At 34.8% G+C, this 72,089-nt stretch overlaps 2 protein-coding genes and 1 long non-coding RNA gene across 5 annotated transcripts; all 3 read right to left on the bottom strand.

Annotated features, from left to right (window-relative positions):
• Nucleotides 1–35,180: 35,180 nt before the first annotated feature.
• LOC128285164 (uncharacterized) lies at nt 35,181–35,573 on the bottom strand. The gene is made up of 2 exons (XR_008275591.1): nt 35,411–35,573; nt 35,181–35,360 (listed from the first exon to the last, which is right to left on the bottom strand). It is a non-coding gene; the product is annotated as an uncharacterized LOC128285164 (long non-coding RNA).
• A 6,123-nt stretch (nt 35,574–41,696) lies between these two features.
• Nucleotides 41,697–44,011, bottom strand: LOC108465998 (uncharacterized). 2 transcript variants are annotated; one of them, XM_053022854.1, is made up of 5 exons: nt 43,566–44,011; nt 43,392–43,465; nt 43,201–43,304; nt 42,990–43,055; nt 41,697–42,204 (listed from the first exon to the last, which is right to left on the bottom strand). In XM_053022854.1, exons 1-5 carry the CDS (start codon nt 43,628–43,630, stop codon nt 42,061–42,063), a joined length of 453 nt encoding a protein of 150 aa, XP_052878814.1. In that variant the 5' UTR covers nt 43,631–44,011; the 3' UTR covers nt 41,697–42,060. The 2 variants fall into 2 exon arrangements, with proteins under 2 accessions (XP_052878814.1, XP_052878813.1); XM_053022853.1 differs by having other exon boundaries at nt 41,697–42,200; nt 43,566–43,994.
• A 797-nt stretch (nt 44,012–44,808) lies between these two features.
• LOC108457720 (uncharacterized) lies at nt 44,809–50,330 on the bottom strand. 2 transcript variants are annotated; one of them, XM_017756806.2, is made up of 9 exons: nt 49,494–50,330; nt 48,522–48,734; nt 48,171–48,413; nt 47,610–47,676; nt 47,312–47,503; nt 47,086–47,177; nt 46,075–46,257; nt 45,849–45,985; nt 44,809–45,603 (listed from the first exon to the last, which is right to left on the bottom strand). In XM_017756806.2, exons 1-9 carry the CDS (start codon nt 49,986–49,988, stop codon nt 45,417–45,419), a joined length of 1,809 nt encoding a protein of 602 aa, XP_017612295.1. In that variant the 5' UTR covers nt 49,989–50,330; the 3' UTR covers nt 44,809–45,416. The 2 variants fall into 2 exon arrangements, with proteins under 2 accessions (XP_017612295.1, XP_052878812.1); XM_053022852.1 differs by lacking the exons at nt 44,809–45,603; nt 45,849–45,985 and having other exon boundaries at nt 46,082–46,257; nt 47,082–47,177; nt 49,494–50,326.
• Nucleotides 50,331–72,089: the final 21,759 nt, after the last annotated feature.

The raw sequence follows: 72,089 nt of genomic DNA, 5'->3' as shown, positions 1-72,089 counted from the left end.
TCCTTAGGACATCTCCACACCACTTTAGTCATTTCCCAAATTTCTCCTCTCTTTCTTTGAATTTGTAGTTCGATTCTTGTTTGTTTGTTTCTAATCTTTCGTTTCATTACTTCCATATCAAGAATCAACAAGAAAAGACATTCTCCCCTTCTTAATACACCACGAACCATTCAAAAACTAGGAAGTTTATTCTTTTCTTATTGCATCCATTGCTTTTATCACAAAACAATTTTATTATGGCTTAAAAATCCATTCTAACAATCTGTTTTCTTCTTTTGATTTCAGATCTAGATTAAAGCCTTCTTTCAGTTCAAGAATTTTTCTTTCTCATCCAAGAAACCATATCTCAATCGTTCTTGCACTCCTTTTTTCTAACCTCTCTCCTTCTATGTTGTTTGGTTTACTTTCTCATTTTTTTTAATCAGAAATCTAATTTGTTTTATTTCTTTTGTTTAGATCTCGATTCGACATCATCTTTTAATCCAAGAATGCTTCATGTCATCTTAATATACTTGATTCTTCATGTTCTTTACTGGTCAAGCCTTCCATTAATCATTCTTATAATTTTATTCTATTTTGATCTTTTTGCTTCAAATCTGTCGAACAGTTTGTTTTCACTTAATTTGTAGCCCTAACCCTTTTGGATTTTGTACAAAATAGCACTTCCTTAACCTACCTGGTCTCATCCAAGAACCCTAATTTGGATTCAATTTCCTTGTTCTTTTATAAGTTTATTTGTGTTGATGCCCTTTTAATTCTAACTTAGATTGTTTATGTTTTGGGTGGGGATGAACTCCATGATTCCTTAATCTTGAGAATGCAACAATCTAGTGCTCCTTAGGAGACATCTTCACACCACTTTAGTCATTTCCCAACTTTCTTTTCTCTATCCTTAAATTTGTAGTTTGATTCTTGTCTATTTGTTTCTAATCTTTTATTTCTTTACTTCTGTATCAAGAATCAACAAGAAAAGATGTTCTCCCCTTCTTAATTCACCAAGAACCATTGAAAACTAGGAAGTCTCTTCTTTTCTTATTGTGACGATTGCTTTTATCATAAAACAATTTTGTTATGGCTTAAAAATCCATTCTAACAATTTGTTTTCTTCTGTCAATTTTAGATCTAGTTTTAGGCCTTCTTTTGGTTCAAGAATGTTTCTTTCTCATCCAAGAAACCATATCCCAGTAGTTCTTGTACTTCTCTTTGCCCACCTCTCTCCTTCCATGTTGGTTGGTGTACTTTTTCATTCTTTTAACCAGAAATCTAATTTGTTTTATTTCTTTTGTTTAGATCTTGATTCGACATCATATTTTCATCCAAGAATGCTTTAAATAATCTTAATATACTTGATTCTTCATGTTCTTTACTCGTCAGGCCTTCCTTTCATCTTTCTTCTGATTTCATTCAATTTTGATCTTTTATGCTTCAAATCTGTCTAACCATTTGTTTTCACTTAATTTGCGGCCCTAACCCCTTTGGATTTTATACAGAATTATGCTTCTTTAACCTACTTGGTCTCCTCCAAGAACCCTAATTTGGATTCAATTTCCTAGTTCTTTTATAAGTTTATTTGTGTTGTTGCCCTTTTAATTCTAACTTGGATTGTTTGAGTTCTAGGTGGGGTTCAACTCCATGATTCCTTAATCTTGAGAACGCAACAATCTAATGCTCCTTAGGACATCTTCACGCCACTTTAGTCTTTTCCTAACTTTCTTCTCTCTTTCCTTGAATTTGTAGTTCGATTCTTGTTTGTTTATTTCTAATCTTTTATTTCTTTACTTCCATATCAGGAATCAACAAGAAAAGACATTCCCCCCTTCTTAATACACAAAGAACCATTAAAAACTAGGAAATCTCTTCTTTTCTTATTGTGTCAATTACTTTTACCACAAAATAATTATTTTCTTACTTAAAAATCCATTCTGATAATCTATTTTCTTATCTCAATTTTAGAACTAGTTGGAGGCCTTCTTTTGGTTCAAGAATTGTTTCTTCTCAGCCACGAAACCATTTCCCACTCTTTCTTGGACTTCTCTTTGGCTATCTCTCTCTTTCCGTGCTGTTTGGTTTTCTTTTTCTTTCTTTTAACAAAAAATCTAATTGGTTTTATTTATTTTGTTTAGATATTTATTTGACATCATCTTTTCATCCAAGAATGGTTCAAATCATCTTAATATACTTGATTCTTCATCTAGAGCCCAATGTAAAATCTACAACTTGGAAAAACTTTTGATCCTGTACCACACGCATCACTTCATAAATGACTAATTAAAATTTAATAGCTAAAGAACATTGAAAAAATCAATTCATTATCATAAAAAAAGTACAAGTAAATTTGAGCAAGAATAAAGATCTTGAAAGAGACCAAGTTGGTTTACTGAGAGGACTTGTTCTTAATAAATTCCAATGGAATTAAGGTTCCCAAGAAGGGAAAGCAATCGATTAAAAAAAGATTAAAATAATTGATAAGGATGAGTGCGGAATAGGATCCCAAGTTTGTCCAAGTCGTGGATCTATTCTATGGGTCTAGAAAAAAGATGAAATTTGGATTCTGACTAATCTTGAGAATCCAACAATCTAAGGCTCCTTAGGACATCTTCATGCCACTTTAGTATTTTCAAAGCTTTTATCCCTCTTTCCTTTAATTTGTAGTTTAATTCTTTTCTATTTCTTTCTAATCTTTTATTTCTTTACTGCCAAATCAAGAATCAACAAGAAAAGACGTTCTCCCTTCTTAATACACCAAGAACCATTCAATATAAGGAAGTCAGTTCTTTTCTTATTGTGCCAATTGCTTTTGTCACAAAATAATTTTATTATGGCTTAAAAATCCATTCTGACAATCTATTTTCTTCTTTCGATTTCAGATCTAGTTTGAGGCCTTGTTTTGGTTTAATAATGGATCTTTCTCATCCAAGAAACCATTTCCCAATCGTTCTTGCACTCCTCTTTACCCACCTCCCTCCTTCCACATTGTTTGGTTTACTTTTTCATTCTTTTAACCAGAAATCTAATTTGTTTTATTTCTTTTGTTTAGATCTAGATTTGACATCATATTTTCATCCAAGAATAGTTTTAATCTTCTTAATATACTTGATTCTTCATGCTCTTTACTGGTCAGGCCTTCCTTTAATCTTTCTTGTGATTTCATTCGATTTTGATTTTTCTTCATCAAATCTGTCCAACCATTTGTTTTCACTTAATTTGCAGCCTTGACCCCTTTGGATTTCATATAGAATAGTGCTTGCTTAACCTACTTGGTATGCTCCAAGAACCCTAATTTGGATTCAATTTCCTTGTTCTTTTCTAACTTTATTTGTGTTGCTGCCCTTTTAATTCTAACTTGGATTGAGTTTTGAGTGGGGTCAAACTCCAAGATTCCTTTCATTCATCTAGAGCCTAATGTAAAACCCGTAACTTGGAAAAACTTTTGACACTGTACCAAATGCGTCACTTCATAAATGACCGATTCAAATTTAATAACTAAAGAACATAGAATAAATTGAATTCATTGTTATAGAAAAAGAACTAGTAAACCGAGCAAGGACAAGGATCTTGAATGAGATCAAGTCTGTTCATGAAGAGGACTTGTTGTTGATAAATTCCTATAGAATTGAGGATTTCAAAAAGGGAAAGCAATCGGTTAAAACAAGATTTGAATAATTGATAAGGATGCGTGTGAAATAAGATCCCAAGCTTGTCCAAGAAACGAATTTGTTCTACAGCTCTAGACGAAAGATGAAACTTGGATTCTGACTAATCTTGAGAGCCCAACAATCCAAGGCTCCTTAGAACATCTTCACGCCACTTTATCCTTTTCAAAGCTTTCATCTCTCTTTCCTTTAATTTGTGATTTAATTTTATCGATTGGATGCTTAATTTAATAAAAGGACTAAATCGCGTAAAATGTAAAAGTTGCATTCTACTTGTTAAAGTGCTTTAATTGCTATGAAATTTAAATGTGTAAGTCCTTATGTGGTTATTTAACCTTTTTTTAATGGGATGGACAAATATAGTCATCCATTAAGTGATTTTTAATGTTATAATATAAGGTTAAAATAGTAATTAGAGAAATAAGGTTAATTAAATTAAAACAAAACATAATGGTGGCTATCATCTTTTATGGTCGAATGAAGCAAAGAAGAAAGCTAAAATAGGGCTTTGATAATTGACACTAGCATAGCTTGATTGGGGTATGTTTTGAGCTCGGTTTTTGATGATTTCTATGTTTTTGTGATCGTTGCTTTGAGTACTAGTTAGCCCGTGTCTTAATTTTTGAAACTGCTAAAGATTTTAAGAGTTGCCATTGATGAGTTATTGTGTTCTTTGGTATTTGATGAAGTAATATGAATTTTTGAAGATAGATTATCATGTTTTGTAAAGTGATTTTTAGTGAAATTACATATAAGGGGTTAATTTGTGAAAAGATGAAAACGTGTGGTTAATGTTTAAAATATTGATAAATATGGGCTGTTAAGGAGCCTATAGAAATTCGGCTAGCTTGGGTTTAATTGAAATAGTGGTAAATTATGTTTTTATGAAATAAGGACTAAATTGTAAGAAATGTGAAAGTTTAGGGCCAAAGTGCAAATTGGCTTAAATATGTGTTTAAAAACTAAATTTATTGAGTTGGTGATTAAATGGATTAATTTTGAATATATATAGATCAAGAATGAAAGAAAACGGACTTAGATCGAGGCAAGAACAAAGTACTCGATTAATCGGCTAGTTTCGTTGTTTCTACGACTGAGGTAAGTTCATATGCAAATAAATGTCTTTAAATTGAATTATATGTATTTATTTGTCATTGAATTGTTATAAATGTTTAATGAGCAATTACAAGCAAGAATTAATAAAGTTACGACATCTGAAAGTCCTATACGAACCTTAGGAATAGTATAGGATACGAATTTCATGAAATTAGGTTATCAAGATGTGATTACATGTAAGACCATGTCTGGGACATTGGCACTGTATTGTGATTACGTCTAAGACAATGTCTGGGACGTTGGCATCGTATTATTATTTTTTTGTAAGACCCTATCTGGGACAGTGGCATCGATATATGATTACATGTAAAACCATATGTAACACCCCTAACCCGTATCCGTCACTGGACTAGGGTTAGAGGCATTACCGAAAAAAATGAAACAATTAACATACATTTCATAAGCATCAAAGCATCAGAGGCCAAACATCAATATAGAGTCCTTTATATAGGTCATCGAGACCATAAACATGCATTAGAAAGGGGTTGGGACTAAACTGAACACATACAAATTTTTTTTTCCAAAACATAAACATTTTTTTAAAACAAGTACAGGTCACATGCCCGTGTGAATAGGCCATGTGCCTCACATGACATTACATACTAACTTGCACACACGGCCGCAAGACACGTTCGTGTGCCTTGGTCGTGCTCGAGCCTGACTTACAATTGTAGGGTACTCCAGGGGACACACGGTCGTGCAACATGTTCGTGTGTCGCACACGGCTGAGACACACGCCCGTGTGGACAAAAATAGGCCATTTGAATAGCTAATTTGCCTCCCCAAATTGGATCAAACCTACAAGCACCAAATCAAGTAAATTTACACAACAATTTCAGCCAATTTCTAACCCAAACCATACACCAATCATGCCATAATATTAACAACAATTCCAATCTCAATTCATCAACCAATTCATAACCAATAAAAACTAAAATCATACTAAGGCATATGTTTCAATACATTATTCAACCTCATGATCAAAACTTACCCAAACTTATCAACATTGACTATTTCTTTTGGTCATTCCAAACATACCATATAGCATTTCCAACCATAAGTTCAAACACTTGATTCATACCACAAACTCATTCATATACATATCCATAATCAAGCCAAATCTTATGGCTAGATGTATACACATTTCAAAACATAACCAAAGTATTCCTAGCCTATACATGCCATACTTTAATATTTACACTTTAAAAAGGTACCAAAATATGATTCGATAGTGTGGTGCGATCCTCAAGATCCTGAGCTCCTGTAGCTTCGATATCTATAAAACAAATAATAAACACACAAAGTAAGCTTTCAAAGCTTAGTAAGCTAGTATGATAATAACTCATCTATATACTTAAACATTAACAGTTCATAATAACATACACATCTTCCGAGATTTCTAACAAACCTTTCACCCACTTACTTCTCTCAACTTGTACATACCCGAAGTTTGTTATTGCACAAACAATGCCTTTCAACCAAAGTATTCTTCTCAAAGCTTCGGACACTCAGTGCCTTCACGGATGTATCACACACTAAGTGCCATCTTGGATGTCTAGCACACTAAGTGCCATCCTCGATAATTCGCTCACTAAGAGCCATTTCTGGATGTTTCGCACACTAAGTGCCATCCTCAGTAACTCGCACACTAAGTGCCATTTTCAAAATCGACATACTTGTAACCACCAATCTAGTAACCACAAACACAATTTAATCGTTCTTAAGCATTATATATAAAGAAATAATGCTCTTATAACATACTAACTTACCTCGCACAGATTCGGATAGACAGAATCGGCCACTCTACGACTTTCGACTTTCCCCGATATAATTCTGAATTCCCCTTTTCTTGATCTATATAAATTAAATTTTAACTCTTTTATTCACCAAATCATTCAAATCAATCCAAATACACACATTTAAGGCATTTTACAAATTAGCCCTCACATTTTCACATTTTGACAATTTAGCCCCTAATTCTCAAAATCAAAAAATACACATAATTTGCATATACTCATGCCTAGCCGAATTCTCCTAGTACTCATACTAGTCCACACATTTCATTTATTTCACATTTTAGACCCTTAATTTACAAATTTCACAATTTGGCCCATTTTACTTAAAATCATAAAAAATCCAAAGGTAAAACATGTTAACCCAACACATATCTTCCATTTATCAACAATTAACTTCACAAAACTCATAGTTTCATCAATGGCACATTTCAAAATCATCAACAAAATCATAAATTGAGACATGGGCTTGATAGTATTCGAAACAATGATTACAGAAACGTAGAAATTATCAAAAACAGATCAAAATTCACATACCTAATTGATCTTCAAAGCTGATTGTTTTTATGCTTCAAACCCTAATTTTATTCTCCAATTTCGGTAGCCATTAACATGAATGAATTAAATTTTGTCTTTTGTTTCTTAATTATTAACTAATTTACATATTTACGAAATTAACCTTATTTCATAACATTAAAATTCCACTAATAATGAGCATTTGTGTCCATCCATTATTCCAATGGTCAAATAACCACATAAGGACCTCACAATTATAAAGCCAAATCAAATAAGCACTTTTAACATATAGCAGGCAACTTTTATATTTTACGCGATTAGGTCCTTTTATTAAATTAAGCACAGAAATGTTCAAATTTTCATATGAAACTTTCACACATACTCATTCACATATTATAAACATGAAAAATAATATTTAAATATTTTTCTGACTTGGATATGTGGTCTCAAAACTACTATTCTGACTAGGGTCTAAACCGGGCTATTACAATTCTCCACCCTTAGAGATTTTCGTCCTCGAAATCTTACCGTTGAACAGATTCGAATATTGCTATCTCATAGCAGCTTCAAACTCCCATGTGGCCTCTTCAATACTGCGTTGATGCCACATCACTTTTACTAACGAAATTTTCTTATTTCGCAGCTCTTTATCCTCTCGAGCTAAGATACGGATTGACTTTACTTCGTAAGTCATATCAGACTAAATTTCAATCTCAGAAGGAGGAATCACGTGCGAAGGATCTGATCTGTATTGTCGAAGCATTGATACATGAAACACATTATGAATTGTTTCTAACTCTGGTGGCAACAACAATCTATATGCTACCGGCCCAATACGCTTGGTAATCTCATATGGTCCAATGAACCTCAGACTCAGCTTGCCTTTACGCCAAAATTGAAGCACTTTCTTCCATGGAGACACTTTCAGAAATACTTTGTCGCCAATCTCAAATTCAATGTCCTTTCGTTTCAAATCCGCATATGATTTCTGACGATCAGAAGCTATTTTCAAACTATCTCGGATCACTTTTACTTTTTGTTCTGTCTCTTTTATCAAATCGACCCCGTGTATCTTATTTTTATCTAGTTCAGTCCAGAACAAAAGTGTACGGCATTTACGACCGTATAAAGCTTTGTATGGTGCCATATTAATTCTTGACTGAAAACTGTTATTATAAGCAAATTCAATCAAAGGTAGATACAATTCCCACATACCTTCAAACTCAAGAATGCAACATCTTAACATATCCTCAAGTATTTGAATAATCCGCTCAGACTGACCATCCGTTTACCGGTTAAAAGCAGTACTGAACTGTAATTTAGTACCCAGATCATCTTGCAATTTCTTTTAGAATCGTGATGTAAATCTCGAATCTCTATCTGACACTATAAACAATGGTACACCATGCAATCTCACGATATCATAAATAAATAACTTGGTTAATTTATCAAGCGAGTAATTGGATCGAACCGAAATAAAATGAGCTGATTTCGTCAATCGATCAACTACAGTCCAAATAGCATCTTTCTTTCTCGGAGACAGGGGCAAACTTGAAACAAAGTCCATTGTCACTCAATCTCATTTCCATTCTGGAACCATAATCGGTTGTAACAAACTAGTGGGCACTTGATGCTTAGCTTTAACTTGCTGACAGATCAAACATTTAGAAACAAAGTTAGAGATGTCTCTTTTCATTCTAGACCACCAGTAATGTTGTTTCAGATCATTGTACATTTTTGTACTACCCGGATGCACAAATAACTGACTATTTTGAGCTTCATTCAAAATCTTCTGAATTAACTCTGGATTTCTCAGAACACAAATTCGATCTCAAAATCTCAAACAATCATCTTTATCAATTCTGCACTCTGAATCAGACTCTAAATCACTCTAAGCTCTTTTATCTAAAATCTCATTATCAATTTTCTGAGCATCGATAATCTGCTGTAAGAACAAAAGTCTCACTTTCAATTCAGCTAAAACCAAACAATCATTAGATATACACAAATGAGCATTCATAGCACGCAATGCAAACAATGATTTTTGACTCAAAGCATCAGCAACAACATTTGCCTTTCCCAGATGATAATTAAGATCGTAATCTTTCAACAATTCTAGCCATCTTCTCTGATGCAGATTCAAATATTTCTGTGTAATCAGATATTTCAAACTCTTATGATCAGAATATACGTGACATTTCTCACCAAACCGATAGTGATGCCAGAACTTCAAAGCAAATACGATCGCAGCTAACTCAAGGTCGTACGTCGGATAATTCTTTTCATATGGCTTTAACTGTCTTGAAGCATAAGCAACAACTTTACCTTCTTGCATCAAAACACATCCCAAACCGTTCAATGAGACATCACTGTAAATTACGAATTCTTTACCCGATTTGGGTTGTACCAATACCGGAGCTTTAGTCAACAAAGTTTTCAACTGATCAAAGTTGTTCTGATACTTTTCAGATCATTCAAACTTCACATCTTTCTGAAGTAGCTTCGTTAGCAGAGTCGCAATCATCAAAAAGCCTTTTACAAATCGTCTATAATAACCGGCAAGTCCCAGAAAACTACGAACTTCAGAGACGTTCCTTGGAAGCTTCCAATCTAAAATAGCTAAAATTTTGCTCGGATCAACTCGGATACTAGATACTGATACAATATGGCCCAAAAAACCAACTTCTTGCAACCAAAATTCACATTTGCTAAACTTTGCATACAATTACTTATCTCACAAAGTCTGTAGCACTATTCTTAGATGCTCGGCATGTTCGGTTTCATCTCGTGAATAAATCAATATGTCATCAATGAATACAACAACAAATTGATCTAAATACTGTCTGAAAATTTTGCTCATCAAATCCATAAAGATAGCAGGTGCATTCGTTAATCCGAAAGGCATAACTAAGAATTCATAGTGATCGTACCTCGTTCGAAAAGTAGATTTCAATATGTCAGAGTCTTTTACTCGCAACTGATAATATCCGGATCTCAAATCTATCTTTGAAAACACACCAGCTCCTTTCAACTGATCAAACAGATCGTCAATTCGAGAAAGAGGATACTTATTCTTAATAGTCACTTTGTTCAACTGACGATAATCTATACACATTCTAATCATACCATCTTTCTTTTTCATAAATAATACCGGAGCACCCCAAGGTGAGAAACTCGATCTAGCAAAACCTCTATCGATTAATTCTTGTAACTGTGACTTTAATTCTTTTAATTTGGTTGGAGCCATTCTATACGGTGCTATCGAAATTAGAGTAGTTCTTAGTAATAACTCAATGCCAAATTCAATTTCTCGTATCAGAGGTAAACCTAGAAGTTCCTCAGGAAACACATCAGGAAATTCACATACAATAGGTACTGACTCAACTTTCTTTTCTGACATTTTCGATTCAATCACATAAGCAAAGTAAGCTTCACATCTTTTTTTCACAATATTCAAAGCTTTCATCGAAGATATCACAGCAAGAAATCCCTTTAAATCTCTAGATTCAATTCGAACTACTTCACCACTCTCGCATCTCAAATCAATAGTTTTTCGTTTACAATCCACAATAGCATTGTGCAAAATTAACCAATCCATACCTAGAATTATATCAAATTCATCAAAAGGTAACAGCATCAGATCAGCCAAAAAACAAGTGTCTCGAAACATTAACGGACAATTCTTGCAGACTTTATCAACCAACACACATTTTCCTAAGGGGTTCGAAACTAATTACAAACTCAATAGACTCAACGGGCAAAGTCTTATTGTTCACTAAGTTCATGCATATGTACGAATATGTTGATCCAGGATCTATCAAAGCAATCATAGAAGTATCATAAAGAGTGAATGTACCCATAATCACATCTAGCGATGAAGGTTCCTCCTGAGCTCGGATAGCATAGGCTCTAGCAGGTGCACGAGCCTCAGATCTAACAGTTGTATCTTTTGTTCCTCTCCGACCACCACTTACATTTCCCGTATTTCTGGGAGGTCTACCACAAGATGCATTGTCACTTGGCCTTGAATTCTGAACATTATCTTTTTTAGCTAACTCTGGGCAATATTTTATGAAATGATCTCGAGAACCACAACTATAACAAGCTCGGCTATTAGTTTTTCTGCAGCACTCTCCAAAATGTTGTCTTCCACATTGATTACACTCAGGTTTTTCATTCTTTACACTATCAACACTGGCAACAGACATAACTGGAGCTTTGAAGTTCGAATGCGATCTAGCATGATCTATATTCTAATATCCCACATTAACCTTTGAACGGTCATTATCATCTCTAAATTTCTTTGATGCAATTTGGAATGACTTGCTTGATGATCTTTTTCTCACTTCTCTAACTTCTGAATCGGCTTTTCTTTTCTCTTTTCCGAGATCTTCAGCTTTACATGCTCGTTCAACAAGCACAACAAATTATTTGATCTCAAGAATCCCGACTAACAAATGGATATCTTCGTTCAAACCATCCTCAAATCTTTTGCACATTATTGCCTCAGTAGATACACATTCACGAGCATACTGACTCAATCTTACAAATTCCCACTCGTATTCTATAACAGACATACAGCCTTGTTTAAGCTCCAGAAACTCTTTACTTTTTTAATATATGAATCTCTGACTAATATATTTCTTCCGGAATTCAGCTTGGAAGAAATCCAAAGTGGCTCTCTCACTCGGAACCTTGTACACCGTGTCCCTTAGAAGTGAAACTGCACATTTTATGCATTCATTGGGATTTAATGACAATTCATCAAATACTCATATTATGTTCTCTAACTAGAACTCAGCCTTTTCAGCATCATTGTTCGTTGTAGCTCAGAACTCTTGGGCCCCATACTTTCTAATCTTATCTACTGGAGGCTTACTTAACTGAATCGGAATCACTGATGGCATAATAGGAGTTTGTGAAGGATTTACCCGCAGTGGAGGTTGTTGAACAGCCAAATTGGTTCTAATGTACTGACTAAACCAATCATTCATCATCTGATAGAAGGCTTACTTAGCCTCACTATCACGGCTACTAGTAGCCGGTCTAGAATCAGATGGCGCTATCCCATGCGTGGGAGCAGGAGCATTACTTTCGACACCGTCTGCTACGGCTCGTTCAGGATCCATTTACTATATAAAAGTACATTTCAATGTCAGGATTCATCACACTATTGCAGTTCATAAATATGGCATGTATAGCTAGACTCGAATATGCTATGGCAGCCCTAGAACCGACTAAACCATAGCTCTGATACCAAAAAAATGTAACATCCCTAACCCGTATCCATCACTGGACTAGTTTTAGAGGCATTACCGGACAAAACGGAACAATTAACATACATTTCATAAGCATCATATAGGTCATCGAAACCATAAACATGCATTAGAAAAGGGTCGGGACTAAACCAAACACATACAAATTTTTTTCCAAAACTTGAACCTTTTTTTAAAATAAGTACAGGTCACACGCCCGTGTAAATAGGCCATGTGCCTCACACGGCATTAGACACACCCGTGTGTCTAATCCGTATCAAAATAGGGCATACATACTGACTTGCATACACGGCCACAAGACACGCCCATGTGCCTTGGCCGTGGTCAAAACTGACTTGGGCCACACGACTAGCCACATGCCCATGTGCCTTGGCCATGCTCGAGCCTGACTTACAATTGTAAGGTACCCTAGGGGACACACGACCGTGCAATATGTCCGTATGTGGCACACGGCTGAGACACACACCCATGTCTCTTCCCGTGCAGACAAAAATAGGCCATTTGAATAGCCAATTTGCCACCCCAAATTGGGTCAAACCTACAAGCACCAAATCAAGTAAATTTACACAACAATTTCAGCCAATTTCTAACCCAAACCATACACCAATCATGCCATAATATTAACAACAATTCCAATCTCAATTCATCAACCAATTCATCACCAATAAAAATTAAAATCATACTAAGGCATATGTTTCAATACATCATTCAACCTCATGATCAAAACTTACCCAAACTTATCAATATTGACTATTTCTTTTGGTCATTCCAAACATACCATATAGCATTTCCAACCATAAGTTCAAACACTTGATTCATACCACTAACTCATTCATATACATATCCATAATCAAGCCAAATCTTATGGCTAGATGTATACACATTTCAAAACATAACCAAAGTATTCCTAGCCTATACATGCCATACTTCAATATTTACACTTTAAAAAGGTACCAAAATATGATTCGATAGTGTGGTGACGATCCTCGACGATCCCGGAGCTCCCAGTAGCTTCGATATCTATAAAACAAATAATAAACACACAAAGTAAGCTTTCAAAGCTTAGTAAGCTAGAATGATAATAACTCATCTATATACTTAAACATTAACAGTTCATAATAACATACACATCTTCCGAGATTTCTAACAAACCTTTCACCCACTTACTTCTCTCAACTTGTACATACCCGAAGTTTGTTATTGCACAAACAATGCCTTTCAACCAAAGTATTCTTCTCAAAGCTTCAGACACTCAGTGCCTTCACGGATGTATCGCACACTAAGTGCCATCCTCAGTAACTCGCACACTAAGTGCCATTTTCAAAATCGACATACTTATAACCACCAATCTAGTAACCACAAACACAATTCAATCATTCTTAAGAATTATATATAGAGAAATAATGCTCTTATAACATACTAACTTACCTCGTACAGATTCGGATAGACAGAATAGGCTACTCTACGACTTTTGACTTCCCCCAATCTAATTTTGAATTCCACTTTTCTTGATCTATATAAATTAAATTTTAACTCTTTTATTCACCAAATCATTCAAATCAATCCAAATACACACATTTAAGGCATTTTACAAATTAACCCTCACATTTTCATATTTTAACAATTTAGTCCCTAATTCTTAAAATCACAAAATACACATAATTTGCTTATACTCATGCCTAGCCGAATTCTCCTAGTACTCATACTAGTCCACACATTTCATTTATTTCACATTTTTAGTCCCTTAATTTACAAATTTCACAATTTGGCCCATTTTACTCAAAATCATTAAAAATCCAAAGGTAAAACATGTTAACCCAACACATATCTTCCATTTATCAACAACTAACTTCACAAAACTCATAGTTTCATCAATGGAACATTTTAAAATCATCAAAAAAATCAAAAATTGAGACATGGCTTGATAGTATTTGAAGCAATGATTACAAAAACATAGAAATTATCAAAAATGGATCAAAATTCACATACCTAATTGATCTTCAAAGCCGAATGTTTTTATGCTTCAAATCCTAATTTTATTCTTCAATTTTGATGGCCATTAATATGAATGAATCAAATTTTTTCTTTTGTTTCTTAAATTATTAACTAATTTACACATTTTCTAAATTAACCTTATTTCATAACATTAAAATTCCACTAATAATGGGCATTTGTGTTCATCCATTATTCCAATGGTCAAATAACCATATAAGGACCTCATAATTATAAAGCCAAATCAAATAAGCACTTTTAACATATAGCAAGCAACTTTTATATTTTACGCGATTAGGTCCTTTTATTCAACTAAGCACACAAATGATCAAAATTTCATACGGAACTTTCACACATACTCATTCACATATTATAAACACAGAAAATAATATTTAAATATTTTTTGACTCGGATATGTGGTCTTGAAACCACTATTCCAACTAGGGTCTAAACTGGATTGTTACAACATATCTAAGATATGGCATTGTGCGAGCTTATGTGATTTTCGAGTATCCTTAACAATTCCGAATGGTTCATCAGGCAAATTCAAGTTGAGAAAGAATGTGTGAATGAATATGTAACTGAGGTATGTACAAGATTCATACGAGTATTGAAAAGGGGAAGTATTTGATGAATGCGATTAAGATATTGAATATGTGTTCAATGAGAAAGGTTTGTAAACTTGTATGTGTTTAGCTATGCTTAGCATGTAACACCCCGAACCCGAGACCGTCGCCGGAGTCGAACGCGAGGTGTTAACAGACTTCAACCCACTTATTGACAATTTTCAGACAAGCTGCCAATCTGAGTACTAGTCGCTCCAAAATTCATAACTTGAGTTTTACAACTCGAAAATCAGTTCCGTAAATTTTTCCTGAAACTAGACTCATATTTCCATCTACATATTTTTTTCTAGAATTTTTGGTCGAGCCAATTAGTACAGTTTATTAGTTAAAGTCTCGCCTGTTGTAGGGATCGACTACACTGACCTTTGTGCGTTACGAATTGGATATCTCCTGTACAGGGCTTCAATACTAATGCCGTTTGTTTCTGTAGAAACTAGACTCAGAGAGGAATTTACACATATATGGAATGACTCCTAATTATCTCTGGTTAATTTACAATGATTTTCCAAAGTTGGAACAGGGGATCCAGAAACCGTTCTGGCCCTATTCCACAAGAACTTTAAAATCTGTTAACTTATAACTCATATGACCATTTCGTTTCTTCCATATGAAAGTAGATTCATCAAGGTACACTTACATAATTTATTTGCTATTTAATACCATTCCTACTATTTTTAGTGATTTTTCACATCCACGTCACTGCTGCTGTCAGCATCTGCCTTTAGTAGGCTTTACCTATTTCATACTTTCCATGATTCAATTGGCTCTTTTTACATACATAGCACAAAGTGTGATCATGATTAACCATTCCAATGGCTAATCGTTTCAAAATAATTCCATACCTCATAAGGGTCAACATACAAACGATTATAGTTCTATGCTAAAAACATATATAAGCCATTTTCGCATGGCTATCCAAGTTTACACAAACCGGAAGGTACATGACCTTCAACAAAGGATGGTCCTATACATGCCATTTCAAAGTTCAACCAAAATTTGTACCAAAATGGGGCTTCAATAGTGTGGATGACTTTGATGCTTTGATCCCGAATCCGATAGCTAACGAAGCGAAACCTATAAAACAGAGAGCCAAAGCAACGGGTAAGCATTTTAATGCTTAGTAAGTCTCAAGCAATGAAATCAGCTTTGACTAAGGTATTTTATTCACATGGCTAATTAAACCACTTTACTAATTCACATTCCCATACTCATACTTATTTCACATCACCGACCCTTAGGTTCATACACAAAAGAACAACTTAGCCCAAGGCCGGTAGCTCGTTTATCAACCTAGCGATACTTACTTGTAAGAATTCAATTAGTACAAGCACATACAAACATACCTCATTGCTGGAATTTTCACAAGTGTATAAGCTGAAATTTTCACAGCAAGATTGCTCACTTCGAATCACATACTTTCGGATTTAACCGGATATAGCGATCAAGACGATTGCCTTCGGTCATAACCGGATTTGGTGACTTGCACAAAGGCCTTCGGTCTTAGCCCGGATATATCAACTTCGCACGAATGCCTTCGGTCTTAGCCGGATATATCAACTCGCACGAATGCCTTCGGTCTTAGCCCGGATATATCAACTCGCACGAATGCCTTCGGTCTTAGCCGGATATATCAACTCGCACGAATGCCTTCGGTCTTAGCCGGATATATTTCCAATGTTCACTTACACATATATCAATATTCAAGACACGTCCATAGTTCATTTTCGTTATTAAAGCTCTAACACAAAATATATATCAACCTTTACTATTTCGCTCAATGGCCACACAAACAAGGAGCATAATTTTGATATAATTCAAGTAGGGTCATCACTCAAGACTTACCTCGGATGTTGTCGGCGATTTCGACGGCTATTCAACTACTTTTTCCTTCCCTTTATCGGATTTAGCTCCCTTTGCTCTTGAGCTAATTCACACAAATTTAACTTATTAAAATCTCATCATGATAGCTTATGGCGAATATGACAAGGAGTGTAAATGGTCATATGGCCATCCTTTAGCTCAAATACACAATGGTCATGCACATTTTACATCACAACAAGCAATTCAATACATTCAAACATCAACGTGAAGTTCAAAGTACTTGGCCCTTATATACATACATCCACATATTTAAGCTCAAGAATTTTAACATAACATCAAGTGCTCAAATTACTCATGTGGCCGATTACACATGGTCATAAATACACAAAATCAAAAATAATTTCAAGGTTTTTCACACTATACATGTACTAGGCCGAATGTACATGCAAATTTCACAACATTCTTCAACAAATTTCTTCTTTAAACAAACATATTTATCACTTTCTTCATAATCAAAATATCATGTGCAAACATATATACACATATAGGTGCGTGGCCGAATCTCAAGGTGTTCATAACCCATCTAAAACACAATTTTTTACCAATCAAGTAACAAGCATAAATCATGCTCATGAATGCATCATGGCCGAATACATCACAATCATACCCCATTGAACTTTGGTCATGGTTAAACAAAGAACTCAATGTCTTACTCAAGATTGCTACAAAGAAATTTCAAGAGTAGTCAATCCATCATTGCATGCATCATTAGCAAGCTTCACATTTAGCATGCAATGGCTTTAACACAATATCAACCTTGGCCAAATACCATTTTTCATGGCATAACAAGGATTTGAACCATGGCTAACATGCACATCAAGTTAGCAACCAAAACAAGCATGAATCTCATGACACCACCTCGTACATACCTTAATCTTGATGCAAGTTTAGCCAAATCTCCTTCTAGATCTCTTCTAAACAAAGAAAATGAAGCAAAAATCTCTTCTTCCTCTTAGGAATTTCGCCAAAGGAAGGAGGGAAAAGATGAACAATTTTTTGTTTTTTTTCTTTCTTAGTCTTTGCTCAAAGAAAGGATGAATGACAACTTTTTTTCTTTCTTTCTCTCTAGCTACGGCACCAAGGGGGGCATCCATGCTCATTTTTTTTTCATTTCTTAATTCTTTCTACATAATGCACTAACTAAACATGTTGGAAACATGTCCCTTGCCCATAATCTAGACATGGTCGGCCACTCATTCAAAATAAATGGAGTATTTGACATGCAACTCCATTTATTTTGCTTCATTCCTTTATTAACCTCTTGAAATTAGCTACATATTTTAAATCCTTTCACATGAGTCCTTTTCTTTCAATTCACAATCAAATTAACTAAATCAAAGAATTCAAAATTCACACACGAGCACACACATATTATAGGCATCAAAATAAATTTTAAATTATTTTTATGCCTCGGTTTTGTGGTACCGAAACCACATTCCGACTAGGGTCAATTTTGGGCTGTCACAACTCTCCCTACTTAAGAAATTTTCGTCCCGAAAATCTTACCGTAAATAGGGTTGGGTATCGCTCTTTCATAGAGTTCTCGGTTTCCCAAGTAGCTTCTTCTATCCCGTGTTTGAGCCATAACACTTTCACTAGCGGAACCCGCTTGTTTCAACTCTTTCACTTCACGTGCAGATACGAATCGGTTCTTCCTCATAACTCATATTGGCTTGAATTTCAACCTCGATGGACTAATCACGTGCGATGGATCGATCTATAGCGTCAAAGCATCGAAACATGAAAGACATCGTGAATCTTTTCGAGTTCGGGGCAAAATCGACGATATGCGATGGACCGACTCGCCGGATATCTCATATGGCCCGATGAACCTCGGCTCAACTTGCCCTTACGGCCGAATCGAGTATCTTTTTCCACGGCGAAACTTTAAGAAACACTTTATCTCCCACCGATACTCAATGTCCTTTCGTTTCAAATCCGCGATACGATTTCGACGATCGGAGGCTATCTTGATTTTCACGGATTACTTTTACTTTCATTCAGCATCTTTAATCAAATCCACTCCAAAATTTTGTTCTCACCGAGCTCGGTCCAAAACAATGGTGTACGGCATTTACGCCGTACAAAGCCTCGTAAGGCGCCATCTTAATACTTGATTGAAAACTATTGTTGTGGCGAATTCAATCAAAGGTAGGTACCGCTCCCATGAACCATCGAACTCGAGGATGCAACATCTTAACATATCCTCAAGTATCCGAATTATCGCCGGATTGACCATCGGTTTGGGGTGAAAGGCGGTCTGAAATGCAACTTGGTGCCCAATGCTTCTTGTAATTTCTTCCAAAATCGCGAGGTAAACCTCGGATCTCTATCCGACACAATGTAAATCGGTACCCGTGTAATCTCACAACTGAGAAACGTACAATTCAGCTAGTTTATCCAATGAAAATCCATACGCACAGGGATAAAGTGAGCCGACTTAGTCAGTCTATCAATAATAACCCAAATTGCATCCTTCTTACTTGCTGACAACGGCAGTCCGGACACAAAGTCCATTGTGACTCGATCCCATTTCCACTCGGGTATTGTGATCGGCTGAAGTAACCCTGAAGGCACTTGATGCTCCGCTTTCACTTGTTGACATATTAAACATCTTGCAACAAAATCGGAGATGTCTCGTTTCATACCATGCCACCAAAACCGACGTTTCAACTCATTGTACATCTTCGTACTCCCCGGGTGGATTGCCATTCGGCTACAATGAGCTTCGTTCAGAATTATCGAAATAAGTTCCGAATTCTTTGGAACACACAAACGACTTCTGAACCTCAAACAATCGTCATCATCAATTTGAAACTCCGATTCCTTGTTCAGAACACACTCAGCCCGTTTTGCACGCAACTCCTCATCAACTTTCTGAGCTTCACGAATTTGATGAGTCAACAATGGTTTGGCCTTTAATTCGGCTACTAACACATTGTCGGGTAGGATAGACAAGTGTACATTCATCGCTAGTAAAGCAAACAAAGTGATTTCCGCTTAAGGCATCCGCAACCACATTAGCCTTTCCGGGTGATAGTCAATGACCAGCTCATAATCCTTTAACATACTCGAGCCAACGTCTTTGTCGCAGATTTAAGTCTCTTTGAGTCATCAAATATTTGAGACTTTTGTGATCCGAATACACATGGCACTTCTCACCAAATAAGTAATGTCGCCATATCTTTAAGGCGAATACGATGGCGACCAATTCGAGATCATGGGTCGGATAATTTTTCTCATGTGGCTTTAATTGTCTCGACGATAGGCCACAACTCGACCTTCTTGCATCAATACGCAACCTAACCCAAGTAGGGAGGCGTCACTATAGATGACAAACTCTTTGCCGATTCGGTTTGTATTAGTAATCTTGGAGCTTCCGTCAAATGAGTTTTCAATTGGTCAAAACTTTTCGACACTTTTCCGTCCATTCAAACTTGACATCTTTTCAAGCGGTTTCGTCATGGGTGTGGCTATCATCGAGAATCCTTTTACAAACCGTCGGTAGTAACCGCAAGTCCCAAAAAGCTCGAACCTCAAGAATATTTCTTGGAGGTTTCCAGTTAAGTATGGCTGAAATTTTGCTTGGGTCGACTCGAATACCCGATGCAGATACCACGTGACCCAAGAAGCTAACCTCTCTTAACCAGAACTCACACTTGCTAAACTTAGCATATAACTGCTTATCCCGTAAAATTTGCAACACTAATCTCGGGTGCTCGCATGTTCGGTCTCATTTCTTGAATAGACCAAGATGTCGTCGATGAACACAACTACGAACCGATCCAAATATGATCTCAAGATCCGATTCATCAAATCCATAAATACCGCAGGGCATTAGTGAGCCCAAACGGCATCACTAAGAACTCGTAGTGACCATATCTCGCTCAAGGCGGTTTTGGGTATGTCCGAATCTCGGATTCAAGAATCGATAATAGCCCGATCTCAAATCTATTTTTGAGAACACCGAGGCTCCTTCAGTTGATCGAACAAATCATCGATACGTGGTAACGGATACTTGTTCTTTATTGTCACTTTATTAAGTCGACGATAGTCGATGCACAACCTCATGGTTCCGTCCTTCTTTTTCACAAACAACACCGGTGCACCCCAAGGTGAAAAACTCAAGAGCAAAACCTCTATCCATCAACTCTTGCAACCGAGCTTTCAACTCCTTTAATTCCGTTGGTGCCATACGACACGGAGCTATCGAAATCGGTGTGGTCCGTGTACAAGCTCAATGCCAAACTCTATCTCCGAACAGTGGCAAACCCGCAATTCTTCGGAAAACGTCCGGTATTCACAAACCACCAGCACAGATTTGGGTTCTATTCCTAACTCCTTATCATCAAGTACATACGCAAGGTATGCTTCACACCTTTTCTTACATATTTCGGGCCAACATTGATGATATTACGGTGGCAACCCTTCAAGTTCGTAGACTCAACTCGGATCATCTCGTTGTTTGCGATCTCAAATCAATAGTCTTGCTTTTGCAATTCACAACCGCATCATGCACGGTCAACCAATCCAACCCAAGAATAACATCAAATTCATCGAACGGCAAAAGCATCAAGTCCGCCGGAAAACAGTACCTCAATTACTAGGGGCATTTCTTACACACTCGTCGACCAGCACATAACGACCCAAAGGATTTGACACCGAATTACGAACTCAAGAGACTCAATAGATAAAGTCTTCTTTGGATGCTAATGTTTCGCATATATAAGAATGAGTAGAACCAGGGTCAATCAAAGCAATCACATTAGTATCAAAGAGAGTGAAAGTACCGTAATAACATCTCGGCGAGGAGGCATCCTCGCCAGCAGATAGCATAAGTCCTAGCTGGAGCGCGAGCCTCGGATCTGGTCGCAAAGATCTCTAGATCCTCTCGACCACCACTAGCCTTGCCCGTATTTCCGGATGGTCTACCTCGAGCGGTGGTAGTACCGGTTTCCCACTCCGATCTACATTCTGTTCAGACAACCTCGGGCAATCTTTAATGAAGTGGTCAACTGATCCACACTTGTAACAGGAGCGGTCACGGAATCTACAGCTTCCAAAATGCCATTTGCCACAATACTGGCACTCGTCTCTCTCGTCGATCATTCCCACTCATCGGCGATCAAGTGATTCGTGTGGTCACAGGGGGTCGATCGCGATCTCGTCTAGAAAAGCCCGAAGTGTCTCTAGATCGGCCTAAGCCATCTCTAAGTTTCTTTGATGACTGTTGGAAGGGCTTCCCCGAATACCTCTTACGAAACTCCCTTGCTCCCGCTTCGCTTTCCTTTTCTCCATACTAAGCTCCTCGGCTTTGCGCTCGCTCGACGAGAGTCACAAACTCGGATTTCCAAAATGCCAACATACAGCTTTATCTCATCATTCAGTCCATCTTGAGCGTTTACATCACGACTTCAAGAAATGCATTCTCGCGCGTCTGGCTAAGCCTCACGAATTTTCGTTCATAGTCGGTAACCGACATGGAACCTTGTTTAAGTTCGAGAAATTCCTTTCGCTTTTGGTCCATAAATCTCGTGATATACTTTTTCCAAATTCGGTTTGAAAGAACTCCCAAGTTACTTGTTCGCGGGCACAACAAGTCGAGTACTCCACCAATAGTAGGCGAATCACGTAGCAAGGAGATGGTACACTTTAGGCATTCATCGGTGTACAAGATAGCTCATCGAGTACCGGATCGTGTTGTCCAACCAAAATTGGCTTGCTCGGCATCATCACTATCCGTAGCTTTAAATTCAGTAGCCCCATGTTTTCGGATTCTATCAATGGGGCTTATTCGACCTGATTTGGTCAATTACGGGGCATTGTAGGTGCGGGGTGTGTTTGTTGGGAATGGAGGTTGTGGAACAGTAGTATTAGTTCGAATGTATTGGTTGAACCAATCATTCATCACGCTATAAAAGGCTTGTCTAGCCTCGTCATTCGGATTGCTAGCAACAGGTTGAGAGTCCCGGCGCTGTCCCTTGTCTTGGGGCAAGCGCCACACTCTCCACATCATCAGCTATCGCTCGGTTGGGATCGGATCCATTACTATAAATAAACACAAGTTCAAACGTCAGAAATCACCACACTATCATATAATCACATAAAATGGCATGTATAGCTAGACCCAAACGCATTACGGTAGTCCTAGAATCGACTAAACCGTAGCTCTGATACCAATAAAATTGTAACACCCCGAACCCGAGACCGTCGCCGGAGTCGAACGCGAGGTGTTAATGACTTCAACCCACTTATTGACAATTTTCAGACAAGCTGCCAATCTGAGTACTAGTCGCTCCAAAATTCATAACTTGAGTTTTACAACTCGAAAATCAGTTCCGTAAATTTTTCCTGAAACTAGACTCATATTTCCATCTACATATTTTTTTCTAGAATTTTTGGTCGAGCCAATTAGTACAGTTTATTAGTTAAAGTCTCGCCTGTTGTAGGGATCGACTACACTGACCTTTGTGCGTTACGAATTGGATATCTCCCTGTACAGGGCTTCAATACTAATGCCGTTTGTTTCTGTAGAAACTAGACTCAGAGAGGAATTTACACATATATGGAATGACTCCTAATTATCTCTGGTTAATTTACAATGATTTTCCAAAGTTGGAACAGGGATCCAGAAACCGTTCTGGCCCTATTCCACAAGAACTTTAAAATCTGTTAACTTATAACTCATATGACCATTTCGTTTCTTCCATATGAAAGTAGATTCATCAAGGTACACTTACATAATTTATTTGCTATTTAATACCATTCCTACTATTTTTAGTGATTTTTCACATCCACGTCACTGCTGCTGTCAGCATCTGCCTTTAGTAGGCTTTACCTATTTCATACTTTCCATGATTCAATTGGCTCTTTTTACATACATAGCACAAAGTGTGATCATGATTAACCATTCCAATGGCTAATCGTTTCAAAATAATTCCATACCTCATAAGGGTCAACATACAAACGATTATAGTTCTATGCTAAAACGTATATAAGCCATTTTCGCATGGCTATCCAAGTTTACACAAACCGGAAGGTACATGACCTTCAACAAAGGATGGTCCTATACATGCCATTTCAAAGTTCAACCAAAATTTGTACCAAAATGGGGCTTCAATAGTGTGGATGACTTCGACTGCTTTGATCCCGAATCCGATAGCTAACGAGCGAAACCTATAAAACAGAGAGCCAAAGCAACGGGTAAGCATTTTAATGCTTAGTAAGTCTCAAGCAATGAAATCAGCTTTGACTAAGGTATTTTATTCACATGGCTAATTAAACCACTTTACTAATTCACATTCCCATACTCATACTTATTTCACATCACCGACCCTTAGGTTCATACACAAAAGAACAACTTAGCCCAAGGCCGGTAGCTCGTTTATCAACCTAGCGATACTTACTTGTAAGAATTCAATTAGTACAAGCACATACAAACATACCTCATTGCTGGAATTTTCACAAGTGTATAAGCTGAAATTTTCACAGCAAGATTGCTCACTTCGAATCACATACTTTCGGATTTAACCGGATATAGCGACTTCAGACGATTGCCTTGGTCATAACCCGGATTTGGTGACTTGCACAAAGGCCTTGGTCTTAGCCGGATATATCAACTTCGCACGAATGCCTTCGGGTCTTAGCCCGGATATATCAACTCGCACGAATGCCTTCGGGTCTTAGCCCGGATATATCAACTCGCACGAATGCCTTCGGGTCTTAGCCCGGATATATCAACTCGCACGAATGCCTTCGGGTCTTAGCCCGGATATATTTCCAATGTTCACTTACACATATATCAATATTCAAGACACGTCCATAGTTCATTTTCGTTACTAAAGCTCTAACACAAAATATATATCAACCTTTACTATTTCGGCTCAATGGCCACACAAACAAGGAGCATAATTTTGATATAATTCAAGTAGGGTCATCACTCGAAGACTTACCTCGGATGTTGTCGAGCGATTTCGACGGCTATTCAACTACTTTTTCCTTCCCTTTATCGGATTTAGCTCCCTTTGCTCTTGAGCTAATTCACACAAATTTAACTTATTAAAATCTCATCATGATAGCTTATGGCGAATATGACAAGGAGTGTAAATGGTCATATGGCCATCCTTTAGCTCAAATACACAATGGTCATGCACATTTTTACATCACAACAAGCAATTCAATACATTCAAACATCAACGTGAAGTTCAAAGTACTTGGCCCTTATATACATACATCCACATATTTAAGCTCAAGAATTTTAACATAACATCAAGTGCTCAAATTACTCATGTGGCCGATTACACATGGTCATAAATACACAAAATCAAAAATAATTTCAAGGTTTTTCACACTATACATGTACTAGGCCGAATGTACATGCAAATTTCACAACATTCTTCAACAAATTTCTTCTTTAAACAAACATATTTATCACTTTCTTCATAATCAAAATATCATGTGCAAACATATATACACATATAGGTGCGTGGCCGAATCTCAAGGTGTTCATAACCCTCTAAAACACAATTTTTTACCAATCAAGTAACAAGCATAAATCATGCTCATGAATGCATCATGGCCGAATACATCACAATCATACCCCATTGAACTTTGGTCATGGTTAAACAAAGAACTCAATGTCTTACTCAAGATTGCTACAAAGAAATTTCAAGAGTAGTCAATCCATCATTGCATGCATCATTAGCAAGCTTCACATTTAGCATGCAATGGCTTTAACACAATATCAACCTTGGCCAAATACCATTTTTCATGGCATAACAAGGATTTGAACCATGGCTAACATGCACATCAAGTTAGCAACCAAAACAAGCATGAATCTCATGACACCACCTCGTACATACCTTAATCTTGATGCAAGTTTAGCCAAATCTCCTTCTAGATCTCTTCTAAACAAAGAAAATGAAGCAAAAATCTCTTCTTCCTCTTAGGAATTTCGCCAAAGGAAGGAGGGAAAAGATGAACAATTTTTTGTTTTTTTTTCTTTCTTAGTCTTTGCTCAAAGAAAGGATGAATGACAACTTTTTTTTTCTTTCTTTCTCTCTAGCTACGGCACCAAGGGGGCATCCATGCTCATTTTTTTTTCATTTCTTAATTCTTTCTACATAATGCACTAACTAAACATGTTGGAAACATGTCCCTTGCCCATAATCTAGACATGGTCAAGGCCACTCATTCAAAATAAATGGAGTATTTGACATGCAACTCCATTTATTTTGCTTCATTCCTTTATTAACCTCTTGAAATTAGCTACATATTTTTAAATCCTTTCACATGAGTCCTTTTTCTTTCAATTCACAATCAAATTAACTAAATCAAAGAATTCAAAATTCACACACGAGCACACACATATTATAGGCATCAAAATAAATTTTAAATTATTTTTATGCCTCGGTTTTGTGGTACCGAAACCACATTCCGACTAGGGTCAATTTTGGGCTGTCACATAGCATATTTGAATTGATATGCAAATATTCATATAGTGACTTTATTTTTATATGGCCTACTAAGCTTTTAAAGCTTATTGTGTTTATTTTTCACTATTTTATAGATTATCAAAGCTAGCTCAGACTCAAGGATCATCGGGAAATGTCATCACACTATCGATCATCTCATTGGTACTTTTGGAACTTTGTATATATGGTATATGGCATGTATAGGCTGGTGTTATCTTGATATGTTTTGAGTTATGATTTTGAGCCATGAGATTTGGCTTGTAAATGTTGGTATGTATTTGGCCATTTAAGTTGGCTTAAATTATGTGTTTGATAAGTGATTTATGTGATGTATATAATGCCTTATATTTTGGCTTGTTTGGTATGGTTATAAGGTTGCTCTTTTGGATAGTTGTAAGTTAGAGTATTGTTGCTCGGAAGTTGGTATATTGTCGTTTGATTTTAAGATGATGATATGGTATGTTTTGTGACATGAAATAGTTGATAAGTTGATAAGGAAATGCATTTGGTACTTATGTAAGCTTTGATGATTTTGGCATAATGATTTAGCATGTTTTAAATATGGAATTTAGTAATTGAAGTGGTTGAGGATAGTTGGCATGAAATGTGTATGAAATAGCATGCTTTGGTTGCTTATATATGTATAAAATGGTGTAAATTTGATGTAGTTTAGGTATGCTTGAGGAGGGTGAGAAATGTGGCTTTTACCAAGCCTATTTTCACTCCACACAGCTGAGTACATGGGTGTGTGGCTCGACCGTGTGTGTCATATGGCTTTGGTACACGGTCGTGTGTCCCCTTGGGTACCCTTTCAAATTAAGTCAGTATACCCTACAGGTTTGACACGGCCTAGACACATAGGCGTGTCTACCAGTAGTGTGTGACACATGGGCGTGTGGTCGGCCGTGTGACCTAAGTCAGTAACCCCTCCAGATTTCCCACGGCCAAGGCACACGGGCGTGTCTCCAACCGTTGCCCTGTTTTCACACAGCCTATGACACGGGCGTGTCTGGTGACCATGTGCTTCACACGGCCTATTCACACGGGCGTGTGACCCTTTAATGTTTGAAAATTTTCTAAGTTACCCAAAATTTGCAAATGTTATCGGTTTAGTCCAGAACCTCTTCCAAGCATGTTTTAAGGTCTCATAGGGCCTTATAAGGGACAATGTGAATGTGTTGAATGGATTTTGATTATGAATGCTTAAATGTATGTGTATTATCTGGTAATACCTCGTAACCCTATTCCAGCGACGGGTACGGGTTAAGGGTGTTACATCTCAAGGCCTAATTTTAGACCCATGGATGTGATAGGCTCACACTACCTCAAGGCCCAATAGCAATGTCAAAGTCCAAACAAATCAAATTAGGATTCGATCAAAGATAAGATCCAAGGATGAATCTTTTTGAGGAAAGTGGGAATGATACATACACAGATGGGGCAAAATTTATTAAATTATGTTCACCAGAGCTGTCAATTTTCAAGTTTGGGAAATCAACAGACTTGCAACAACTTTTTGGATGGGATCTAGACATTTTTGGGTTGAGTTGTCTCGTGGAATTTGAAGATCTATATCTTAGCTTCGAAATGCACATTGAATCACTTAATTTTGAGTCCAGGAGTTCAAGTTATGACCGTTTTAATAAAGACTGCATGAGCAGAATTTCTGGACGTGATTATGAAAGGAATTACGAGTTTCAGGATTTTAATTCAAGTTTAAATCATATTTGTTTTAGGTTTTGGGCTTAATTTTTATTTTATACGAGCCTAATATTGTACTTATCAGTTATTATTATTTTATTATTTTATTATTCCAAATTTTTAATAATTATTAAGTAGTTTAAGTTATTTTGGAGTTTTTGTCAACAAAAATTTAGTTTTAGATTAATTAGAGTTCTAGTATACTTAATACTTTTATTTAGATTTATTTAGCTAGCATATATATAAGCTTTTCATTGTACACAAATCATTCAATTCATTATTATTCAACTTCTCTTTTGAGTTAATAAATTCTCTTTAAGTTTTCTTTTCAAGAATTTCATTTGAGTTTCCTTTAGAAGAGTTTTAACAATCTTTTCAGATTGTGACTTTTTCTTGCCAAGTTTTCTTTCTTGGAGGGAAATTAGAGCCGCTTGAAGGGGGTTGTGGATTCTTCGTGTTTCCAAGGCTTCTTAGTATTTCTACATACCACGTTCTATCTTTCCATCTATCTTCTTTATTTTCTTCCTTATTGTTCTAATTGTAGATTTATTATTCTATTTTAATTATCTTAGTTATTTATTTTAATTATTTTATCTAACTTGGATTTAATTGTGTTTCAGGTTGTGTTAAATTCAAGTTTCTTTCCCAATGTCTACAACCCTAAGTCAAATCTCTGACTTGAACAAACTTTACAATCTGCTTCTACGTTATTCCACTCTCATCTCGTATCATTTAATATCAAATTTGGGTGTTTTAGATGTTCTTTGTGTTCTTATGAAATTGATTTCCAGCAAACAACCTCAAAAAAGAATTTTTACTGAGATAGTTTTTGGAAAAAAAACTAATTTTTAGAGGGTAAACATTTTTCAAATGATCTGAAATTTTACTTATTATTTCTTGGAAATATTTTAGAATATAAAAATTATTTCCCAAAAAAAGTGATTGAAAAATTACAAAAAAAATGAAAAGAAAATAATACACAAAAAAATATTTTGTGGGTTGAATTTTGTGTCAAAACTTTCCAGATTAGATTTACATTATCTGAGGAGGTTCCAGTTTAAATTTCATGATTTTTAGAAATTAGGAACACGTCAAACGAAATTTGTCAAATTACTTCACAATTTTTCAGGTTTTCAGGTATCAACAATTTTCATTGATTTTTAGCCTTAGGTTCACCTTTGTTTTTTCTTTTTATTGTTCCTATATGCATTCTAACACTTTATTGTTTATTGTGTTAGTAGGTTAAAGCATGTTGGACACTCCTTTCTCTGTGCAACACAATTCTTTGGTGTCTAGCCGATTTTGGACTCATAGTGCTACTAGGTTTGCTTAGCTAGTTTGGTTCTAATACATTCTAATTAGTCGATATAAACACTTTTAAAAGACTTACAAGATTAATTCTTACCTCTTTGAGAATTTGATTTTTATTTCTGAGTGCATAATATTGAGGTTTGCTTAATTTTTCTTTTCTTGAGTGTTGTGTTCTTTTCAGGCTTTCAAAATGATTCACAATACTATGATTGGGAAGTTTCAAAGGGATCAAGAGATTTGAAATGCTCAATATCAACAACGTAACACTATTCTAGACACAACTAGCAAAAAATTGGAATGTCTAAGTACTAAAATTGAGCGTTGGAATCGTAATTGGGGAGATAAGGTTGATCAACCTTGTCTTTGTGCAAATAATGCTCAACGTGTCTCTCATGTGGTACAAGTCGGTATGTATGCCCTGTTTTGACACGGCCTGTGACCATGTGAGGCACACGGCCTGTTCACACGGGCGTGTGATCCCTTTATGCATGAAAATTTTCTAAGTTTCTCAAAGTTTTCAAAAGTTATCGGTTTAGTCCCGAACCTCTTCCAAACATGTTTTAAGGTCTCGTAGAGCCTTATAAGGGACATTGTGATTATGTTTGATTAATGTTTATGTGATAATGGATTCAAGTATGAGAAATGTATGTTGTATGCTGTATTTGATCGGTAATGCCTCGTAGCCCTATTCCGACGACGGATATAGGTTAGGGGTGTTATAGTTACCATGTTTCAGATGATGGTCTTGAATGTCCTATCGATGGCTAAGGTTCGGCATTTGTTACGGATACTCAATAGATTGTGTGAGTAGCACCGCGTAGCTTACACTCCAACCATCAACTTTTGTGAGTAGACCCACTTCACAGCTCGTATGAGCAACAATGTAAAGGAAAAAGGAAAGGTTGTATGTTTAGCACACTTTGTGTGATCTTTCCCGCGTATCCGATGTTATTCTAAATGGTTCAACAGGCATGAAAAGGAAAGGAAAGGTAAGTGTTCAAATGACTTATGACATGAATCTATGAAAATGATTGAAAAGGAAATGTTCAATGAAAGTACATCTATGTTTATGAAAATGATGATTTCAAATGATGTTGTGTATGTACATATAGCTTACTTTATACTAATTCAAGTGACTTTTGAGTTGATGCACTAACATGTGTTATTGATGATGCTAAGGCTTGTGTCAAGCTTGTGTTGGATTGTATCATGTTTAATTTTAAAGTTATGCATTGAAATGGTAAGTTATGTTCATGTTTTACGAACTTACTAAGCATTATATGCTTAGGTATTTTTCTTTCCTATGTTTTATAGATTATCAGAAGCTCTATCAATTTTGAAGGTCGATCGATTCGAAAGCTTGTCGGAGATCTTTCACACTATCTAGCGATTATATCAGTAGTTTTTGATGTTTTAGCCAAGGTTATATTGGCATGTATAGGTGGACTTATGTTTAATGTTTGGTTGAATGCTTAGATGTTGATTTTGGTATGTATATATGTTGGTTGTTTGGTACCATTTTAGTAATGGTTGAATTGTGTCATTATGTGCTTGTGATGCATGAGAGAAATTGTACAAATGGTAAGTTTAGATTGACATGGAATAGGTCAAGTTATGGTATATTTTAAGATGGTTGAAATATGGTCAAATATGCATATATTTAGGTATGTTTGATTAATTGTGGTTGAGGTGTGCCTTACATGGCATATTGTTTGTATGTTAATGGTCATTTTAATGCATGTTTTGGTAAAGTTTTGAAGCCTTGAATTTGTACACAAATTGTGTTTAGGTACAAGCTTGAAATGGGCGATGGAAATGGCTTTATTTTTTTTCCAATTTCATGTCCACACGGCTATGCGATACTGTCATGTCCCCTGTAGGTTTCAAGGGTTGCAAATCAGGCAGTTACACGGCCTAGCACACAGCCTAGCACACAGGCGTTTGGGGCCATTTCGAGTGTTACATGGCCTGTCACACTGGTGTGTGGCTTGGCCATGTGACCCAATTTTGAAAGTTACATAGGCACAGACATGGGCTGGGACACGGGTGTGTGTCTCAACCGTGCCGTGTGACCCCTGCAGTTTGATTTTTCAAACTTTTCCTAAATGTTCAAATGTTTTCGTTTTAGTTCTGAATCATTTCTAAAGTGTGTCTAAGGCCTCGAAGGCTCAATTAAAGGACGATATGCATGTATATGAATGTTTTATATCATGTTTATGTTGAGATTTGAAATGTATATTTTAAATTTATGTTTTTATGGTAATACTCCATAACCCTATTTTTACGACGGATACGGGTTAGGGGTGTTATAGAACATGTATGTGTGATCCTCTTATAGCATCTACATGAGTTTAAGTGTGCGATTTGTTGTATGCATGAGCACTTTTGTTTCTGTGAAGCAACTGTATGATCGTACTTGGAGCGTATTTTGTGCTGGATGATTAAGAATGTTGGAGAAATAGGGGTTTGACAGAGTGTCAAGAAATTATATGATATTAGATTTGACCCCACGGTGGTATTCGACAAATTCCGTTGGGACAGTAAACACAAATTTTCGGTATGGTAAATCTAAGGAAAGACCATGGCCATGGCATATTCTGGAAAGGGCGGATAAGTCGCATTTATCTACTTGGGTTTCTACATGTCCCGGGGCGATGATGGGAAAACCTCACACAATGGTGAGTTTAGGAAAACCTATATCGTAAACACAACAGTTCATGTGTTGCCTTGGTGGCAACCAAACAGAGCAGTAAGTTATTTGTGGAGCTTTTGTGGCTTATTATGTGGAGCCTTTATGGTGTATTCTGTAGAGCCTTTGTGGTATATTCTATAACACCTAAATGGCTAATAATAGTTAGTTGCCTTCATGGCGAAGTCTGGTTATTCTTTAAGTAGTTTTTAAAGGAGTTCATTTTACAATGTTCTGATCTATGTCTTCGCTATAACAGTCTGTCAAAAAGAGAACGCAATGTACTCGAAAGTATGGGCAGTGTAAGTGTTTACCAAGTCTAAGCAAATCCACAATTTGTAAAGAGGTTATCTGATTCTATGGTATTTTCTAAATTTGGGTACTCTCGTGATTTGTAACACAGTATCTAGAATTCTAATGAATGAATCAAATGTCGCATTCATTCATATAAATTCTTTATTTGAGTTTAGAAGGTTACAATCTGACTGGCATTCTGTCAGCCATCGGATGTAGTATCAGAATCTGCCAAAGGTAGGACCCGTCTGGGAATTGTTCTAAGACCAGCCAATACGGAAATCCAACAAAGATAAGATTCGTATGTAGATCAATCTAAGAGATTAGTTATTATAAGAATCTTCCAACAGTAACAACTGTGCGTATCATCTGAGAGAAGTATTCAACATTTGTCTATGTGAAAATTTGCCAAGAGCGATGTCGAGATGAACATATTCTATTGAATGCATCAGTTTCCATCTTCGAAAAGATTGAAAAATAGATCCGCAATAAGAGGTGAATATTGTAGTCCACCATACAGGTGGAATGAATGTATTATAGTCAAGTGCACAAATGAGCGTATATGAATCCATCAAGAAAAAGGAAATATATCTACCAATATCAGAAAGGAATTCAAAACTCAACAAGTTGAGAAGATTCAACGACAAGTGTTCAAGGTAATCATGGTTAAAAACTCACTAAGTTCATACAAACTTACAAGTGTCTGTTATGATGCAAGTACCGAGAAATAGATCAGTTATTCCAGAGAGATCAAGCTAGGAATACGCCATAAAGACTGCTCGAGTGACGTTATTAAGCATATAGAGATTTTTTATAATTAGACGAAAATATATATATAATTTACCCAAATAATTTTCAGCAAATTTTATGGCAAGAGATTTGGGAGAGCACGACTAATAAATCGTCGATCGAGCATGATTAGTAAATACCTCATAATGAAAATTACACACCACAAATGCGATGCATTAAAAAATTATGAAAAACATGACGTGAACAAAACACACACTGTGTCAAAACCTTTAATACGTAACTTATTAATAGGTCAAAATTTAAATAGATATAAAATTATTACCCAATCATAACACAAGAAAATATGACAAACACGATAATTGCCAGATCTAGTACTAGTAGTAGCCATTTTTTACATGTTTTGGCCCAAACAAATTTAGCATTTCTTGATGTTTCGATAAACTTCCAATTTGGTTTCAGTTTTCAGGAAGAAGATTCACTAGGTTCCATCCACTACATATAGCCTAAAATATAAGAATCAGAATACTAGAAAATTTACTTACAAGTCAACCCTGCCTTTAATTAGCCTGTGACTTGTAAAGGGCTGATTAGGGGTGAGCCTTTGATGGGTGAAAAAATTTCTACTTGACAAATCTAAATTTTTAGTTGATAAATCTTATTTTTTTATTTTTACTTAATTTAAAATTTTTTCGAATCGAATCAAGTCAAATAAAATAAAATTCAAATCGAGTAAAATTGTTTAAGGTAAATTAAACATGTCAAATTAAAATCTTATTATAATATAATTGATAGCTCGATAGAACAAACTGAAAATACCAAGAGGGGGGTGAACTGGCCTTTAAAAATTTTGGTGAAAGCAAAAACAAAAATTAAATAATGAACATAGAATTTAGAGTGGTTCGGCCCCAATTGCCTACTCCACTACATTAGCTTTCCACCACTAAAGATTTTCTCAAATTCACTAATTTGTTCAACCTTTGGGATAAGGTTTAACAACTCCTTAAGATTTCTACCCCAAATCTTAAGTTACAAACTCTTTCAAAGATATATAAATAAGAAAACAATGAAACAATCCTTATAAGATTAAGTTTTTTTGCAAAATGAAGCTCAAATACAATAAAATAAACTTGAGAAAGAGAATAGAGATAAAGCTCACAAGTTATGTAGGAAGAATGTAAAAGTATTAAGCTCTAAGGTTGTTCGATTGATGATTTTTTCTTGAAAGTGTTTTTCTTGTTGTTGTAGGTCTTTGGAAGATGGTATTTATACCCCCTAATAGATTTCCAACCGTTGAGGTTTTTGGTGTAGTGAATATGGTCGTTCGGGATGTAAAACTAGAACATTTAATTCACCTACAACTACGAGTATCGATTCCAAATAAAATGTATTTATAATTTTTGTAATAAATGTTGATTCAGTGACCGTTGGGATTTATTAATAGATACAAAAAAATGTTTTATCGATACTTTTTGAAATAGGTATCAATATTAGATTGATACTTTGTAGGGTTTATAAGAAATAGAATGCTGTAACACCCCTCACCCGCATCCTACGTCGGGACGCGGTTCGAGGTGCTACCTGACTTTTACTAACACTTCCATACTAAACAAGGCCATGAAATCTCAAATAATTAAAAACTTTTCTTTTCACATGTAATCTGTCCCTTATGCGAGCTTACGAGGCCCAATACATGCATTTGGGGTGGTTCGGGACTCAACCGAGAACTCATGAAAAACTTAGGAAATATCTTGCATCAAGGCTCCACACGCTTAGTGTAGGTATAGAACACTGCCTGGGTGCTAAGGACACGCCGTGTCCGAACCCATGTCCAAAACACTGGACAAATACAAGGCTATTTTCCAAGCCATTTTGTCACACTCACAACACATGCACGCATACTTATACAATAGCATACAACATGACAAAATTAGGCACTTAAACCTTCCTAATATGACATGACCATGGTAATTTCACATGCAACCATTACAGTAAGTTTTTCTTTCATCTTTACCATATTAATGCTATTGCTATCAATATGTCATCAAACCTCATGTCCATCACAAAGCATGCATAATCATATCCACAAAACATTCATGAAGCATTATTAACTATTTACCAATCACTTAATCCTGCATTAGTTATTATCTCATCAATGAATCTCAATTCAATCTCTAGGCCTACATGTTGTAAGCCACATCACAAGAGATAATAACATACATGCATAAGAATAATCATATGGGCCTATAACGATATTAGCCGACATAGGCCAATTTACATGACTAATACTACCTTAATAACAAGCCAATGCCTTTGGCTAAATCATAATATTACAATACTACCTTAATAACAAGCCAATGCCTTTGGCTAAATCATAATATTACATACTCACATTAAAACCCTATACATGCCATAGACTAGAATCACTTGAGTTTACTTACGCCGATAGTGTTAACTCGACAGTGTGATAATATCTCTGACGGCCTCCAACCCTAGCTAACCTGGAAACTCTAAAAAACATGGGAAAGAAGAGGGTAAGCTTTCTCTTAGTAAGTTCATATGAAAACAATAAGCAACTCATTAACTTGTTTTATCAATGTTTACAACATATTCTCAAGTTCACTACAAGCTGTCTTCCTGAGCAGCAGTCACTAAATTATTTATATCTAGAGCTACGAAACTCCAAATTAAGTTCTGTTAATTTTCCCTGAAACTAGACTCATTTATCTTTCTTCCATAAAATTTCCAGAATTTTTGACTTATCCAATTAGTACAGTTTATTCCTCAAGTTTTCTCCTGATTCACTGTCTGACAGTTTCAACCCTTCTGCACTAAAGTTCAATTATCTCATAGTACAGGACTCAAATAATATTCTCGTCTATTTCTCTTGAAACTAGACTCATATTTCTACTTAATAAATTTTTTATAGAATTTTTGGTCAAGCCATTTAGTAAAGTTTATTAGTTAAAGTTTCCCCTGTTTTAGGGTATGACTACTCTGACCCCTATGCACTACGAACCGAATTTCTCCCTGTACATAATTCCAATGATCATGCCGTTTGTTTCCCTTAAAGATAAACTAAATAAGGAATCTATGCATGTAAGGTATGACTCTTAATAATTTTTTTACAATTTACGGTGAATTTATAAAATCAGAACAGGGGATCTCGAATTCATTCAGACCCTGTTTCACGAGAATTTAAATATCACACAATATAGAATTCTTTTTCTTCCTCTATTTCTTTCATATGAAAATAGACTCATTAAGATTTAATCCCATATTTTATTCTGCCTCTAATTCATTTTCCACTATTTTTAGTGTATTTTCAAAGTTACACTATTGCAGTAACTCAAATCTGTCAAGGCTAAGTTACTCATTCATGGTCATTGTTCATAATATTAATACAACACCATTTTATCCATCATGGTAAGAACACATATTGTGCATCATAGATCATCACATATCAAGGCATTCTCATAGGCTTAGTATACATACTTGCACAACTCGTAACATAACTCGAGTGCATACTCACCAATGACTTACCTCATTGGGACCCTCATCAACTCTTTCCTTGGATTGCCCGTTGAACACTTGGAATACTAATTGGATACTCGGAAAAGCCTTTTCACATAAGTGCCTCAATTGTAGCTAAAGCTATCTCATATCTCATGACATTTCAATGCTCACTATCGAGCTAGTCATCTAGACTCATAATTCCTAGTGACATGTCACTCGTATCCTAATTTATTCCTAAGGTTCAAACGGGATTTTTCCTTGCCTATTAAGGCTTTGTCTTATCATATTTCTATTAATCACATACACATTAATATCTGTACAATTCATGTAATGATAACATTTAAATACATGTATAGCATGGTATTGTTTACATACGAACTTACCTCGATACCACAAAGGTGAAAAGACATACTCGTCCATAAATCGATTTCTTTTCGTTCTAGGTCCAAATCTCAATTTTCATCATCTATAACATCAATTTAGCCTAACAATCAGTCACAATATTCATATGGGTCTAAAAATCATATTTTTACAAACTTTCATTTTGACCCCTAAACTTTTGCATATTTGCACTTTTGCCCCAATGCTCGTAAATTAATTTTTATCACATTTTTCTTTACTCCTTGAGTCTAGATGAACCATTTTCATAACTATAGCAACTCATAATTTCAACTATTTTACACATTTACAACTCATTTTACAACTTAGTAATTTAGCCCTTTTTAAGGTATTTTCATGCAATTTCTTTCACAAAAGTTGTTTATTAGACAACTAGGACTCATAATCTTCCATAAAAACACAGAAAACAACACATTTACTCTCATGGTAAAACCCTAGACTCTTCATCATTTTGCAAAATAATCCCCTCTTATGAAAGCTTATGCTTTAGGGGTTCAAAAAATGTAAAAATCATTAAGTAAAGACATTAAAATCACTTACTATAAAGGGAGTTTCTTTGCTGAAAGTGTAACACCCCGAACCCGAGACCGTCGCCGGAGTCGAACACGAGGTGTTAACAGACTTCAAACCACTTATTAGAAATTTCCCAGACAAGCTGCCAATCTGCATACGAGTCACATTAAAAATCATATCTTGAGTTCTGAAACTCGAAATCCATTTCCGTAAATTTTTCCCGAAACTAGACTCATATATGCATCTAAAAATTTTTTTCTAGAATTTTTGGTCTGGCCAATTAGTACAGTTTATTAGTTAAAGTCCCCCATGTTACAGGGATCGACTACACTGACCTTTGCGCATTACGACTTGGATATCTCCCTGTACAGGGCTTCAATACTGATGTCGTTTGTTTCTACAGAAACTAGACTCAAAAAGGAATCTGTAAATATATGGCATGGCTTCTAATTATCTCTGGTCCATTCACGATGAATTTCCAAAGTCAGGACAGGGACTCCAGTAACCGTTCTGGCCCTGTCTCACGAAAACTTAAATATCTCTTAACATACGGCTCACATGGTCGCTTCGTTTCTTCTATATGAAAATAGACTCATCGAGCTTCGATTACATAATTTATTCATTATTTAATTCCATTCACACTATTTTTAGTGATTTTTCAATCTCACGTCACTGCTGCTGCCAGCATCTGTTACTAAAGCAACTATGCCTATTTCGTGATTTCCCCTTGATCTAACTAGTAATTCATCATACATATCACAAATTATGATCATGACTAGCCATACCAAAGGCTAATCATTGTCAAATATCTCCCTACTACACTATTGCCATATCATGAATTTTAACACCAAAATAATCAACCATAACATATGGCATAAAATCGAATTACCAAGACTTGCGACCTAACATTATAGAACCAAATCCAACCGAACATTTATGCCATTTTCGCATGGCTAAAAGTTTACATACCAAATTTCAACAAAACATATTAGCCTATACATGCGAAATGTTCTCCTAGACCGACTAAAAGAAGATACCAAAAGTTGCTAGCGGTGTGATGACTTGATGACAATCCCGAGCACGCAAAAAGACGAGTCCCGAAACCTAAAGTAGGTGACAAGCAAACACCGAGTGAGTATATAACTCAGTAAGTCATAAGCATTACATTGCCATTCAGTAATAATATATCATAAGAGAAAATAAATAATGCGGATTAAAATCCTCCATCCACACCCAAAGCGTGCTATAATTCCTTAGGCATTTCGGTTTAATCTCATACCAAGCCCTACTTTGATATTTCATACATTACACCATATGACATTGGATGCATTTATCTTCAAGTATAATCACCACATAGGTTCAAGACTTACCAAGCTCAATCCCAAATATAAATAAAATGTCTATTCCTCATGAGCTCAAGGTGTTTACTCGTACCGCTGTCCATGATTGATTCGATAAGGCCACACACTTAGAGCATGTATATTTATTAGAGAATGTATAATAAGCCCGCACACTTAGTGCTTAATAGTCGAACTCGCACACTTAGTGCTATATAATCAAACTCGCACACTTAGTGCTATACAATTTGAACCCACACACTTAGTGCCAATTCATGATCATAAATGTTTACACCCGCACACTTAGTGCCGAAACCAATAACTCAATACATCTCACCTCTTTTCTTTTCATTCAATACTTTCATCACCCCATGCATACATGTATATATATATATTTATCATTCCATTCAGCATCATTACATAGACGTTATGACCATTTAAATTAATACAAAATATATGCTTAATGACTTACCTTATATTGGATGAAATGATTCCCAATCGACTACTCGATTATCTTTGCTTTGCCTTTGTTTGATTCTCCTCTTTGATGTCTTGATCTAAAATAAATACATTTAGTAGTTTAATTTTCTTGCTGGATACTTATGTGTATAATTTAATGGTTTTCACCCCATTTCACAACTATCCTTGTTCAAAATATCAAAACCTCAACCATTATTCGATTAATGCTTCAAGGTCGAATGTATTATCACTATTAAGTTAACCTAGTTCAAGTATTTTAATCCTAATATACAACATCATGAATCAACTCAACCTTATAAGCCAATATTACTCCTTCAATCGATTGTAAAGAGTTAACAAAAAAATATATTTTCACAAACATATACACCTATATGGCCGATTATACCAAATTAAATTTAACCTTACTTATTCAAAAATCTTCATTCCATACTATCATCCCCCTTCTAACCCAAACAACATGCAAGTGACCTCCAATGTTAGCACTTAGATTCACGGCATGATGCCCAAACCACCATAAAAGCTCCAACTTTCTTAACATTACTAAGAGTGCCCCCAATTACTAACTTAACCTATCATAAAACTAAATCAACAATTCAAAACTTACCTCTTACTAGCTAAAGAAGAATGCGAATTTCTTTTGGTAAGTTCCCTTATTTCTTCCTCTTCATTCAGCCAAGAAGATGAGAGAAAGATGGACACTTTTTTTTTTTTTCCTTCTTACATGCACGGCAATGGGGAGGAAACAACTACTCACACTTTTTTTCATTTCTTTATTACCCATTCTCATTAATTTATTTTTCCACCCATGATGCACCAACAAAACATGTCTATGACATGTTTTGCCCATAATCTTTGTCATGGCGGCCATTAGCAAATTAAAGGGAAATTGACATGCAAACCCCTCATTTTTGCATGCATGATCAACTAGTCATCACACATTTCCTATCATACTTTCAAAGTTTTCTACTAGGTCCTTTCTAGTGAAATTCACATTTATAACTCTAAATCAAAACATCAAAAATGTCACACATGAGTTAACACATATTATAGGCATCAAAATAAATATTAAATTATTTTTATGCCTCGGTTTTGTGGTCCCGAAACCACATTCCGACTAGGGTCGTTTTAAGGCTGTCACAGAAAGTTTCCAGCTTCTAAACCCTTTCTTTGCTGCCATTTTTCGGTGGAGAGAAGATGAAGAAAAGATGATATTTTCTTTTCTTTATTTTATTACTAATTAGTCAATTAAAACACATAAAAGCCACAAATTTTGGCCTTTTGACCAATTGGTCTCCCCTTGGCCGGCCACACACTTAAAAAGGGTCTAATTGCCCTTTAAATGCCTCCAATTTTAGTTCTCTAGTCTATTAACACATTTAGGCATTAACACACAACTTTTACCTTTTACGCGATTTAGTCCTTTTTCGAAATTGGACTAGAAATCGCTAAAATTAACTTACCAAAATTTACATGCACTTATAAAATTATATTATAACACAAAATAATACTAAAATAAATTTCTCTGGCCTCGAAATAGTGGTCCTGAAACTACGGTTCCGACTAGGCCCAAAATCGGGCTGTTACAAATGCAATTTTGGTATCGTTTTTAAAAAAGGTATCGATTATTTTTTAGAAAAAATGGTATCAATAATTTTTAGGATTTTTGAGAACAGAATGCATGTTTTCTCGATTTTTCAAAGGGTATCGATAATTTCAAAAATATCAATATTTGGCTAAGTGATATTGATACTTTTTTGCCTGAAACAATTCGACTTGTTTGAAAATCTTTTGATATGTTAAAATGATTTTAACTTGATTGAATCATTTTAAAATCATTTTGACTTGGTTAAAATCATTTTAACTTGATTTTAAAATTATTTCAATTTTTTTATGAATTTAATGTAAATATTCAAAGTTTTATTTCTTAAACTTCAAATTTAAAAATCATTTTGTCAATTTTAACTTATATTAAAAAAACTTCAATTTGTTATATCAAAATCTTTTATCAAATAAAGATTGGTTTAACAATAATTAATTTCATATTAAAACACATAAATTTGAAACCATATATATTTAAAAAATTTCAAAGCAAAATAAAAAATACTTTAGTATGATAAATTTGAATTATTAATTTACTTAGGTCCAAAATTATTATCCTAGAAAATTTTTAATTTTTAACTTTATTTTTAAAATTTTTTTGAAATTTTTATAATTTTTAAAATATATATATTTTTAAAATTTATAAATATTTTGAATTTTACAAATTATTTTAAACTTTTTCCTAATTTTTGTTTTGAGTGACCAATTTACTCATTTTCAAACTTGACATGAACCAAAATTATATTTACACTAATCTGTTATTCGAATTGTAAAATTAACTTGATTTAAACTCAAAACTCCAATTACTTATTCAAATTTACTCAAATAATTCGAATAACTCAATTCGATTAACACAAAATTCGAATTTTTTTCAATTTTTTCGAATATAATTGAGTTTTGCTCTTGTACCATTAATGGGTTACTTCACCCTTAACAACTGGAGAAAAAATTATTTTGCAATCCCCATCCATAGTAGCTGCTTCAGCACAAAACCAAGCTACATTTGCCAAACCGTGGCACTCCATCAAGAATATCAAATCCATATGCTTGCAAAGGCTTCTTCCAGTGCCCTCTTCTTGCTCAACTCTATACTCCACCCTCCTGCTCTTCCACCTCTTTCTGCCCGGAGCCGCATCATTTCCTCATCATCAAGTGCATAGCCATGCATGTCCAGCCCACCAGCAAGTGGTACCGGTTGTGGTGCCATGCCTGTTGGTCGTGGCTGTCCTCCAGCAACTGTCGGTGCATATTGACCTTGGGTACCAGCTACAAACCCTGCTTGTGAGCTCTGGCTTAAGGCCAGTTTAAGTAAACAAACAATCAGCTTAGATTATGTCACGTCTTAAAGGATCGAAAAAGGAGTCAAAAACCAGTAGAATACAAGCAATTTAAAAGTCTATCTATCAAAATGTGACATTATTTTTGCATTTTGACAGCTGCAGAAGAAACCTTATTTGAGAAACATGGAAGCAAGATGCATCCAGTCCAAAAATTTACAGCAATGATGAACCATGAAAGCAACTTCAACAAAAACTAAATATACCAAAGTTGTCTCAAGTCTTAACAAGAACCTGAAGTACAATAAATCAAAATGGTGTAAACATTAATTCGAGAGAACCTCAAAATAAGTCCAGCAAATAATACAAACTAGAGTAAGTGAAAATGTCCAAACCAAAACTAGAAGGTTTAATCAGATGTAAAAAACATGTACACTAAGGTTCAACAAATGAACTTCCCAAAGTACATATTTTCTCTTCTTCCCAGTCATGTGAAACAAAATGAAAAAAAGTAATGGAATAGAAAAAAAGATCCCGGAAACAATAATATATACTACCATCATTATCTAAAATGTCAAACAATTGAACTGGCTATTAACCATTTTGCTCAAAGCCGGTAGGTAGGCAGTAGCAACACAAATGAGGTTAAGAAATTAACTACAACCACTTTAATACTGAGACTGCAAGGCATTGTTCTAGCTACATAACACCAAAGAGATGATGCATGCTTTATGTTTAGAAACAGAATTCAAGAACTGAGGTAAACGTCTAAAACAGCAATGATGATAGAATTCTCTCACCCCATCAGTATCGGCCTGTACCGGAATCCCCTTGCTTGCTGCCATTGCAGCAGCTAATTCTTCAGCCTGTTCATCAAAACAGCTTATATTAGTAATTTAAAAGTAAAAATTTCCAAGAAATATTATTGTGAAAAGAAAATTTAATGATATTGTTGTAAGCCTCAATCACCCTGGAGGAAACCAAAAAAAAAAAGGGGTTACTGAAAGGTACCTTACGAGCTTGATTGATCATAATCTGCTCAGCATTTTCTTGCTGATACTTGGTAATTTTCTCCTCAATAGCTTGAACATCTATTCCTTCAATCAATTTAAAAACTGCCCAAAACCCCCCGAATTAGATAGTTTAACCAAGAAAAAAAAAAAACCCAAACGACTAGGGAAATTGAATAAAGCGCAACTTACTCATGTCTTCCACTTCTTCCAAGTAATCATTGTATTCTCTCAGTGATGGAAAATCCTCTTCTCTTTTATTGAATCTATTTAAAACAAACCCCCCCCCCAAAAAAAAAAAAAAACGCAATTTGCATCAGTAAATAGTGAAGATGAAAGGAGAAAGCGAGAGAAAAAGAACATTACATGTTGCTTATTCTTCTACGGATTTGCATCTCCCTGTTGTGGGGATTGGAACTAGCAACTACCATGGCCTGGTCGAGTTTTGGGGGCTTTTTTGGCTTGGTTTAGCCGATTTGCAAAAGCGGCTATTGACCTAACTGTTGAGATCGATCGATCGGAGCTCTTTCTAAACTGCAAGTGGTTTTGCAAATCACTATCGGACCCGACTGAACAACACAAACATGAACTGACCCGACTGACGGACCAACTTTTGACCGGAAAAAGTACTGATATGGATTTTGAAAAACGAAAAACATTTTTAAGCGGCCAGTTTTGAGAGTTTACTCGAATTCAGAGATGGTTAAACGACGCCGTTCGTCAGTAAGGCCGGCAATGGATGCCTAATGCTCGGATTAAAATTACATTTTGAATAGGTTAAAATCAGCTGTCAGTACTTATGTTAAAATTTTAATTTTAAATTTTTGCAATTTAAAATTTGTAGTTCATTTTTTTATCAATCACAAATCACATGATACAAAAACAACCTAATTATTTCACAAAAAACCTAATTAAAATTTACAAATTTACAAATTTTGATAAAAATACTTATAATTTTAATTATTAACTGAAATTTTTAAAAAGAAAATTTGAAGATTAAATTTTAAATTTTAAAATATAGTAATTAAAATTTAAATTTTGTCAAAATATAGAGACTAACATCATATTTTAAAGATATTAATTATAAAATTTTAATATTTTTGTGATAAAATTTATTTGAATATTAACTTTTTTGTGAATACATAACAATTCACGTTCCTAAAATACATAATTCCTTTTTTTAATATGTATTATAGGAATGAGCTCAAATTAATCTCTACATTTATATCGAAAATAATGCTTTAAAAGATCAAATAATAAGTATAATTTTTAAACAATAAATATTATCGCTGTTAAAGTTGAATATGATTTGTTTCTTTTAAATAGTAAAAAATGCATATAAGAATAGGAATACTAATTTGAACCCAATGTATGCTTTTAGTATGCTATTTTCATAATTAAATAAATATGTTATTGCTCATCTGTATTTTTTTGTTAATATTTACTTGAAAAGAGTTTTTTTTATCTAAAGAGGTAATATTAAAATAAATAATTGATTGAGCTTGACTCAATTAATATCAAGACATTAAATTCCAGCGCACTTAAACAAATGAAGATGACAGTAGGAATTGTAAAATAAAATAAAATAAATTGAAAGCAAGTACAACTATTAAAGAAAAAAAAAATGCATTGCAATTACACGTATTGAGATTTGAGACGCTTCCTCGATTACCAATATTCAAATTTACATTCTAGTTCTTTCCATTAACACTTCTTTAAGAAAACATATAAATCAAACCAAAAAAAAAAAAAAAGCCCACTAGCCTACCTCTTTTTTCTTTTACAAATCTGCCCAAAATATTTTTAAAAAAAATGGAACACTAAACAGAAAAGGCTCTATCTAACGTTCATGACAGCAGTTACCTTATTATACATCAATGGGACTCCTAAAGGCTTCAACCACCTATGTTCATGCACACCTTACCCATTTTAAGAATAGTGGCTTACCAGGATAAAGTTCCGGAATAGAGATTGTTAAACCAGCGAGGAGTTTGTAGGCAATTACAGAAGCTGAAGTGAGCATGCTCGATCAAATTCCTTGACAATGCCTGGTTTAAGCCTCGCTTAGCAACCATATGTCCTTTTGAGTACCCAGAATTGCCAACTAAGGGTGAAATTACAGGAGCTACTGTACCATAAAAAACTATAAATTGAATGAATCTTCCTATCAGAAAACCACAATGTTATCGTACAGAGTTCATCAACTTATGACCCTGTTTATGTGTTGTCAAAGTGAAAGCCATCGGCAACATTCAGGTGATTTGCAAGCTGGCTGACTGAAGACTGCACGACTTCAGCCTTTGGAGACAGAGAATTAGGAAGTTGTGGTAGGCAAACAGGTACATATTGTTCACTCTCTTCTGGAGGACAGAAAGCAGAGAGCACAGCTCGACAGAATATGAATCTGTAGAGAAAATTGCAGGATACCATCATTTCATTTGTTTGTCTAAGCATGCAAAATATTAAACAACATACTCGGATGATGAACAAAAATATATTCTACAAAGCACCACCACTTAGCAGCAATTCCTCACTTGATATCATTAAGTAGATATTTATCCAAGCATGCTTCCGTTAAACCAAGCAAAATCTATCTAATTTTGTATAAACAGACAAAAGATACTGAGATAAAGATGAAAGATTAAATACCTAATAATAAGCCGCCTTAAAAAAGGATCAGACAAAACTTGCGCCCAAACCAGATCCAGGCTTAGTGACTTGCAGAGAATTACTTCCCACTTGGAAAAAGCAGTAGACAAGATGTTTTCAGCATTTTTTAGAACTTCCTACGTAGAAGAAAAACAGGAACAGATGAAAATAACACCAACTGGCACAGAAAGAATGTACCATTAAAGAAAAATTGAAATCAACTTACTATATCACTATCAGATAAGGCGAAGCCAGTCATTTGGCAAAATGCTTGTAAAGGAGCAGTCAAGAAAAAGGTAAACTGACTTCCATTCTGCGTAATATCAGCACTAAAAGGGTCCTTAAACATTGGTCTAAATGGCGAAAGCAGTAAGGCAGCTTTCTCTCCTCTTTCTGCACCATGTAAGACCTGAAATTCATAGTAATTTTATACAATAAGCAACCACATAGATAAATAAGAATTAAGAGGAAAGCAATATGAGATACTGTAAAGCCATCCATCACAAATAATGCAACAAGTTTAATGAAGTAATTCACAACTTAGCATTTCCCACTGTCTATTCCAAAAAGAAACGAACCTAACAGCTAACACCCATTTTTAAACAAACATGTTCCAAGCAATTCAATTCTCCCCGGCGGGGGGGTGGTGTCATAAATTTTAATTGATTAATAAACAATATTTATTTTTCATCTCAGTTAGTAATTGAAAGAGCATTTTAGATGTAGAGCAAAAACAAGCCTATCAATTGCCATTATATTCAAAGAGTGAAATTCATGTCTTCTGATTAATTTCAATCAATTAGTTTTATCTACAAAAGCAATTGCCATAAAAGGATTTTATTTGCACATTGCAGCCAGAACAATCTACCACATGATGAGAGATCAGTCTAGAGGTTTGAATATCTTCTCAAACCTCCAAATTGCTTTTTGGCAGCCTTCATTTTTATCATAATTAAAACTAGTTCCTTCTGTTAAGTTCACTATCCATCATTTTCATTCGTGAAATGCAATGCAATGAATTGAACTTGATTTGCAAGTTGCAGCAAAAGCCATCTACTTCATTTTTATCATACCAGTCTGGAGTTATTATATGTCCTCCCAAATCTTAAATTGCTTTTTCAAACTTATTAATCCAAATATGCCACTAAATGATACTATAACTGTATAACATATCACTTTTTGCATAACAAGGCAAAAAAATTTTGGACAAACCATGCATAAGTTATGACAAACCTGCCTTGAATGCATGGCTGCTGTCACTATCAATGACCAAGAAAAGAGGTCTTCGGGTAAAAGGAATTATATCACCAGGATAGAGATTGCTTGAACCTGAAAAATCCAGAAAGTCATGTATAGGATCAATTGAGACATGCTACATGGAATTCAGGAGTTCCAATCTACAAAACCCTCAGAATAAAAACTAAAGATATCATTTAGTATTAAATATGACTACAGCTACCTACCACCATTTCCTTTAGAACCTAGCCAAAGATAATCATCATTATAGTCACTAAACCCTTTCTTGCCATTAATGTGGGGTTCAGGTGAAGAAAAATTCTGCTCTAGGGAATTGTGAGAAGTAAGTTTGTTTTTTGTTGTTCGCTTGGATCCTCCTGAAGATTCTACTGGAGAAGCATTAATATGACTAGGTTTCCCTGCATATTCATTACAGTATCAAATGTCAACGACTTAGGAAGAATAAACACATTAAAATTATTTTGACTTTTTTCCTCCGATGGTTATGATGTGGAAGAAAAATACCTGAAGCTGATAGATAAACCAGTATAACACTCTCTGGAGGGAGCTCCTCGCAAATTGTTGCCATAACCTGCCCAAACTCAACCATGATGATTATATCCATATAAAAAGCCAATGTAAAAATACATATAAGGCAAAGAATTGTAGATATACTGTTTTAACAGGGTAGCAACAATTATTAATGATCCATCTAATTTGGGTGTAAAGATTTCACTAAATTAAAGATTACTAGTTATTTATTTTATGTACATATTATGCCTACTACCATAAAACCTAACAGTATCTACATCCATCCCCAGCATAATAATATGATTAGAAATAAAAAAAGAAGAAGAAAGAATTAACGTCAGGCATTCCAAAGGAACACGTATACTTTTTCTTTTCTTTTTGGGCAGTTCTTGTTTTTCTTTTAATGGAAGATATGAAGATTGCCATTCATGGCCTAAAAATACAATTAGACAAACCACATGAAGCAATCTAAAAAAACACCCTAACCTACTTGTCTCCTAATAATAGAAAATTGTTACAGTAGCAAATTCAATAAAAAGGCTTTATGAAACTCACTGCTATCAAATGTGTTACAGAGGGTCGGTACAGGATAGCCTTCCTGGGATTTGGAGGTAAAGTTGGATCAGTCATGTCTGCAACCAACTTCATATCTATCAGTCCCGAAGTTCCAGAATAATCAACGACAACACCATTCTCCTTTGTTTCAGCCTGATGCTTTTGGTAAAATGATCCGCTAGACTCCCACTCTAAACATTGCAGCATTCTATATGCATCCAGAGTAAGTTCAGCAAATTTTACCTAAAAAAGACAACAGAATAATAGATTATGACAACCTTGATTTGCAGGTTATGGCTGATTTTGAGCAATCCCAAAATCAATGATCAAATCAGCAAAAATGGGTTTCACCTCATTCCGATGATAACTCATCAGGATTGCATCTCGAAACTTTAGAACCTTCTTAGCATGGAACCGAGCCACGTATTGAACAGAATTTGGATGACAGTCAAATATAGCAGAGTACCTAAATGGCCTAGCACTTGCAATTGCAAAAGTTGTATCGGCATTCATAAAGCGGACAATTTCTTGCACTACTAGTTTCCATTCTTTAAAGTTCGTCTCCTATTAAAAAGAAAAAGTAAAAGTAAAACATATGCCTTCATCAGTAGCTGCTAACATTTTGTACAATGAAACATGCCCATAACAATATAAGATTCATAAACAATGTCACCATATAATATTCCATCATCCTCTAATGCACTTCAGAGTACTCAACTGCCATCATTACTTAGAATAAAGGAGGAAATAATGCATCTAAGTTCATCAATTCAAACAATTATATTCTGATAATTCTTCACTTCATATACTTCAGCTACCTACTATTTCAGAAAGAATTACTAATTTTTGTTCCACCAATGATGAAATTGCAAAAGATACTAGGAAAATGGGGTCAAAAAGAAGAGAAAATTAAGAATTAAAGCAAATATAAGTGAGCAGATCCATTAACTTATTTAAATATAAACTTTTTAACGAAAATTCAAGTTATATTCATCAGTGAAGTCACCTAAATGTTATTCTCGTCCCTTTTTCTCTTTAAAAAAAAAAGAAGAAGAAAAAAGAAAGATCGAGTTGTATTATCTGAAAGTACGGTAATTATTATGGTAATCAATAAAATAAAATAAAAAGAATACAAACCCTTCATTGTCTTAATATTCCAGTCAATTGAGGAAAACTTTTTTTTTCTTTTTAAATTCCCCTTAGCAGCCAAAAATAGCATAAGAAAAAATGAAAAAAAAACGTATCTAGCAATAGTAAATATAAACAAAGAGAAATGAAGAAAATTTTCAATATATATATAAATAAATAGAAACATTTCTTTACCCGGAAATTAGCGTTGCAATCATCAACCAGAGCTTTGAGCTTTTCAACGACAACTTTCACCGCCTGGGTCCGGTTCAAAATCAAGGAAACGAGTAAAAAACGGGCGTAAAACCTCAACTCCTTAAACCGGACTCCAAGATCCTTCACTTTACACCCTTCAAAATACCTCCTCTTCAGAATCGCTTCGTAGAAAACGTAGGCTTCGACCAGAAATCTGGCCTCGCTCGTCCTCGTGTACTGGCCGAAATACAGCTGGCCGATCCGACCGGCGATCTCCCCAATCTCCCACCGGTTCAGACCGGCTTTGACAAGCTCCGTTCGGTGCTCTTGCTGGTACTTCCACAACCGCATGTACGCTTTGAAGACTTTCTGGAAATAATGTTGCCCTTGTGCTCGTCCGTACGACGGGAAGTCCCGGACTCGTGCGAATTTACGGTCCGCGCTCTCCACGAGTGCTCGGAAGGTCTTCGAAACGACGTCGCCCTCCTCCGCCATGTACGGAACACCGGCAATTTCAATAACGAAAGGGACGGACGAGTGGGCGGCGGTCTAAGGGGATTTGGCGACGGCCATGGGGAAACGTTGCAGAGATGTCTAAAGAGAAAAAGAGTGGACTTTTATTGAGCTGAGCTGTGGTTTTATGGTGTCAGCATAACATTCCTTTTCTTCCTCTTCAATTTTTCTTGTGGGTTTCTCTTTTATTATTATTATTATTATTATTATTATTGTCTTTTTGAGGTTTCACAAATTCAGTGATTTCTTTTTGGGGCGAGGGGATTTTGAGGTTTTGATAAATAAATCTCAGTGAATTACAGTGTCAGCGTTTGGATTATGAAAAATTAAAAGTATAGGAAATCAAATACTATTTTTTAATTTGTTAGGTAAATTACCCAATAAAAGAAATATCATCAAATCTGGATTATGTTTTTTATATTTTTATTTTAATATGAACAATTTATTATTGAATGACACTTGAATTTTTTATTTTAACAAAACCTCCCCTTGAAAGGTGTTTGCACCCTTTTATAATGAGACCGCATTATGTGGATTCACACTATCATATAGGCAAACCCACATCTTGCAAACACGTGTTAACTCTAAAGTAGGGTACGTGGTCGACATGCATGGGAACCTACTTAAAATATCACATTCATGAACAATAACCATATCATATAAATATATAGTTTAACCCATCTGAAGAGGACACACTCTAAAAATTACTCAACAAGTTTATTATATGTTATTCTTAATCATGTATCTTTATTTAAAATACGTGATTTTTACATACATACACATATAATAGAATTTCTAATTTCTTTTAAAAAAAGAATTAGAAGTGAGGTGTAGCTATTCTTTTCGATAAAAGAATAAATACTTTGGTGATTAGTACTATAGAGATGATAATCGAGATATATAAATATTTTATATTTACTATGTTTGAATCATCATCCAATTTTGATATGAATTAATTTATAATGTAGCCAATTGAGTTTTAGCTCAATTGGCATGGGTATTATTGTCAATCCAGGATGATGTAGATTCGAGAGCGTTGAAATGCATTATCCTGCTCTTTATGAGTTGAAGATTGTTCAAAAAATTTAAGTATAATATAGTAAAAGTATTATGGAAGCCTTTCTATTAAGAGTTAAATTGTATGTGATGTGCCACATGTACTCATGTTGACGTACAAGGATCAATTTTTAAACATTAGAAATGGATGAAACTTTTAACAAAAAAAAATTTAGTTTGCTCTTTGATTTAATGTATAAGGACTAATTTATCTATTTTTTAATAGAAAAACAAAATATAATCAAAACTCTTAATATAAGAGCCTTCACAATACTTTTACCTCATAATGTTTTTTTAAGTTACCTCATAATGTTTTTTTAAGTTACCCGATATTGGTAAACTTATAAGATTGAAGTTTATAAAACTACTCAACAAAACTATTTGAGAATTAAGATATTAATCATTATTTTGCTAATAATTTTGTTTTTCAAAATGTCAAACTATTTTCAATTAATTAGATTAGATTTTAATTAATTTTATTATTTGAGAAAATATTTATATTATATAATTAATATAAATAACCATTATTTAATATAATTACAATATTAAAATAATTTTAAAATAAATCATAATTATTGTAGTTGTATTAATTTTATATGATAATATTTATACTTATATTAAATCTCAAACCTTTTCTTTGAATGTGTAACACCCCTAACCTGCTTTCAGATTACTATACAAAACAGAACCTTTAAATTCAAACAGAAAAAATAATTCAACTTAAATATAAATTCCAATATTTCATTCCAATCATAGCAAACATACACATTTGGGCCTTAAATTGAACTTTCAAGGCCCTAAAAACAATTTAAAAACAATTGGGGATGGATTTGAATAAATCGGAAAATTTTGAGAAAACACGAAACCTTGTGAAAACAAGGGTCACACGGCTGTGTGGCCAAGCCGTATGACATAACCCAAACCGTGTAGACATTCGAAGTAGGGACACACGGTCGTGTTCCAGCTCGTGTGTCTGCCTGTGTGTGTATTCGAAATAGGGTCACACGTCCGTGTCGCAAGTCGTGTGCCAAACTGTGTAACAAATTGTTTTGAGACACATGGAGGTGTGACATCCCGTGTTCAGGCCATGTGTACCAAATGTACCTTGAAAAATAAGTTTACAAAAAATACTTTCTTAAGCCACAAGCACACTAGTTGCCAACCTTTAGACATATTCCATTCACACTTGAACAATATCAAAACATGCCAAAATCATACATATACAGCACATTTCCATCAACTAACCAATGTACCCTTATTGGTACCACAATATACACATCTAAATAACTCAACTAAATAACATGGTTTTTATGCTCTCAACCTATACCACACACTTATAATTCATCCATTATAATCTCATATAAACATAGTTCAAATCATATATTTACCTAATACCTAAAAGTGACCAAAAGATTCATACTTTCCAAACATTATAAGTCCAAACAACTATGTACATAAAAGACATATCCACATCATGAAAACCAAATAGCATACACAATATTTTTCATTATAAAAAAACCCTTATACATGCCATTTATAACCATATCCAAAATAACTTAAAATCTACCAAAATGATTGTTGGATAGTGTGATAGGACTTTGATAAGGTTCCAACCAATCGAGCCTCCGATGATCTACAAAATAGAGGAGAAACAACTACATAAGCAAGCTTAATAAGCTCGTATTAGATAAACTTAAACTTACCAAACCCTAAATGTTAAATCATTCAACCATGCTCAACAGTTCATATAAGTATCTTACTTTCCTATTTATAACAATCCACATAGTTAGCAAGTAACTTAAAACATAACATTTATGAACCATGGTGTATAGCATGAAATGAATTACATTCATTCACCTTTCTTCCCATATTGATTAGTGCCATTTTCCATTCATTTGCATATATTAACATTCCATTTTATATGGTCCATAATATCAATAGTTTCATATTCAAACCAATTTGTTTTACTTTACTCACCCGGTGAACCATATAGAATTTCATCGAATACTTGGGAATGCTTACACATAGTGTGCCTTTTCATGTAACCATAACCTTTCCTCTCCAATAGTGCTCACATGAACTGTGAAATGGGTCTGCTCACACGAGCTATTTTTATTACAAATATGTCATTTCCACCATTTTCAAGTGTTTCAAGCTTAATTCCTCAAATTTCTTTCATGATTCCTTAGTAAAATCATTAGAGAAGCTTGCTAGCCACATTGATTTCATAAAAAAAAATCAATAGTTGTCTTGGAGGAGAGAGAAAATAAGAATTAAGATTTTGATTATGTAACACCTGTTTTCAGTGGTGTTGAAAATAGTGATTTCGGAATCCTGTTTTTCGATGATTGAGTTAACAAATATTATTAATTAATATTTAAGAGTTTAGTACAGTGTTATATTAAATTTTGGTTTGGTAATTTTATTGAACGGTTAGTAATTAAGGTATAAAGATTAATTCGTAAAAATCGTAAAAGTTAATCATTATTGATTTTTTTTAGTTAAAAGGCTTAAATAGAAATTATTCAAGGGTTTAAATGGCAATAAGCACATTTCTAAAATGGGTGGATGGTTATTGCTTAGTTTAAGTGATTTACATGTTAAATTTTAATTAAAATTAAGATTTAATGATATATTAATAAAGCAAACAAAGTAAAAGAAAGCCACTATCTTTATTTTCTTTGTTTCTTCACCGTCTACCATAAAAAAGGAACCAAGAGAAACCATTGTTGAATGCTTCAACATTTGACCTTGCATGTAAGTGATTTTAAAGTTTGTTTTTCGTAAATTTTATATTTTTTGTAGCTCGATTTAGCTAACTCGTATGTTAGTTTTCAAAATTGTTAAAGTTTCAAAATGTTTCCATTGTTGAACCTTGAAGATTTTGATACTAAATTGATAGATTTTGAGCTTAGTTATGAAAAAGGACTAATTTGTAAAGTGAAAGTGTTAGTTTTGAACATAGGGACTAAATTGTAAACATTTTGAAATTGACATGAAACTTCTATATTTATAGATATTAGAGGGCTATAGAAGGATTTGATTGAAATCAAATTGAAAATTGGGGCTTAAATGTGAAAGATATGATTGTTTTGATTTTAGAGACTAAATTAATAAAATATGAAACTTTAGGGGATTAGTGAAAAGTGAAATTAAAATGTCATATGCATAGATTAATATGTCATAAGATAATTAAAACTGATAAATTAAAATGAATTGTCGTATAAATCAATATTTGAATTAATTAGTAGATAATCGAGGAAAAGAGAAAATTGCGAATTAGTCTCCGACGTTGCACTTATTACAATTTTGGTCTTATTAGTTCATATGGTATATATATATATATATATATATATATGTTTATGTAATGTATTTTTTGAATTATAAATTTATATTGTGTGAAAATACTTTGAATTATACGCAAATTGGTACAAAAATGTGAGAAATGGACTAAATGGTAAATAATTAAACTAATGTGTTAAATGTGCCCAGATGAACGTAAGAAAGGATACGATACAATTGGCATGCCAATAGGGTTATTTGCACGTTGTACGGGATATGATATGAGACGATACTGATGTATGGAGAATTTACAGTTTAAATTGGAATCCAACATATTTTACAGATAACCAAGATTTGTCTCTACAGAGACCACTGTTATTGATTGTCTCTACGGAGACCTCGATGTGTTCTATAGGGATATAATGTCTTATGTTATATGATGCCTATTAGCTTAGCACTTCGGTGCTCAAGTGTGCTTTGATGTTATAGCTTGTACGAACAATCTGGCGTGTTTTGGTGGTTACCCGTGTACTTGTATATGTTATTATAGTTTAACGGGAAAAATGATTTGTGTAAAACAGAAAATATCTAATTGATAATATGTGTTGTATTTGGAAGTGGCTATATGATATTGGAATGATGAAATGACATATATGTTCGATGATTAGGATAAAATAACACTGAATGGAAATGTATTATTCATATTATAAGATTGTAACTAATGAACTCACCTTATTGATGTGTGACGAACCCCTCTACGGGTTGATATGTGAGTCATGATTTTAAAGTTCCCAATCGTTCTTAACAGGTAATTCTCTTGAAATAGTATAAAAGGATATAACTCTCGAATATGAAACAATCTTAAAAGGGAACCTACGTTATAATACAACGAGACCCGATTTCTATAAAGATGTTAAAATTCGAAAAGTTTGGTAAAACAAGAAGAATAGTTGTGACCCACTATCTATAATGAGATAGGAACCAATCAGTATCAGGTTGATCACTATACTCACAAACTTAGAAGGGAAAATGAAAGTGATAAGATCGAAAAGGGTTGAACGCCACAAGAATGAATCTTGATAAGTTAGGGATAAGTTCTTAGAGAACAAAGATATTTATCTCACAATATAAAAATGTTCATTAGCCTCTTACAACACAAAAACTGAATATATATAAGCCTTAGCACGTGAATGGTCATTTTCAGCCATTAGTAGGATTACATGTATTAAATAGGAACTTTAAATTTAAGTTCATTCTCCTTGCCATCCATGCACCTTAACATTGATTGTGGTGGCTGAATTTAATGCGTTGGGAAAGAATACATGTAAGCTTAATGGCTAAGTATTCTTCAAAAGTCTCATACTTTCCCCTTGATGGACGGTGGCCTTTACGGTGCATGGGAATGACCAATAGTTATATTGTAGAAAGCTTCTAAAGGTCACCTTCAGCTCCCATTTGGACAATGGCAATTGATAAAGCAATATTTGGATGAATAGTCACCTTTCAAGCTAAAATTAACAACCATTTTATGTGTGAGCATCCTTAATTCCTTTAGCAAAAGCGAACAGTCCTTTAGCATATTTAAAAGGTGGTCGGCCGTTAAATTTGCTAAGACATATTAAACACACATTAGGGCATCATAAATTCACTAAGTAAAATGTAAAAAACATACATGATAACGACATTAGAATTAAAACAGATTTTAGGACATTAAAAATTTATGTAATAACAAGACATAAAACAAACTTCTAATTAAATGTTGTGGAAATTAAAATACTAAATGGACGGTTTGGGCCTTAAAAGCCCACATGCAAAACATTGCATGGGTTTGGGTTTTTTACAAGGGCCCAATACGAATTGGATTTTTTTATAATCAGCCCAAGCTTGCTGGTTCATTGCTTCTTTAAGTTTCTTAATTCTAGCTTACGTCATAGGCCCAAATGATGTATAAACGGGCATCTTGAGTTTTAGCCCAATAATCAAACTCGAGATTACATCATTCTTTCCATCTTCAGAGTGATTTGTCCGCAGATTGGCACCTACATCATAAGGGAACAAGTAATCAAAATTCAAATGCTCAAAACAAGTATTAAATGGAACTTTAAAAATGAAGGCTTTCTTTTTGTAGTTCAAATGCTCAAAATCCCTTAGAGATAAACAATTGATTGTGCAAAATATAGCTCCATCTTTCAGCTCATTTTTATCTCACAAAGCTTATCATACCTCCACGAAAGTGAGTATTAAGAACTTGAAATGAGACAATGGAATGGTGAACTTTATTAGAATAATCATAATGCTCCTCACATGTTGTAACACCCCAAACCCGGCCCAGACGTTATGACCGAATCCGGCGTGTCACATTGAAGCATTACTAGAAGGGTCATGTTTTATCTAAAATCTTTCTTAGTGTTTAAAGAATATTTTCGTTTTAGATTAAAGTGAATGGAAGTTGTGCACCAGGTAGGATGCCAGAAAAGAAGAGTTGAGTCTATTAGACTGCTTAAGTACCAAGCTCTCCACGGATCCACTCCTAGACATGTACACAACCATTGCCACACTTTAACTGAGTGATTGTTCAAGGAAAACCATCTCGTTTTAAACCATTTGAAATCACTTTTTAATCTTGAAAATGTTTTCGTTGCGGAAGCTTTGTCTTGTTTCGCGATATTTTGAAATCAGATAATCTTTTTAAAACGCGTCCTAAAGCTATTCAATTTCAAACAATTAAAACAATATCATATCTAAGCTAACAAAACATACTAAAAACAATTAAAAATAATTAAAGCGGCCTTATTACAAATTAAAAACCTGAAAATATAAAGGAAATAATCTAAAATAAAAGTGAAGGTATAAACACTTATTTTAAACAGTTTACATGGCCACTCTGAATCCCTCCAGCTCCAAGTCCACCGATCTAAGGCTCACCTGCAAAGATGGGAAAAAGGGGGTGAGTTTGGAAAACTCAGTGTGTAAAGTATCCCAACCAAAACCCAAATCAGTTCAAGCTTTACTGGGCCTAAGCCCTATTCAGAAATCAGAGCTATCTGGGCCTTAGCCCATATCAATATTAATCTGGGCCATAGCCCCTTACAGTATTAGAGTATACTGGGCCTAGCCCATATCAGTATCAATCTGGGCAGTAGCCCTATTACAAGTCGAGATATATTGGGCCTTGCCCATATCAACACAGTTGGGCCCATTTCAATACAATTGGCCCATAATAAAATAGTCTCATATGATTAATGTATGATAACCCCATCCAACCCTGCACTTGCCTCCGTCCATCCCTACACTTCCTGTGGAGAATAAATCACCCACGCCATCCCTACACTTACAGTGTTAGCACCGGTTGTGGCACTAACTATAATCTGCAGTAAAGCTGCTTATATCAGAATATGTGGCACAGCCACCAGAACGGGTTTTTCCACCATAACAAAACCCAACCCCATGCAGTATGACATGTATGCAGAATATATATATAATTAACAAGGCATGCTTCAGAAAGACAGTCAGATTATAGAGTAAGAACAGTTATTTACCTTCGAGGGGCGTAATCGTAAACTTACCCCTTCAGGGATTTACGGTAATTCTACCTTACAGAGGTATTTCAGTAATTTTATAAGTCTTTTTAGGGTTTCATGCTCATTACAGTTATTAACGTGTCTTCAAAATACTTACCAGACGTTTTTACCGAAATGGGCCCGTTAGCCCATTACCCAATTTCGGCCTATCGAAGCCCAAATTCACCGAGGTGCACGAAATTGCGCACTTTGCAATCTTACCGTTGAAGTTACAAAAATTATCAATACAAACAATCCCACGAGCCTTCGCACGCTCGTAAGTTCTCGAAATGCCAGCTTTTCGGTATTTCAGCTTTTCGGCTTTTACCGATCTAGTCTACTAGTGGGTGTCGTTTATACACCTGATTTGCGACAACTGCTACCGAAATCTCCCACGATATCCTACAATCAGTCACTAGACATATCAGATCCAAAATACAGCGACAATCATCATAAACTTACTTACCATAATCGGCCATCAATACATATGGCCCTTGAGATCCTACCTTTGCCAAAACTAGTGACTAGATCTAGATCTAGTCATTCCACTTGCCCAAGCCTTCGATCAGCAGGCTCTAGATCACACTAACACTAAAACAAATCAATTGTTACAACCCTTAGAGCCTCAAGCTCCAATCGACAGCCTCCCTATGCCTTTAGGGATTTTGGCTTTTCTAAAACCCGAAATAAAAAATAGATTTGAGTACCTACCTCAGGTTCTTTCAACCAAAACGATTCCACTTCAGTTTCTACTCAGATCTGATGCAAATCCAGCCCTTAAACACTTGCAAAAATCGAATCTTAGAGATCTAAAGATTCGGTTATATGTCCCTAAAAACTATGGTGTTTTCGGCTTTTGGAACTGTGAAGAGGAAGATAATTTGGTATGGTGGTTTTTGCAGTGGTATTGCCGATAGAGGTTGAGGTTTAGAGGATGTGAAAGTCAGCCAAAAGAGATAAAGAAAATAGGAGGATTTTGGCTAGAAGAAATCGGCAAAAGGAACAACTTTCAGGATTTCGACTTTTATGGCAATCAGCTATAGAGGTTTAGAAAAGAATGGGAATGAAAGAGGAGATGAGTAGAATGGTAGAAATGTTTCGGCTAGAGAAGAAAAGAAGGAGAAAAAGAAAATAGAAGAAGAGAGGAGAAGAGAAAGAAGAATTTGGCACTCAGGAGATCTAACTTTGCGTTTTCGACTTTTTGCGATACTGAGAAGAGAATAGAATGAAAGGGAAGGCTCTAGGTGGCTAACCCTAATTCGGAAAAACAAAAAGAAAATAAAGCTTGCCTTAATGGCCATTCAGACCCACGGCCCAACCTTCCTAAAGCCCTAACTGAATTTCCACTTAAGCTCTATCACATGCCCGGCACATGTACAAAAAAAAATAAAAGTAAGAATACGCTTACCTTGTGACTTGAACTCTGGCTCCCCCCTAAACATCCACACGTTACTCCCCAAACACCTAAGTGGCACCACATGCCACTTTACCACATGCCACTTTACCACAGATCTTTTTGTGTCCTATTTTACCACCTCAACTTTAAATGCTCATATCGCCAGAACCCTCTCTCCCAAAATTAAAATTCAGGAATTGCCTCGAATTAAATTTACTCTTAGGCCTTTTTCCCCACACCATAAACCCTTCGTAATTTATTTAATTACTAAACTAAATATACGAAATAATAATAACATCCAAATTATTCGGGCCGTTTTCCACCCGAACCCAGACTCAAGGCCCAATACTTCCAGGCCCAAAAATCGGGGTGTTACACATGTCTTCACTTTGAATGCCAAATTTGTTCTTTAAACTCCCGTACTCTTGAATTTTTTAACAAAAAAATTGTTTCTTTTTGGGGTTCTCTCTTTCCTTCCCTCTATGTTTTTACCTTTCTCTTTCTCTCTAATTTTTATCATCATATTCTCAGATGTTTTGTTTCCCTCACTCTTTTTTTCTTTTTTATTCAAACTCTTGTCTCTCGACTTTAACATTTTAGTGTCTTTTGAATTGTTTTTCTCACGTTCTTCAGTCAATCTAATTTGATATTCATACACTTGATTTGAAGTTGTTGGTGCAAGTGTAATGGACTTCCCTCAAACTTGAAAGAGTAGTGGTTGTCATGCATAACTTTCCGGTTGTCTTGCCACGGCCTACCAAGCAAAATATGCCCGACATGTATTGGAATGACATCACACAGAATTTCATTGGTATATTTACTAATGGAAAACAAGATTAACACTTATTTTATAACTTTGATCTCTCTACCTTCATTTAGCCATTGAAGCTTGTAGGGTTATGGTTGCTTTGTTGTTGGCAAACCAAGCTTCTCGACTAAAACTGAACTTGCCACATTTGTGTAGCTCCCTTCGTCTATAATCATATTACACACTTTGCCATTGATGTGGAAATGAGTGTGAAATATATTTTCACGTTGTTGGTCCTCTTCCTTTGATCGTATACTCAAAATTCACTTGATAACTAGAAGCTCTCATTCAACGATAAATTCTACATCACTTGATCATTGATCGGTGAAATAATCTCTTGCTCATTCTTATCTTCAGATTCAATCTCTCCACTATCTTTAAGGCATCACACTTCGGTTAGGACATTGGCTAGCAATGTGACCACATCCCAAATAATTGAAGCACTTCACATCGCGCAAACGACCTTGCTGGACTTCGACCTTGCCTTTATCAGTTGGAACATTGAGCTAGTTGGATTTAAGCACTTTGGTTTGACTTTTCATTTAGGGCATCACATCTTTTTTAACGGTATTTTGATTCCACCTTGAAGATGACCCACATTGTTTACAGGCCTCAATAACCCCTTTCACTTGAGTTGTCTTTCCACCTTGATAGCCATATGAACCATATCGGTTAATTCAATGTAATGTTAAAGTTCTATGATGTTGGTTATCTAATGATTCAATCCAGCTAGAAATTAAGCCATGGTAGCCTTTCGATCTTTATCAATATTGGCTCGAATCATGGCGATTTTTATGTCTTTGTAGTATTCTTCCACCATAACTTGTAGTTTTTTATAGAGGCTATATTGATAGTGACTAGGAATGAACCTCTTTCACATGATTGCTCTCATTTCAGCCCAAGTCTCCATGAGACGCTCTCCGTTTTGTCTCTTACTCAAAGTTAGTTGATCCTATCATATCATAGCATAATTAGAAAACTCAATAGCATCTAATTTTATCTTTTTCAACTTGAAGTAGTTGTGGCAATCAAAGATCATTTTGATCTTTCTTTCCTACTCTAAATAGGCTTCAAGTTCATTCAAACCTTGAAACATTAGAATTTTCAACTTGATTTTTTGAGATTTGCATTGAACCTTTCATGAACCCTTCTTCCTTGATGTCTCATGCTAATAATGGAACCACGACCACTTTCCACTTCATCGTTACCATAGTAACGATCATTTTCATTTCTCATAGGCATACAATCTCCTTATAGATTAGGACCCCGAAGCAAACAACCTTGTTGTGACCATTCCTCCACTTGGTCAAGCATCTCATGAATAGACTCCAACTCAGCTCACATCATCCGTTGCATTTCTCATAGCAATGCTTGATATTGTAGATTTGGAGGATGAACTCCCTTGTTGGCAACATTTTTTTTTAAGACTCTGAGACATGATTTACCAAAAGATAGTAAACAAAAGAGTAATTAAAATAATAGATGTGTACCTCACCAAAAAAAACCTCACGATATTCACTCAAAAAGAAAAATCACTTCACTCATGTTTGCACATAATCTTGGCTTTTACCACTCGATTGATCTCACATTCTCCTGCATTTTTCCACTCGAATATCTTAAGTTCTTTAAGAACATGATATGATAAGAACTCAACAAAACACAATCTTGAAGTATTGTTGGGATGAGACAAACGAAACAAAAATGGTAGGTTTGAAAAACGATTTGGCAGAAATGGTTTCAAAAGGCTGAAAAAGGTGTTTAGAAGGTATTTTTAGGGATACAGGCAAAACGAAAATTTTTGGCTCGAAAAAATTTTGCTATTGTAAAATTTTACCAAAAGATATAAAGTAAATTCAAAAACATGAATAACTTGAAAACTTTTTGTAAGGTTCCCAGAATTCTTTTTCAAATCTCAAATCTTCTTTTTTTTCTTTTATTTTCTTTTCTCTTCGTTTTTTTTTCACATTTTTTTTAAACCCAGGAAAGAGAAATACACGATACCTAATAAGAAAATTAGTTTTAATACCAAATGACATGAACCCTGTTACGTATTAATATGTGAATCAAAATTTTAAAGTTCTCGATCATTATTAACAGGTAATTCTCTCAAAATAGTGTAAAAGTATATAACTCCCGAATATAAAACAATCCCAAAAAGGAACTTACGTTATAATACAACGAGACTCGATTTCTATAAAGATGTTAAGACTAAAAAAGTATGGTAAAACAAGAAGAATAACCATGACCCACTATCTATAATAAGATAAGAACCAATCGGTATAAGGTTGACCGCCACACTCATAGACTTAGAAGGGAAAACTGGAGTGATAATATCGAAAGGGTTGAATGCCACAAGAATAAATCTTGATAAGTTCGAGATAAGTTCTTAAAGAACAAAGAGATTTATCTCACAATATAAAAATGTTCATTAGCTTCTTATAACACAAATGACCGAATATATATAGGCCTTAACACATGCATGGTCATTTTTAGCCATTAATAGGATTACATGTATTAAATAGGAACTTTAAATTTGAGTTCATGCTCCTTGCCATCCATGCACCTTGATATTGATTGTGGCTGAATTTAATGTGTTGGGGAAGAATACATGCATGCTTTGTAACGCCCCAAAATTCTTATTTCTATTTTTGTGAAAATGTGACTAAACTATGTATCTGCTTCAGTGGTTAAGTGTTCTGAGTGTGTGTGAGAGGTCCCAAGATCAAGCCATGTCTTTGGTAAAATTTTAGTATTTCTTCTAAATCACGCCCTATCTCTGGTCAGTAGGCTTAAGTTTAATTATTTGCAAAATTATATTAGAATGGGTTTGTTGGTCTGGTGGTTAACTGGAGTCTTGGGTGATGGAGGTCCTGTGTTCAATTCTCAGCGTTGGTGAGGGGGTAGAATTTTTGCTCTTAATTTCGGCTAGAGTTGTGTTGACATTGGACTCCGAGTAGTGGGATGTTTGTAGGATTTGAGGTAGAAAAATAAGGTTTTTGATGTAATAGGGATTTGGTAAAACTCACATGTTCTCTAAAATTCCTTCTTCAGAAAACTGACGTTCTTTCTGCTCTCTGCCACTTTTTATCTTTTTTTGTTTGTTGTTTGCTGCCACCTATTCTGTCTCTTCTTACTGTCAAAATTTAGCTATAATTCCTCGTTTCTCTGCCTTGTTATCTCCCTAATCCAATTTCTTCTACTTTTGCTCTTTTTGTTGTTTCTCTTTAGTTATTGGCTTTTGTTTGTGATAGCTCGGTAAGTTTTGGTATTTGTTAAATTTTGACGTTATTCTAAATACTAGTTAAGGAAGGGTTTTTGTTACTGTTTAGGAGTTAATCGAGGGGCTGGAGATCAACCATTAACGTTTTAAGGGTGCGGAGTTCTTGTTATTCAAGCTGAGGTAAGAACTTTTATGGTTAGAAGTCGTTTGTCGAGTTATAACCTTGTTTAAATTTTCGTGAGTATCACTGAAATTGGACTCTAGATTATTGATTATAGGTTCTAGAGTGCTCGAGGATCGTTTTAGCTTTAAATGAAACCAGGTGTGTACCCGATTGCGTAGAAAACAAGGTTCCAACAAAAGCTGAAAACCCCACTGTCGACGCCACACAAGTGTGTGATTGCTCCTGTGGTAAACCGTGTTCCATAACATGTGTATGTGATCGACGAGGCCAGGCCGTGGGCACAAGACACAGCCATGTGTGACACACTGGCTAGATTGATTTGGGGTGTGTGGGCCACACGTGCGTGTAGGATTTTGGGCCAGGCCGTGTGATTCACATGGCAAAGGTTAATTTGGGCCGAGTGGGCCACATGAGCGTGTGGGCCCACATGGGCAAGCCACATGGACGTGTGAGCCCATTTATCTGAAATGATTCCTAAGGTTGCACAGGTCGCCCAAGTCGACTGTGAACCTACTGTAGGGTTGGTAAGCGTTACTTAGACTCCTAAATGTGTAATGTGAGTGTATGTGATGCATGATAAATTATGCATGATTACCGATATATATATATATATATATATATATGTATACATATGACTGATGGTTGCATAAAAGCATGACATATTGTATGTTTGCATTGCATTGGGTTGGGATGATGATATTTGGAGGAAGTGTACTGAAAGGCTTTGAGCCTATTATCTGGCAGCTCAGCTGCAATGTATTGAATATGTGCCGCATTCGGTACTACTTGGAGTGTAGGGATTGGTAGATGTTTTAAACCCCACATAGAGTGTAGGGATGGACGGAGATAGTGTGTAAAGGCTGGTGGGTAGGACTCTGTTACTGATTCTTGTTTGCATTACTGATACTGTGATGGGCTAAATCCCTAATGCATATCTGATATTGACTGAAATGGGCTAAGGCCCAAACTACTGTAATGGGCTTAGGCCCCAGACTGCATTTGTTTGTTTAGTGCTAACTGACTGTATGCATGTTTTCTATAGGGATTACGCACTGAGTTTACGTAAACTCACCCCTTCTGTTTAATGTGTACAACTAATCCCCAGACTTGACGGTTCGTTGCAGCGGAGGACTCGATGGTGGCCACACATATTTTAAACTATTTTACTTTCGTTTATGGTTTTACTTGATTATGGGGTATTCTTATGTAATTGGACTTTATGGAATGTTTTGTTTGAACTTTGGGAATTTTACCTGCTTTTACGGACTTACTACTACCACTTAACAAAGATACGTATTTCCTAAAAACTAAGGTTTTCCATAAAATGAGTGAATCTACTTAAAATAAATGATTTCCAAAGCTCCCGGTAAAAAGATACGTTTGAGTCAAAACAGTGGACACGCATTTTTTAGTTAACTAAGTGTTTATAGACGGAAATGATTTTATTGTCAACTTAGTTTTCAATCACCCTATCATGTGGCATTACCAGATTCGGACATAACGTCCAGGCCGGGTATGGGGGTATGACATGCTTAATGGCTAAGTATTCTTCAAAAGTCTCATACTTCCCTCTTGATGGACGACAGCCTTTATGGTGCATGGGAATGACCAATAGTCATATTCTAGAAAGCTTCCAAAAGTCTCATTCAACTCCTATTTGGACGGTGGCAATTGATGAAGCAATGGTTGGTCGAATGGTCACCTTTCAAGCTAAAATTAACAACCATTTTATGTGTGAACACCCTTGATTCCTTTAGCAAAAAAAGGTGGTCAGCCGTTAGATTTCCTAAGACATATTAAACACACATTAAGACATCATAAATTCACTAATTAAAATGTAACAAACAGACATGACAACGACATCAGAATTAAAACAGATTTTAAAACATATTAAAAAATTATGTAATAACAAGACATAAAATAAACTTTTAATTAAATGTTGTGGAAATTAAAATACTAAATAGATGGTTTGGGCCTTAAAAGCCCACATGCAAAATGTTGCATGGGCTTGGGCTTTTTTTAAGGGCCCAATATGAATTGGATTTTTTTTTATAATTAGCCCAAGCTTGCTAGTTCATTGCTTATTTAAGTTTCTTAATTCTAGCCCATGTCATAGGCCCAAATGATGTATAAATGGGCATCTTGAGTTTTGGCCTAATAATTTGAACCCGAGATCACATCAATGTGAGATAGGATTATAGGAAAGTTGTATAGTTAGCTAATTTGTTATGTTAGCTTTGATATGAGGTGAGTTTACTATTTTAGCTTATATGAACTTACCAAGCATAGTAATGCTTACTCTATTGTGTTTTCTTTACTTGTAGTTATCTATTGCAGAACGAGGCGATCAGATCTCTTCGGAGCTCACACTATCAAGCCTTCGATTCAGTAGTCTTTTTAACTTTTTAGACTCAGTTATGTGGCATTTATATATAAGTTGTTATGCACAAGTGGTCATCTTGAATGATAATAGTTATGGACCTAAATTATGCTTGAATTTGAATGTGAATGATTAAGTTATTGTCATGAGATAGTATGGTTGATGGTTATTGTTTGATATATGGTGAATGACATTTTGATCAAATGAGGCATAATATCTCATTGGTATGTAATGGATATACGTGCACAGTTGACTTGTAAATGGAAAATGGTATGCTTGGTTGGTATATGAAATTGCCATGTATAAAATAAGTGTATGATTCAAGTATTATGAATTGCTTAGATGGAAGTTAAATTGTTGTGGTATAAATGTCAAATATGATGTGTTAGAATTAAGGGCTGAGGAATGGTTGTATTGGGGTACATTGGTATGGTTTGAATTAATTTGTGCAAGTAGTTGTGTGCTCAAAAGTACCATTTGAAATTTAGTTTTTTTTTGTTTTTTGTTTTTTGCATGAAATGTGACCAAAATATGATATACTTGACATTCTCGCAAAAAGTATCAATACCATGGCTTGAAGTATCTGTACTTTATCAAATGAACAATGTTTTAAAATGGCAGAATGTCTATTTGGTATTGATACCAGTATAAAGTATCGGTACTTAATCCCAAAGATCGAGACATTATAAAGGTATCGATATAGATTGACTTGTACACAAAATTTTGAAAATGGAATAATGCCAAAACGGTATTGATACTTAATTTTGGCATCAATACTTGGGTATATTAACTTGATTTTTGGAAATTAGAATTTAAAGACGGTATCGGTACTTGATCTAGGTATCAATACCTATACTCAAACTTTGAAATGTTTACAGTTTGGTCCTTATTTATGCTCGTGTCAAATTTAGAGCTTTTGTAAGCTTGATTAAGTTCGATTCTACTTGGTTAACGTATGGTGCATGTATTTATATTAATAGTTGATGATTGAATGAATTTATGTTGAGTTTTAAATGTTAATTTTTTTGGTAACAGAAGTAGCATTCCATAACTCGGGTCTGGCGGTTGGGCCAGTGAGAGGTGTTACAGATTACAAGTGATTAAAGTAAGAATGATAAATTTCTTCATGAAATTCATGTTCTTTTAATTAAAATATCATAGATATGGAAATGAAGAAAAAGAGAAGAAAAGTGAAGGATTAGTTGGAGAAAAAGGCAAATGAAGTAGCTAAAGAGTGAAGAAATAAGAAAAGATTTCATCCAAGCTTTGGTTGTAAGTACTTCTAGAATTTTATTTTGTTTAAGTATAAATTATGTTAAAATAGTTAATTTAATTATGAATATGATAATATTATGTATAAAATTTACCAATGAGTAGTGATAAATATGGTGTAAATTGTATTTATATTATTGAATTGAATTAGTATATTAGAGAAGTAGTAAAAGGATTAAATTGCAAAGTGAAAAAAACAAGTCATGTCGAATCAAATGTTGAAAAAGAGAATGTGAAAAAAGTATGATGAAATAGTAATGATATGTAAAGTGAATGTGTGGTGAAATTACAAGATATAGTGAAATTTTATGTTAATAAGGACTAAGTAGTAAAAGGGGAAAAGTTTGAATCATTTTTTATTTTATTGAGTAAGTACACTGAATAAATGTATGAAAAGCCCATATAGATGGGATGTGAACTAGTGGGATATGAATGGAATGCCATTAGGAAATCATATGCTCGCAAATGAAATATGGCACTTCAGTGCGAATGAAAGTAGCACTTAAGTGCAATAGTATGATTGTTCCGTATATCCTATGTGTTCTATTTAGTCTAAAATGGGTTATACAAATGAAACATGGTAAGAGAAATTTTTCAATGGAATAGGTAAGTGATTTAAACTTTATAAATTGACACCTTGTTATTTGGTAATGGTTTATGAATTATATATATATTACCATTAGTTAAACCTTAAATAAATAGTTTAATTATTGTAGTACTTACTAAGTTGTCACAAGCTTAAACACGTAGGTAAATGTTAGATTTGAGGAGTTAGAATGGAGGATCAACATTGGCTCTTCTCATCACATATCAAGATTGGAAGAAAGTATGGTTTGAATTTTTTGGTTTTAGCAATGGCATGTACATGGTAAAGTTTATTTTGTGTATATAAGTCTTTTAGAGAACCTAATTGTAGAACTTGAAACTTTTGTTAATCTTATAAACTTAGCTTTATTTTGAATGAGTTATGGTGAATTACATGGTTCTTGAGATTGAAATTGAGTTTATATGAATGATATGTTGATTGTATTAGTTGGAATTTGATTTCTGAACAAGGTATTAGGTGTTGAAAATTGAAATATGGAAAAATTGAAGAAATAGGGTGCATTACACGAAGAAAAGTATTTCACGTCGCGACGAGGCAAGTCAGAGAGTGACATCATGATGAGGAACCCCTGACGTTGCGACGTCATCTCAAAATTTTGGAAACTTCACATTCTAGTCCTTGTTCAAACGTAGACCACAAAAAGAGCTATCATAAACCCGTATATAATTGAATTTTTGTTCAAATCATGCCATTAATGTATAATGATCCTAATAATTTGATTAAGAAGATAAAAATGAACTTAATTTATGTGTTGTTGCTTCATCAACAAATGTAGCATTCCGATGCTTTGACTCGGCAATCGAGTCGGGTATAGAGGTATTGTAATATTCTTTAGATTTTTTTAATATTTTTATCATTTTTTAAAAAATATAAATTTTAGAATTTTTATAAATATTTTGAATTATTTTATAATTTTTGTTAAGAGAGACTAATTTGCTCATTTTCAAAATTCACTGGGACCAAAGGTGTATTTATACCAATCTGTTATTTGAGTCATTCGAATTATTCAAGTTATTCGAATTGTAAAATTTAACTCGACTCAAACTCAAAACTTGAATTACTTATTCAAGTTGTCTTGAAAAAACCAAATAACTAGATTATATTAACTCGAAATTTGAAAAAAAATTAATTTTTTAAGTCAAATTAATTTTTGTTCAATTTTCTATTCAGTTTCTTCTTTGAACAATCCATCTAATTTTTTATTTCTTGAAGTATTGTAATTTTTCAAACTGATTTTTCAACATTTAGGAACTCATACCAACCAAGTCGTCAACTTCCTTGGTCCAATCTATTCCTTAATTATTTTTTTTGTAATTCATTCTTTTTATTAAGGGTATTCACTTCTTTAAATTTTCAAAATTGATTTCTCTCAACTTAGTTTTGGATTCCTCACTTTCAAACCTACTCAATTTTGGTTTCTCTATACCAACTTCATCCCATCATCTTAGCCATCCTTAATATTTATCCAACTTCATCTATTCTCAAAGTGTAAACATGATGAATTTGTTAAAATATATTGTTAATCCTTCTACTTTGAAAAATTTTGAAAATTTGTCCCTATGCTTAAAACATTAAAAATTAAGTTGTAACACCCCGAACCCGAGACCGTCGCCGGAGTCGAACACGAGGTGTTAACAGACTTCAAACCACTTATTGAGAATTTCCCAGACAAGCTGCCAGTCTGTGTACTAGTCGCTTCAAAAATCATAACTCGAGTTTTACAACTCAAAAATCAGTTTCGTAATTTTTCCCTGAAACTAGACTCATATGTCCATCTACAGATTTCTTTCTAGAATTTTTGGTTGAGCCAATTAGTACAGTTTATTAGTTAAAGTCTCCCATGTTACAGGGGTCGACTACACTGACCTTCGTGCGTTACAACTCGAATAACTCCCTGTGCAGGGCTTCAATACTGATGCCGTTTGTTTCTATAGAAACTAGACTCAAAGAGGAATTTATAAATATATGGTATGACTCCTAATTATCTCTGGTTAATTTATAATGAATTTTCAAAGTCGGAACAGGGAATCCAGAAACCGTTCTGGCCCTGTTTCACGAAAACCCAAATATCTTTTAACATACAACTCATATGACCGTTTCGTTTCTTCCATATGAAAATGGATTCATCAAGGTTCATTTACATAATGTATTCACTATTTAATTCCATTCCAACTATTTTTAGTGGTTTTTCACATCCAAGTCACTGTTGCTGCCAGCATCTATTTCTAGGGTAGGCTTTCTCTAACACATAGTTTCTATGATTCAACCACTCCTTTTTCATATATAGTCCAAAATATAATCATGGTGACCCATTCTAATGGCTGGTCATTGCCAAACATTTCCGTGCCTCTTAATGAGCATATACATACCAAATGATTATAACATTATGCTCAAAACATTTATAAGCCATTTTCGCATGGCTATTCAAAATTTTACATACCAAGTTCAAACAAAACATAATAGCCTATACATGCCGAAATGTACTCCAAGACCAACTACGAAGAAAATACCAAAAGTTGTTAGCCGGTGTGATGACTTCGATGACGGTCCCGAATACGCAAAAGGTCGAGTCCAAGAAACCTAAAATAGGTGACAAGCAAACACCGAATGAGTATATAACTCAGTAAGTCATAAGCAATGCACTAACAACCATTAATAACATTATCGCAAGAGGAAACAAAATGGAACGAGGCTAATTACTCCATTCAAACCGAACTATACCATAGTTCCTTAGACCTTCGATTCAATCACATACCAAGTTACACATTCACATTCCATATACTAATCAATAGGACATTTGAAGCATTTTATACACCATTTTGTTTTCGTCACAATCATACATCTACATGACCTTTCACTCATTCGCGATAATTCTTATGTACGTGACTTCAATTTACATTGTCACATAGGTTCAAACTTACCAAGCTCGACCCCAAATATAAACATAGCGCCTACTAGCCATGAACTCAAGGTACTTACCCGATCCGCTGTCCGTGATCAACTCAATAGTGTCGCACACTCAGTGTCAATAGTGATTCAAAAGCATATAGTGAGTCCGCACACTTAGTGCTATATAATCAACTCGCACACTTAGTGCTATATGATCAAACTCGCACACTTAGTGCTGTACAAGTTTTACACCCGCACACTTAGTGCCGAAATCAACAACTCAATACATCTCACCTCTTTTCCTTTCATTCAATACTTCCATCACCACATACACACATGTATATAAATTCATCATTCCTTTTGGCATAATTACATAGACATTATGTCTATTCAAATCAATACAAAATATATGCTTAGTGACTTACCTTGTGTTGGGTAAAACAGTCCAAATCGGCTACTCGATGACCTTCGTCTTTCCCTTGCTTGATTCTCCTTCTTTAACTCCTTGAGCTTAATCAATAAATCAACTAGTTTAACCATCTTGCTAAACATTCATAATTCAATTACACATGCATATGTATGTTTGTATATTCGGCAACCATCCTCACTTATTACCCATTTAGTCAATTATCTAAGCCATGACAAGGCTTCAATACGGTTGCCTCCAACCGAATACATGCACACCAATCTACTTCATTTGGCGAATATGCATGTCTATGTTGAGGCCAAGTTTACACTTAATACCACACACAAAAAAAAACAGCATACATTTTACTAACTAACGCATTACATATTGTAGCTCAATACACATCTCTCATTTACTACATAACCGAAACATCATCTCAAGCAATATACACCTTGAAATAGTATATATGTCATACCAATTCGCCATGTGCAAACATATATTCATGTAGGTGCAAGGGTCGAATCTCAAGTTGTTTATATCCAAGTATAAACACATATCCAAAGCTCAAATCTTACCTACCATGCAACATGCATGAATCATACTTATGGATATACCATGACTGAATACATCACAACACCATAATTTTGGTCATGATTAAGCAAAGAACTTAATGTCTTACTCAAAATACTAAAAAGAAAGTCCAAGAGCCATCAATCCACCATCACATATACCATTAACAAGCTTCATATTTAACATGCAATGGCATTAACACAAAATCCACCTTGGCCAAATACCATCCCCATGATATAACAAAGATTTGAACCATGGGCTAATAAGAACATCAAGCTAGTAACTAAAAACATGCATGAATCTCATGGCACAACCTCAAACATACCTTAATCTTGATGCAAGTATAGCCAAACCCTTCCTAATCCTCTTCCAAACCAAACATGAAGCAAAATTCCTCTTCTTCCCTCTTTGGTATTTTCGGTCAAGAGAGAATGAAATGGATGAGCAAAATTT

This window comes from Gossypium arboreum, chromosome 12, assembly GCF_025698485.1.
Source record: "Gossypium arboreum isolate Shixiya-1 chromosome 12, ASM2569848v2, whole genome shotgun sequence".
NCBI classification, from domain to species: domain Eukaryota; kingdom Viridiplantae; phylum Streptophyta; class Magnoliopsida; order Malvales; family Malvaceae; genus Gossypium; species Gossypium arboreum.
This window is presented reverse-complemented; position numbering and strand designations above follow the sequence as displayed.

Excerpts from the sequence above, each read along its gene's own strand:
- LOC108465998 (XM_053022853.1), bottom strand. The coding sequence starts at position 43,630 with ATGGTAGTTGCTAGTTCCAATCCCCACAACAGGGAGATGCAAATCCGT. Across the intron at positions 43,056-43,200 it reads TGATCAATCAAGCTCGTAAG|GCTGAAGAATTAGCTGCTGC; the intron begins GTACCTTTCAGT and ends TTTGATGAACAG. Across the intron at positions 42,201-42,989 it reads TACAGGCCGATACTGATGGG|AGCTCACAAGCAGGGTTTGT; the intron begins GTGAGAGAATTC and ends GCCTTAAGCCAG.
- LOC108457720 (XM_017756806.2), bottom strand. The coding sequence starts at position 49,988 with ATGGCGGAGGAGGGCGACGTCGTTTCGAAGACCTTCCGAGCACTCGTG. Across the intron at positions 47,504-47,609 it reads GGTTTATCTATCAGCTTCAG|GGAAACCTAGTCATATTAAT; the intron begins GTATTTTTCTTC and ends ATGAATATGCAG. Across the intron at positions 46,258-47,085 it reads ACAGCAGCCATGCATTCAAG|GTCTTACATGGTGCAGAAAG; the intron begins GCAGGTTTGTCA and ends TATGAATTTCAG.